This window comes from Lampris incognitus, chromosome 14 (assembly GCF_029633865.1).
Source record: "Lampris incognitus isolate fLamInc1 chromosome 14, fLamInc1.hap2, whole genome shotgun sequence".
NCBI lineage: Eukaryota > Metazoa > Chordata > Actinopteri > Lampriformes > Lampridae > Lampris > Lampris incognitus.
In genome coordinates this window covers 24,886,808-24,958,896 of record NC_079224.1, presented here as the reverse complement: position 1 = coordinate 24,958,896, position 72,089 = coordinate 24,886,808, and the positions used below count along the sequence as shown (strand labels likewise).

The 72,089-nt window shown below is 43.6% G+C and overlaps 2 protein-coding genes across 2 annotated transcripts; both read left to right on the top strand.

Moving 5' to 3' along the window:
• The first annotated feature begins 7,473 nt into the window (after positions 1 to 7,473).
• abhd8a (abhydrolase domain containing 8a) lies at positions 7,474 to 13,341 on the top strand. The gene is made up of 4 exons (XM_056293706.1): positions 7,474 to 8,288; positions 8,443 to 8,613; positions 12,639 to 12,855; positions 13,129 to 13,341. The coding sequence occupies exons 1-4, from the start codon at positions 7,474 to 7,476 to the stop codon at positions 13,339 to 13,341; spliced, it is 1,416 nt and encodes a 471-aa protein (XP_056149681.1).
• Positions 13,342 to 28,576: 15,235 nt separating this feature from the next.
• kdm4ab (lysine (K)-specific demethylase 4A, genome duplicate b) lies at positions 28,577 to 69,116 on the top strand. The gene is made up of 22 exons (XM_056293075.1): positions 28,577 to 28,711; positions 33,160 to 33,321; positions 34,073 to 34,248; positions 34,396 to 34,510; positions 35,454 to 35,647; positions 38,576 to 38,625; positions 38,739 to 38,842; positions 40,517 to 40,654; positions 40,914 to 41,134; positions 41,373 to 41,536; positions 45,784 to 46,454; positions 47,478 to 47,592; positions 48,029 to 48,204; positions 52,985 to 53,198; positions 53,914 to 53,993; positions 56,696 to 56,751; positions 58,296 to 58,404; positions 59,462 to 59,653; positions 62,049 to 62,219; positions 66,130 to 66,249; positions 66,720 to 66,812; positions 67,224 to 69,116. The coding sequence occupies exons 2-22, from the start codon at positions 33,181 to 33,183 to the stop codon at positions 67,359 to 67,361; spliced, it is 3,438 nt and encodes a 1,145-aa protein (XP_056149050.1). The 5' UTR covers positions 28,577 to 28,711; positions 33,160 to 33,180; the 3' UTR covers positions 67,362 to 69,116.
• Positions 69,117 to 72,089: the final 2,973 nt, after the last annotated feature.

Genomic DNA, 72,089 nt, shown 5'->3' with positions numbered 1-72,089 from the left:
AGTGTCCTCGTAGGTCGACTTGTCACACCGCTCTGGGGTGATAGGTGGGTACCCATGACTGTTGTCAATCCATCTGACAAAGCCATCACACTGAAAAGGAACTGCAAGTTGGCTGATGTGTTTCCATGCTTGGCGATTGAGGACTTTAATGTTTTCCAGGGACTGCAATCAGTTGCAGGGAGGCATGAGTCCAACGCCACAGATAGTGCCTGTCCCCCTGTCCAGCCGGCTAGGAGTTTGTCAGAGCTCGGACTCAGTGACATTGACCTCAGCTCCTGTCAGGTTAGTGAGGCATGCAAGTCCCAGCTCACTCAGCTGCTCACCGAGTACCATGACATCTTCTCCAGGGACTCTCTGGACTGTGGCGAGGTCACAGGATACACACATCGCATCCATCTGGTGGATGAGCGCCCCTTTCGCTTGCCCTACAGGAGGGTTCCCCCAGCCCACTATCAGAAGTTGAGACAGGTTCTCACTGATATGGAGGAGAAAGGGATTATCCGGAAGTCCTCGAGCGCATACGCTTCACTGCTGGTTATGGTATGGAAGAAGGATGGCGGGCTTCGGATCTGCACTGATTTCAGATGGCTGAATGCTCGGACCTTGAAAGACGCTCATCCCTTGCCACACCAGTCGGACTGTCTTGCCGCGCTGGGTGGTAACTGCCTCTTTAGTACGATGGACCTCACCTCTGGCTTCTTCAACATCCCAATGCATGAAGATGACAAGAAGTACACTGCTTTCACGACTCCCCTTGGGTTGCATGAATACAATCGCATGCCACAGGGCCTTTGTAATAGCCCTGCAGCCTTCATGAGAATGATGATTGGGATCTTTGGGGATCTGAACTTCACGAAGCTTTTGTGCTATCTTGATGATCTTCTTGTCTTCGCGCCATCAGAGGTTGAGGCTCTGTCGAGGCTCCGCACTGTGTTTCAGAGGTTGAGGGAGAACAACTTGAAACTGGCTCCGAAGAAGTGTCATCTGCTGCAGAAGCGGGTGCGGTTTTTGGGCCACGTGGTTGATGGCGGAGGTGTGTCTGTCGATCCCTCCAAAGTAGAGGTCATCTCCAACATGACAGTGCAGGATCTCATGGAAGGTGATGGGTGCACGCCTTCTGTCCGTAGGATCAAATCTTTCCTTGGTATGGTATTTTACTACCAGCATTTCCTCACGAACTGCTCCTCCGTGGCTAAGCCCCTGTTCGCCCTTACAGCTGGACAAAAGAGGAGGGGGAGGTCGGCTAAGGATAAGAAGCCCCATGGCAGCTTCCGTAAGCTTACCTCCGCAGACTGGACGGTGGAATGTGGGGAAGCATTTGATCTGTTGAAGACGATGTTACTGGAGTGTGTGGTGCTTGCCCATCCAGACTTTGAGGTGCCTTTCATTTTGTCGGTCGATGCGTCTTTGGACGGACTCGGCGCGGTGCTGTCTCAAGTGCCCCGAGGAGAGTCCAAGGCCAGACCTGTTGGTTTTGCAAGCAAGTCCCTCAGTGCCTCACAGCGGAAGTATCCAGCTCATAGACTGGAGTTCATGGCGCTGAAGTGGAGTGTTTGTGAAAAGTTCAGCCACTGGCTGAAGGGTCAAAGCTTCACCGTTTGGACAGATAATAATCCGCTGACTTATCTCCTAACGAAGCCGAAGCTTGACGCGTGTGAGATCCGCTGGGTGTCTAAGTTGGCGTCTTACACCTTCGATCTCAAACACCTGCCAAAAAAAAAAAACGTGGTGGCGGATGCATTGAGTCACGACCCTTTTTCCAAGCCCGTCAGTCAGAGGCTACTTAGGGAGCCCTACCCGGCCCTTGTTCAGGAAGCCGACGGGGTTGAGGGGGACTCTGTGCAGGATGTTTTCAGACTCAGTTGCCAGTCCCAAACACTGAGTAGTGCGCGATCTGAGTTTGCTTGTGATGCAGCTGAGGTCAGGGCTTTTTGTCAAGCCAAATGTGACTGGCCTGATGCATCAGTATTCACAGCACTCAGTTTGGTCCAGCACGTTCAGCATCTGTCGGGTGGTCAGGATACACTGCCAATGTTATCCACCGAGGAGCTCAGGTTGAGTCAGGAGCAGGACCCCTGCATCTCCAAGGTGTTGCCCTTTGTCGCTGTTCGGAAGCGGCCATCGAGGCGTGAGAGGCATGGTGCTGACCAGAAGGTCCTCAGGCTGTTGAAACAGTGGGAGAAGTTGGAAGTCAATGATGGTGTCTTGTACAGGGTGACAAAGGACCCAGTGTCCAAGCAGAGGAGGTCTCAGTATGTTTTACCTCTGAGTCTGAAAGACAAGGCACTGTCTGGCATCCACGATCACGCTGGTCATCAGGGCCAGGACCGTACCCTCTCTCTTGCAAGGCAGCGTTTTTATTGGCCTGACATGGAGAGGGATATCAGAGCATATGTCAGATGCTGTCGGAGATGTGTGTTTGGGAAGACCCCAGAGCCAGTTGCTTGCGCGCCCCTGGAGAGCATTAAAACTTCCGCACCGATGCAGCTTGTGTGTATGGATTTCTGGTCCGCTGAGGACAGTAAGCAGCGGTCAGTCGATGTCTTAGTGGTTACTGACCACTTCACTAAGCTTGCTCACGCGTTCCCCTGCACCAATCAGACAGCGAAGCAGGTCGCCAAGAAACTCTGGGATCATGTATTCTGTGTTTACGGGTTTCCGGAGAGAATACATTCTGACCAGGGCACAAACTTTGAGAGCAACCTGATTGCAGAGCTTCTCAAGTTGGCGGGTGTAGCGAAGTCCCACACGACGGCCTACCATCCTATGGGTAATGGCGGGACAGAGCGTTTTAATCGCACGATGGGGAATATGCTCCGTTCCCTTCCGCTTCAGCAGAAGCAACAGTGGCCTCAGCAGATCCATTCTCTCACGCTCGCGTACAATGCCACTGTTCACGAGACCACGGGTTATGCACCTTTCTTCCTGATGTATGGGCGTGTCCCAAGACTGCCGGTGGATGTTATGTTCAGGCAGGTTTTGCATGATCCTCACGTTGTTGACTATGACTCTTATGCTCAGTCTCTGCTTTCCTGTCTAAGGAGTGCAATGGAGATCGCTCAGAAGCACTCCACGGCTGAGCAGCAGCATCAGGCGCGACAGTACAACAGACATGCCAAGGGCACTGTCCTGTCTGTCGGGGATCGTGTTTTGGTTGCGAACCAGAGTGAGCGAGGGAAGAGAAAGTTGGCTGACAAATGGGAGAACGGAGTGTACACGGTTGTCGGTGTCAACCCCAATATCCACGTCTACAAGATTCAGGATGCAGAGGGGCACACCAGAGTGGTGCACAGGAACCGTTTGTTGGAGGTCAACTTCTTGCCCCTTCCTGAGTTAGATCAGGGTGAGGAGTCCAGTACAACCAGTCAGTTGCTTGACTGCGCAGAGTCCGATGAGGAGGACAGTGCAGATGGCCTGACGGTCTCAGGGGATGCAGTGGGGCTAGCAGTCTCATCACTTGGAGACTCGCCTAGATCTGAGTGGGCAGAAGCGGAAGAGTTCATTCCGTCTAGTCTGGTAGTCAGTCCTGTGGGGGCCACTGCTCAGACTCCACCCAACACACACGCACCACACAACACACATGCACCACACATAGAGGCATCACACTCACTCGATGTTGGTGTTATATCTCACACTGATTCGCACACAGAAGCACCACACTCACTCGATACAGATGTTGCAGCTCACACTGTCTCACGCACACAAGTAGAGAGCGATGGTCGGGTTAGGACACGTACAGGGAGGGTGGTGAGGTCAGTGAACAGGTTAATAGAATCTATGGCTCAGATGCCATTTCTACGGAGTGTGAGGGTTTGAACTTTGATGGAGGTTGGAGTCATTCAAACTAGTTTAATGTGAGTTATTAGGTGTCTATCAGACAGGGTTGTTTTGGGCCAAGTGCATGGTGTGGCGTATCAGGCGTCACATTGATCTAAGGGAATTCTGAGACTTGATCAACCTCATTATTTTCTGGACCTCGTAACCGAGGTAGCTCCTAAGTTGACTGGAGGACTAGGTCCTTCTTTTCACTTGTGCCAGTAGTCAGTGATGGGCTTTTCCTTTCCTCTTTCTCTTTTTATCCTGCTGTCAGGATGTTGGTGAATTTCAGGAGGGGTGAATGTAACCAGGTTAAAATTAATGTTTTTATTTTATTTTGTTTGAGTATGAAATATCACCAAATCCTGTCTGTGTGCTGTTATTTGTGTTTACTACATTTTATTTTGTCATTATTTACTTTTATGTGTTTTACAACGACCGTCATATACGTGTACTGTCGCTTTAAGAGAGAGGTCTTATCGGTACACGGAAGACGGAACGCGGGAGAGGCCATTTTTGTTTTGTGGGAGGAGTCTCAAGCAGCAATCGAGCCGAGCCACACGTGTTTCTTACCGTGGGACAGTTTTGCTGGTTGATGAGAACATAACCTTGAGTATCCCTGTAAGAAGATACTGTAAGCTGTGGGATAAAATACTTGTTTATCCTTTCTTACATCGGAGTCCCGTGGACGGTTTCTCCTTCCAACGCACACGAGTGGAGTCCGGGCAGTGGTTGAACTTCGACCCCCACGTCCGTAAGAAACACCGCTCCCGCTGGAGGACTGGACGGTTGTCGAAGGGTTTGAATCCAAAATAAATGGCAAGGTGGGCCAAATAGAGTCCTGTGTGTCCCCGCTCCTTCCTTGATCATGATGATGATGATGAGAGACTGAGGGCCCCCCACAACACCTGGGGCCCCACACAACTAGACCACAACGCAGAGCTACTGATGAGAGTGACGGGCATGCAGCAGGCTGACCAGCATAGAACAGCATAGGACTGCCCCCGTTACACGCACCTGTCATGAAACTGTATAGAGAGTTCAGTGTCTCGAAAAAAGTGCTGACGTGTCCCGACACTTTCGATGCGGTGCAAAGAACTAAATTAAGACGGTGGGAATTACATTGGACGTATACCGCGTCTGGAAAAGTGCGTTTTAAAATAACATGCACACCCCCTCTGTTCCCTGACATTACGGAAGCCCCGTCAAAGCTTAAACCCACGCACAGAGAGGGATCAAGTTCCGGTGGTTGCAGCACTTCTAAAATCTTCTCAGATATCGCGTTTGCACTCATATCACCGGTGTCTACAAATCCAATTGCTCTTTCTTTTATTTTCCCTGCATGAATGTACCTAATACACACAGCGACCAGTTCACGCTTTGACATATCCTTATATTCGTCCGCTAATATGGCATAGTAGGTGGCGGGTGATTCACGCAGCTCATCTTTTATCTTGCGCAACAGTAATGAGGCAGCAGATTCTGGCAATTCGTTCTGAATTTTTGCACTCATGAGCGTTGCATTTTTAGGCATTTGTTGAAGGCGACTTTGAATTTCTGGGTCGTATTTGGAAATGAATTTAAACAATTCTAAAAAATTTCCCTTGTTTAGTGCTTCTGCTTCCTCGCTTTCTTTGTGTCCACGTAATGACAGTTCGTGTTTTGCACAGAACATAACAATGTCCAGAACCACCTTTACGTGATCACGATTTCTTTCCACAAATGAGCGGTCCATTGCCTCAGGGTTTAGTTGGTCTAGAACAGTCCCCCGACCTTGCAGGCTTGCTCTGTAACCCTCAAATTTACCAAGTGCAATACAATGGGGTTTGCCAGCCTGATGTTTCGAGCATGCCTGGCGGAGGTGCTTCCAATCTACAAACCCGCTTCGAAAAAACGTGTTTTCCATTTGGGGCTCGGGGAAATGCCTACACATTTTACAGAAAACAGCGTTTCTTGCTGAGCTGTATTCAAGCCACTTAAATTCTTCATACCACTTATGGGAAAAAGAACGTAATTTTCCTGAAATGTTGGTTGCGGGGAACACTAATTTAGGCTGCGAGGGTGGCTCATCCACAGCAGACAAATCTGACGGTGGCATGGTCAAGGGAATCGTCTCACCGTCGTCAGAGGGGGGAGGAGAAGCTGCCTGCAATGGAGAAGCTGTAGCCTCCTCTGTCGTTCTCTCCGGCGGTATCTCACTCTCATTGGGCGGCTCAGTCGGTGCTGGAGCAGGTGTGCTTTCCTCCTCCTCCATCCGTGGCTTTTTAAAAAAGCGGAATACTGAACTTTGTTTCGCCATTCCATAAGTTATGGCTAACTATTGGCTATTGGCTAGTTAGCAGCAGTGAAAAATACAGAGCGTGATGGTATGCGCGCTCAGATTTTGCAGTTCTACGTACGTAAAAGGGGCCGGCCTACGTGCTTGTAAGCCAGCGTGATTGGGTGGGCCTGGGCTTGAAATGGGTGGGCCTGTGACAGACCAGGCCCATCCGTGGTTACGCCCCTGCGGAAGAGTGGGGTAATTGGATGGGTACAATTGCGGAGAAAAAAGGGGGGGTGCACCCCTAATTAGGGGCAAATAGCATCTCGGTGCTCTGGTGCTGTTTGCACATATTTAAATTAGGTAAATTGGCGCCTTCTCTGCAAATGAGCCTCAGGGCAAAAAAAAAAAGGTCAAATTCACAAAAACCAGCACTAATAGCCCCACGCAGTTAGAATGAAAATATTAGCGTCTTCAGAGAGTTGGTGGTAACTGACGTCCAGACTTTCCAGTGATCATGATTGTAGCCAGGCGAAGGCATCGTCATGCCAGGCGTGCTCGTGAGCGGATATTTCGAAGGAGAATATCACTTTTTGATTTAACTGAGACCAAAATCATTTGCAGACACAGGTTGCCAGGTCAGACAGTTCTTGATGACATCAAGGATGACACTGAGCCTGCCTACTGTGTTCTTGGCACAAAGCCATCATTTGTACTTCGCCACATGGATAATTGCAATATGTTTTGTGAATCGGACCTTGAGACGGGGCATATAGCGGTAGCGAGTGATATGCAATTCATGGTGCTATTAGTGACCACAATCCATTCTTTGTGAATTCGCTTGTCAATACAGAGTGAGTCTTAGAAAAACAAGAGACATCCGCAGATCAAAACAGATGAAAGAGAAGGGGAAGTTATCAGATAATTAAAATAGTTATACTTACAATTAAGTTACGTTCTCTTTCAAATCAAACACCCCAAGATATGAGTGGAAAGTATTGTTCTTGCAACTGAATTTATAACTTTTTTTTTTACTCGAACGTAGCTTAACCATGTCATGTGATATGCTACTTCAGTACACTTTAACAATAAATATTAATGGGAGCACTACAGAAAATTGCAGATGAACATTTGATATCCAGGAATTCACATTATAGACACTACAACTGACTATCCCTGTAACAAATTGGCTACGATTTCCAATATTGACAATGCACGGTCCAGCCATATACTAGGTTTTGACCTAGTCTTGTTTTTAAGAAATCTGTGGTATGATTTTTTTTGTTTTTGTTTAATGTTACCTGTGCATTGACAAGACTTGTCTGTTAGTGCTTTGAACATGGAGGTTGTAGTTATTCGTAATCATCTCTAATTTGTTGTTTGTGCAGGGACGCACCATGCTGACCAGCATCACCGATGGGATACTGTGCTGCCTGACTGGAAAGGCCACCAGTCTTGTCTTGCCCTTGGAGTCCTCTGAGCCCTCTGATGGCTTTGAGTTTGTGGAGGTCAAGCCTGGGAGAGTCCTGCGGATGCGGCACATCATCCCTGAGCGCCACCCGGTACTATCAGAAGACCACCTGGCCGCGAAGAAGACTGATGGTGATGGCAACGTTGAGGATGCTAATAATGAGAGTATTTGTATCCCTGGAAGCATTGTTCACTGCAAGAGGAAGATCACGGTTTACCGCAACGGCCAGCTGGTGATTGAGAATTTGGGTGATGTTCTGCACTCTGAAATCCTGCAGTGCCAGGACGGAGACCTGGAGCCATGTAGCACCGTGGAGGTAGAGCTGGCTGACTACAAGGAGATGGCTTCATCTCCGGACCCCAACCCGGTTCCTCCCCCTGTTCCTCCTCCCCCTGGGGAACAGAAACCTGCTCCACCCCCTCGCCGTCGCCGCCGCAAGCCCAAGCGTACAGTAGTCATTGACTCAAAGAGGGAGATCTCTAGCTGCAAAGGCACACACTCAGATGTGGCATTGTTCTTCGTGCATGGTGTCGGAGGCTCCCTGGACATTTGGGGCAGCCAGTTGGACTTCTTCTCTCGGCTGGGCTATGAAGTAATTGCGCCTGACCTGGCAGGGCATGGAGCCAGCACTGCCCCACAGATCGCAGCCGCTTACACTTTTTATGCCCTGGCAGAGGACCTGCGTGCCATCTTTAAGAGATATGCTCGTAAACGCAACATTCTTATTGGTCACTCCTACGGGTGAGTTTCTACCTCACAGAAATGGAGGCTTCAATTTGAAGATTTTTTACATTAATTGTACTAATTGTATTTTGACCACAAAGATTTCATTATTTAACCCCAGTTTCTCCCCATTTGTTGACAAGATGTGCCTGTCCCATTATCTTGTTTCTAGGGTGTCATTTTGCACCTTCCTAGCCCATGAATATCCTGACCTAGTCCATAAGGTGGTGATGATCAATGGCGGTGGTCCCACAGCTCTGGAGCCCAGCCTCTGTTCTATCTTCCAGCTGCCTTCCTGTGTCCTTCACTGTCTATCCCCCTGTCTTGCTTGGAGCTTCCTCAAGTAAGTTACTTGACTGTAAAAAAATAAAAAATTCATATTACATAATATAAAGTACAGACAGCTGTTATAAGTCTATATAGAGAGTTATAAAGAATAGAGAAAGGGAGGGAGAGTGTGGGAGCCAAGTTACATTAATACATTTTAGTTAGATAAGTAAATGCAGTCTATATATGTAATTAGCTTACATAAATTGGGATAAATAAGTGATTTCATTGAATAGGTTAATTAACAGTAATTGTTAAAAGTCAGCTAATAATCATCTGATTTAATTCATGTTGATGTAAGCATGATGTTTTGTAAAAGGCAACACTGCATACACTTTCTGTTAGAATGGTGATTTAGGTTACTGTTGCAAGAAATAGGGCTCGTGGGCTTATGAAGGCACGTGGGCTTATGAAGGCAAACTCGAAAAAGATGCGTTTTTTTTTGTTGTTTTTTTTAGTTTTTTTTTTTAGTTGAGGCTCAAGTAACGACCAAGCCACATGGTTTTCCTACCAAGTACAGCTTGCTGTACTGTAGGAGAACTTAAATTTGACTATTCCTGTAAGTAAATACTACAAGCTGTGGAATAAAAATACTTGTTTTATCCTTTCTCACATCGGAGTCCTGTGGAAGTTTTTCCCCCATCAAGTTAATGCAACCCCCACATTCATAAGAAAACCTTTCTCCTCTTGGATGAATGGGCATTTGTTGAAGGGTTTGAAACCACAAAGAAAGAAGAATTACAGCTAATCCAAGATACGGTGGTTGTGAGTAAAATTCAATTATCAACTCTCCCTATATAAAGGTGCTATGTCTTTCCAAGTGTCAGCAAATGGACTAGCCCGATATCATTGTAAAAGGAGATATGCGGCATCTTACTGTTTAACCATGCTACTTTGTGGATAGTAATTATTAGACCCTGAATCGTTCCACATTAAGCCATTTTAAGCCAGTTTGCTCATAAAGAATGGAGCATGGAGTTGAAGATAGAGCTACAGTTGTGAAGCCAAGGGTGATGAAAGTCACAGCTAAAGGCAAAGGAGGAAATGGAGGAGTGCCGTTAGCTCACGGAAGGCCAAACTCATCATCATCAGCGGTCACTCGGGGTCGAGTATGACTGTCCTCCTTCTGGATCTTCATGTGGGCATAGAGGCCAATCCTGGAGCCGCATAATGGCAGAACACCTGCGCATGACAGCCTTTTACGTGGAGTGGCTGATGTACCTGCAGCCACCACACGGGCCTTGGCAGGGGGTGACCAGTGTCCAATGGCATGGAGAACCAAGACGATTGGGGACCACCCTCTGTTGCAGCCTTCATCCGCTGGAGACATCGTCTGCCAGTTCCACTGCCGAGGTCTTTGTTGGATCATGCTTCGCCTGGAACCTCTCCCTTGACCTAGCTGCCTTAGGTGACCTTACCAGGAGTCAAGCGCCAGCAGGCATAGCTCTTGGGATCATTGGTACATGCAAGCTTCTCCACCACGGTAAGGTGGCGATCCAGGAGATAAAAGGAAGGCCAAGCTAGCTAAGCTAACAGGTAAAATGAATCAGACACACCAATTCAGGGATGGCAACATGATCCAGCAAGAGCTGGTGTAGGTGCAGGTCTTTGTTCCAACCAAGCAGTTATACACCTGATTCTATTAGTCAACCAATAGTCTTTGCTAAGGACCTTGATTTGTAGACTCAAGTGTGTAACTGCTTGGTTTTAACGAAGACCAGCACCCACACTCACTCTTTCTGGATCATGTTGCTCATCCCTGGGCCAATTAATGGATGATGGTGATTATAATAGTTTAACAGTAATTCAAACCAAATTAATGGTGGAGTTCAACAGGCTGTTTGGGGAATTTTGTGAATTGCATAACAATGTTAAAGGGATACTTCAACAAATATCTGAAAATGAAATGAACAAAGATCAAGCTAACTGGTTCGAACCCAAGGCTGATTGATGCCTTTAGAGATTTTGCAGTGTGGCTAAGGCTTGGATAGATGAGACACATCTATGCATTGTAGAAGCTACAAAATGTAATGAAGAGGTGCAGCCATCAGACAGTGTATCCATGACATCTTTATCATTAAAGCATGGTTCCAAGGTAGCTTCTGTGCATTCTTCTTGTGCATCATCTTCTGCTTCATCTACTCATCTAAAGACCGAACTGGAGAGAGCTACATTGTTAGTCCAAGCATCCGCTCTAAAACGGTGACAAATTTTAGAGGAACAGGAAGCTAAACTAAAAAGAGAACGAAAGGAGCTAGAGATCGACTGCTTTAGTAGCATCTGATGCTAAAATTAAGATCTTGAATGAGTTTGAAGGGCTTTCTATCTCATCCAGAGCATCAATTCGTGATGGAATGAACACCTACTTGGGTTCAGACAAATGTATTGATTTGCTAGGTCACATGCAAGCAAAGTGTCCCTCGCTCACAAAAAGAGTGGTACAGCGTCTGGTCCTGCTGATGGTATCTCTGAACTGACAACGTCCCCACTAACAAAGCGGCCGGGGAAGGGGAAAAAGCCCACATTAAACAGGCCTTGGTTAAGCGTGGTTATCCTAACTGGGCATTTGTCAAAGCCAGGAAGGTGTCCGAAAGGTGCACCAGTCAATCAAAGAGAGGAGAAGGACAATAGCTGCCTAAGCGTAAACCAGCAGGAGTGTCGGAAAAGCTGAGATGCGTATTTTCCAAACACCGCATCTCGGTTACTTTCAAACCCCAAAACACGCTGTGCCAGAAGTTGGTCCACCCCAAGGATCGGGTCCCCTGCCACAAACAGAGCAATATAGTGTACGCTTTTAAGTGCCAGGAGGATTGCCATGACTTATACAGTGGGGAAACTAAACAGATGCTGGCCAAGAGAATGGCACAACACAGGAGAGCTAACACGTCAGGCCGGGACTCCACACTCTACACCCATCTTCAGCCCAGTGGCCACTATTTCAAGGATGAGAAGGTGAACAGGAAGTCAAAGAGACCGTCTATGTTAAGAGGGAACGACCATCCTTGAACGGGGGGGGGGGGGTTACCTAAGAGTTCATCTGTCGCCATCTTACAATGCTGTTATTGCAAACATTCCCAAATCCTCTGTGAGTAGTACACATGGCCATTGAAACTCTAGTTAATGGTGATACCCATATTTGCATATAAAACTGGTCTTTGGTTTCGGTCATTATGCAACTGTATTGTTTATAAGGGTGGGGCTATCTGCAGTCAGTTTAGACTGAAGAGGTCACTTAGTTGAGTGATGAAACGTATCTGTCAATAAAGGTTCTATCCAGATGAACTGATTCAACCTTTGATTCACCCTCACCTATGGTCATGAGCTTTGGGTAGTGACCCAAAGGGTAAGGTCGTGGATACAAGCAGCTGAAATGAGTTTTGTCCATAGGGTGTCTGGGCTCAGCCTTAGAGATAAGGTGAGGAGCTCGGTCATCCAGAGGGAGTTCGGAGTAGAGCCGCTGCTCCTTCATGTCGAAAGGAGCCAGTTGAGGTGGTTCGGGCATCTGATTAGGATGCCTCCTGGGCGCCTTCTTTTGGAGGTTTTCCAGGCATGTCCAACTGGGAGGAGACCCCGGGGTAGACCCAGAACTCGCTGGACGGACTACATGTCTAATCTGGCCTGGGAATGGCCTTGGGATCTCCCAGGAGGAGGACGAACCTTCTTGATCAGCTTATAATCATTTGATTTAATTCATGTCGACGTAAGCATGATGTTTTGTTTTTTTTTTTGGTTGAGTTGTGGCTCAAGTAACTGAGCCACATGGTTTTCTTATCATAGTACAATTTGCTGATTAGGATAACTTAACTTTGAATATTTCTATAAGTAGATACTACAAGCTGTGGAATACAAATACTTATTTTATCCTTTTTTACATCGGAGTCCTACGGAAGTTTTTCCTCATCAAGTTAATGTACATGAGTTAAGCCCAGGTAATCATTGAGCTGAACCCCCACAGAGCTATAACAATACTATGTAAAGTTATATACTTTATAGTTCTATACCGACACAGTATATAACCTACATCCTCTCCTTTAACTATAGAGCTGGATTCGCCCGACAAGGTACCAAAGAGAAGCAGCTGCTGAAGCAGGGCAATGCCTTTAATGTGTCTCCGTTCGTCCTGCGTGCCATGATGAGTGGACAGTATTGGCCTGAGGGAGATGAGGTCTACCATGCCGAGCTCACTGTGCCCATCCTTCTGGTGCATGGCATGTGTGACAAGTTTGTCCCCATGGACGAGGACCAGCGAATGGCAGAGGTACAACACCATATGTTGAGACAGGATGCATGAGTGCATGCAGTTTTGATTATAATGCATCCTGTACTAACATTTATTGGTAAAGTAAGTTGTTGACAGTACAAAGAGGCTTTAAAAAACCGAGAGGAGGCATTAAAATACTTAAATGTGGTTTATGGTTGCAGAATAGATGCATTACTTTATTACTTAATTTATTATTGTCATCTATCTTCTTTGTAGTACAGGTTCGTCAGTTGTTGTATTATACAATAACCATTCTTTTCCTGTTTCTAGATCCTCCTTTTTGCGTTCCTAAAAGTCATTGAGGAGGGAAGTCACATGGTCATGATGGAGTGTCCTGACACTGTCAATACCCTTTTGCATGAGTTCTTCCTATGGGAGCCTGACATGTCCAAAAAGGACTGTGCCAAAATAGACAGAGAGAAACCTCTTATTGTCAGTGACACTATTCAGACACTAAAAGTAAACAAGCCCTTGGTCAAATAACCAATAAAGGGACTTTTTTTTGTGTGATTGAACCAATCAGATGGCCTTCTTTGGCAGGTGGCATATGTTCTTAGGGCTGCTCCCAGGCTGAGAGCTGTTATAAACAGGGCCATGTCTTGTGGATGTGGGTGGCTGCTGGTGCACCAAGATCAAGCAGGACAAAAATAGGACTAGGGCACCGTGGCCAGTGGATAAAAAAGAATGGAAAGAACATTAGAATGAGTGGACCAGATGGAAATGCAGAGACTGTGAGTTTCTGCTTCTCTTTTTGACAAATCTTGGTGTTCCATCACATGGTGTTTGCAAATCACCCAGCACTTGGAGGTCCAAAGGAAAGTCTCCATTTGAGGTGTGTATGAAATGTGCTTAGTAAAGAAGGGAAAACTAACAGATCAAACTGCACAAGGGATAATGACCATGAAACAGTGTATGGATTCTCTTGTGTTCATCTAATATCTTCTGTAAAGCATTACAGAGCTTTTGCCCTGCAATTGTGAAATGGTCCTGATTTGAATTTTGTCCATCACATATGTGCTTTTGATGACAAAAGGCTTATGGGTACATATAGAATGGAGCAATGATAGTCAAAAATGTTTTCCAATGTTAGGGTGAAAGAGAGATTGTTATAATTACCAGTGTTATGGGAATTATAATTAATTCATATAATAATAATTAAATTACAAGTGTTGATAATGATATTGTGTTACCAAATATTGACTGGGAGGTAGTGGAGAACTGGCATTTACTTTGAAATAGTTGCCCTCATTATACTGCTTGCAAGAGGCAAAAACAAAAAACACTGGCCTACATTTAACTTTTCCCCACATCCATTCTTCATTTGCAGCAAGCCATTCTTACAGGAAAACATGAACCGTATGCTGTCCAATTGCAAAATCATTCATTTGTCAACCAAAAAAAAGTAATTACGTACACTGTGGATCAACACAAACTTGAAGTCTTCATAGCAAGTAGTGTCAATAATAATGGCTCGATCTATGCACAACAAATACCGCAATTTCCTTCCAGAATATTTAAATAGAATTCCAATATAAAAGTCAAAATCTTTAACTGTGTCTATTTTAAGTATTATAGAGTATAACCAATACATTCTTTATGGATGCTGCATGGAAATCTAATAGTAGAGATTTATCTGAAATTTGTCTTGACAAAAGATAAGATCAAACATGGATGCTAAAGTATCACTTCCTTTAATATTCTTGCAGTATTTAATTGATTAAGATGTGCTCTATTTATCCCCACTGGGAAATTCATCCTCTGCATTTAACCATCCTAGCTGTGTAGCTAGAAGCAGTGGGCAGCCGCAGTGCTGCGCCCCGGGACCAACTCCAGTTCTTCTTACCATTGCCTTGGTGAGAGACACAGACAGGATTATTAACCCCAACATACATGTCTTTGATGATGGGAGGAACCCGGAGCATCTGGCAGAAACCCACGCAGACACCGGGAGAACATGCAAACTCCACACAGAAAGGACCTGGGATGGCCTGGAGTTCGAACCCAGGACCTTCTTTCTGTGAGGCAACAGCGCTAACCACTGGGCCACCGTGCTGAACTAAACTGGCATAAATTATGGTGGTTAGACTACGTTCACAACCTAAAATATTCTACCTAATTTACTGGCGTGTTTCACCTACTGAGTTATTTTGCCTTATATTTAAACAACATCAACCGCCATAACATGCAAATCTACATATAGTTGTATTGAAAGTTTAAAGCTGGTTTTACCTAAACTGATGAGTGATGATAAACAGGAGCATATTCCTCCATTACCCTCCAGTCAACCCTCCTTATCTAACAGTATAAATGTGAGAATAAGCTAAACATGTTCATTTAAAGATATTCATTCATGGATGTTATTTTGTCTCATAGTGAGACAGTGAGCAAACAAAACTATGAAGCACAGCCTATTATGCTCCCTGATCATGCTTACCTGTTGACTGCATGGTTAATACTGTGTTGTGGTGCAGCAAGTATAACTAAATGGGTGAATTTTCACACTGGGTCTCCAATATGGGAACTCTAGTATTAAATAGCCAAAGGAAAAATTCCCATGTGAAGGATCATGTCATATTTGTACTCACCAGGTCTGTTACATATGCATATTGTCAAAAGATGGATGCAACATGACTGGACTTATGCAATCTCTGTGCAAAATAGACATGAGTTCTAAATGTTGGACAAAAAGAAGAGCAGAAATTTTATAGAAACAAATAAAATGAGCTGGCCCTGATGCCTCTAAATATATTTATTCAGTATGGAATTTACAATATACTGTACCAATATGTGCTGCTAATAACATGTACGTCTCCTTTTGGTGTAAATGGTCCATAAAAACTTTAAGGACTGCAGGGTGCACATGTATTTATTCTTCTGCTAAACATGTGCATACAAGAACTGTCAGTGCTCCAGTGTGCTTCATCATTTGTGATTAACAAAATGTGTTGTTATTGTTGCATTTATTCATGGAATTATAACATATGCACTGCCTGAATGTAGATGCATATTAGATTATATAGCCAATAAAAACTGTTAAATTCAGTGTATGAATGTGCCTTTCCTGGCATGAAATAAAACAGATGTTTGCAGTCCCTGCATGTCTTGTGTTCTTGTTTATGTGTACTAACATATATTTGTATTTGATCAAACCTTGAGCATTGAACTGAATTCATTTATTTTTTTCCAGTGGAAACTTTATTTAAAAAGCAAAAAAGTACTTGCTTCAATGATTATTCCAAATATTAACGACACGTATCAGTCCCATCCTTATGGCGACAGGCATGGGTGCAAGGTGCAAAATAACTGAGCACCTGTGGCAGTGGAATTGTAGTTGTTGAAAATAGTTACACATGCGTATCAGTAAATTTGAAGTCACAGAGAAAAACCTGCAAACTTGTAGAGTTTTTCTCTCTCCCACAAACCCAACACAACAGTTACACCTTCCCAAATTCTTCATTGCGGATGCACAAATCCTATTCTACAAATCACAAATTAAGAAACTCATACGCTCACATTTTTGCTACAGTTGCTGCAGTGAATATGGTGCAAAACACATTCACACAACCCGTATCAAACAATGTGAAGTCACGGACAAAATTTGCACATCCGCAAATCAGTATGTGAATTCGTGCAATGAGAGTTGCACACCTGTAGAATATTTTCTCACAATTTTTTTTTCTTGGATATTTTTCTAGCACAAACACAAGTCATTAACTAAAACTGCTTGAATCTACCGCTACAAGTCACAAATGCTGTTTTTTTTCACTCACAAATTACAAGTCCCGCGCGCTCTCAACTTTGCACCGAATATCTCGGTGGTATTCGGTGCGAAGTGATTCGTGCAACTGTCGAGCTAGGGTCGGGATACGGAACCCTTTTGGCCAATCAAAGGAGCTCGTCTGGGCGCCTGTCTCAGTCTTGGTGTCGCTTGGCGCCCTAAACCAAAGCGAGACAAAAGAAAGAAAAAAACCCAAAAAACTCCACAGCCTCAATTTAAGGTATGTTTTCTGATATCACCCACCATTATGCTTTTGTTAATACTTTAAATATGCACGATGGCCAGCTACGTTGGTATGCAACGTTTCTTAGTAAGGTTTAGCTACCCTGGATTCCCGAAAGGTAAGCTAGCTAACAAATTACCCGATATACTGTTAACGTTACGTTAGCTTGCTATCCAATCGTCTCGCTAGTCGGCGAAAGATACCCGTCATACTAAATTTGTTGCATTGATTCCTCATGTTTTCTGATCTTACCCACCAATATACTTTCGTTTATAGTTTAAATATGTACGCTGGTCAGTGTAATTTATTATTATTATTATTATTATTATTACGTTGGTAGGCTAATCAACGTTTTGTTAGTTAGGTTAGCTCCTCTTGCTTCCCGAAAGGTAGGAAGGGGAAGCTGGCAAGATGGTGGACTTGCTAGAGCTCTCCGATCTGGAATAACATGTATCTTGTTTAAAAGAAAATCTTTGTTATTATGATTGGGTGGAGAGAGGTATTTGGTCTATTTTGCATTTTGATGGATTCAAGAGGAAATGTTCTAGAGCACAATGAATTCATTGATAAATTCAATGTGACGTGTACAACCCCCCCCCAATACTCAGTGGTTATCAAGACAATCCCACAAGTAATGGTGAATATGATAAAATGATTTTTGACTTATGACGTGTTAGTACCAAAGATGCCTTCACTTTACATTGACAGTCGAAGTTATGGAGAAAAAATGTACAAACAAAATTGTAAGGGGTGCCTTTACCTCCGTGCTCTTTCCTCTACCATTAAAAAGAAAAAAATCTATTAAAAAATTATCCTAAACAGATTATAGGCAGAATTAGAACCAGATACCTCACTCTCCCTATTTCACCAAAAGTGAAAGAAACTAATTTTAAAATGATAAATGATATTTATCCTTGTAATGACTTTCTGAGATGAAGATTTAACATTGGAAAAAACAATTGTATGTTTTGTGATTCTGTTAGCGAAACATTAGAACGTTTGTTTTTTACTTCTAAATATATGATATATAATTATTTCAAAATGGGATATCTGAAAAGGACTCATTTGCCCAATTTAGATTATAAGGATATTAAATTTGGAGTTATAATGGAGGATAAAAATATGGAAATGTTGTACAATAGCCTGATTATTATGGCTAAAAAATGTATCCATAGATCTAGATTTTTTAAGGCCAGGCCACTATTCTTAGTCTTCATGAATGAATTAATACATTTTAAGAAAGCACTGAAACGTATACAAACCGAAAAAGCTTTGCATATTTGCAAAAACATAGATATATTGTCCAAAGGAATTGAATCAAGTGCAACTGGACTTGGTTATATATCCGTGAAGACGTTTCGCCTCTCATCCAAGAGGCTTGATCAGTTCGTGCCTTTTTGACTAGACCAAGCTAGTCTGTCATTAGGTTCCAGTTTTACGCCTTGGACCTTGTTCACAAAGTCAATGGAGTTTTGGATATAGTGAGGTGTTTCGCCCACTAAAGGGGTCAAGATGTTGGTTATATGTGTGGCGATGTTGTACGTGACCGAGTTTATGCTGCTGACAATGGGCCTGAGGGGGGCTCCATCTTTATGGATCTTAGGGAGTCCATATATGCATGGACTGTTATTTTGTGGGTAGAGATGGTGGTATTGTATCTGGTCAATGGTTCCCCCTTTCTGTAGTTTCTGTAGGTATTCTATTATTCTCCTCTTGTAACCACTAGTTGGATTGCGTCTCAGCGGTTCATAGCTGTCGGTGTTGCTGAGTAATGACGCAATCTTGGCGTGGTAGTCTGTTGTGTTGAGGATAACCGTGCATCTCCCCTTATCTGCTGGAAGAATAGTGATGTTTTCATCCTTGCTCAGGGCTGTCACGGCTTTCCTTTCCTCCATGGTTAGGTTGGAAGTAGGGGGTTTCGCATTGGACAGAGCTGCTGACACCTTTAACCTAAGATGTCTGTGAATGTTCTCATTCATCCAGGTCATGGTTAACCTAAGCTGTTCCGCTTCGGTTTCCGTTAGATTGTTTTTCCTTATAGCTGATTCTGTGGACGTGATGAGGTCAACTATAGGTAGTTGTTTGGGTGTCATGGCGAAGTTTAGTCCTTTGGCTAAGACCTCCTTCTCTGATTGGGTAAGTACCTTGTCCGACAGATTTTTGATCCATCTGTTCTGCGTTTCGTTTTGTGTGCGATGTTCTGGTCTTTTGTCTCCAGGTAAGTATATCAGCTTGGCTAGTGTTGTTGGTTCGTCGCTGTAAATTTTGAAACTTCCTTGTCTGCCTTTCTTTGGTTTTGTGGTGTTGAGATAGTTGGGCTTCCTTGGTGAAATCAGTGACCCTCTCCAGGGCTGCACCAGGCAAGTGGGATGTTAGTTGTTGGAGTAGTTGGTCAGATTTCTCCTTCAGCCCTTCAATAGTGAAATGGACCTGTCTCACTCTTTCATTCAGGAGTTGATTCTGTGCCTTCTCTATGATTCCGTCTGCTCTATGTCCTTTCATTGTGGTACACAGGCGCAGGCTAGTGGGTATGAGCCTGTGTTGTCTGCATCTCAGATTAAATCGCAAGTGGTTTCTGTAGTCTGCAATCTTCCCGAGCCATCCTTTCATATTCCCTCACCATTTTAAGGGTGTCAGACCCAAATTGTTCCGCAACATGTCTGTGAATGTTCTCATTCATCCAGGTCATAGTTATTCAAAGGAACTGAATCAAGTGCAACTGGACTTGGTTATATATCCGTGAAGACGTTTCGCCTCTCATCCAAGAGGCTTCATCAGTTTGTGTTATGTCATGCAGACTAGCTTTGTCTAGTCAGAAAGGCACGAACTGATGAAGCCTCTTGGATGAGAGGCGAAACGTCTTCACGGATATATAACCAAGTCCAGTTGCACTTGATTCAATTCCTTTGGATAACTATGACCTGGATGAATGAGAACATTCACAGACATAGATATATTGATTTCTGATTAGACCTCTTTCTGTCTTTTTGTTTTTTTATTATTCTTTTTTCCTTATTTTTTATTGTTTTGTGAAATATTAAAAAAAATTGTAATAGCTCAGTCAGATTTGTACTATTTGCTAATTTTGTTATTGTTATGACCAGATTTTGTTCTTTTGTTCATATAATAAAGGTGTTAAAAAAACTTTCCTGAAAGGTAGCTAGCTAGCATAACAAATTAGCCTACAGTTTAGTTAGCTAGCTTGCTATCCAGTTGTCTCACGCTAATCGGCGAAAGGTAACTTCATACTAAATTATGTACATTGATTCCTCATATTCTTTTCTGTTTTGTCTTTTAGAAAAATGACAGATCCGGGTGTGTCTTTGCAGGTGAGTGTCATCATGACGATTACTTAACCTAGCTAAGATTACCCTCATGAGAATTGACTATGGTAAGAAAACCATGTACACTTATGAGAATTTACCATGGAAAGAAAACCATGGTTACCAGGTTTTGTTTTTTTGGGGGGTTTTTTTGGCAGATATTAATTTGTATAGGAATACCATGGACGTCAGCGTTTGCATTACAGAAGGCAATATTGACATATTTAAGTACCATTGACATGTCTGTTAGGCCTCAGAGATATATTATATTGCTTGCCTATATCATCTACAATACATTTTTACAAAAAACTTGTGCAAAGGGGATTCTGTGTTTGTAAACATGCTGTCGCGCAAATGTTACACACTTCCAGTTAGCTACCAAATGCATGTAACCCCCACATCTCTCAAAATGACCAGAACACAAACATTGAGTCAGCAGTCCGTGTGCTTCTGAGCTACATAAGAAGTGAAAGGGACAGCATACCTCACGCACCTCAACACACCGCTGCTCAGCCTACTGCAACTGGGCCTACTGGCAACAGACCTCACACACCTCAACACACTGCTGCTCAGCTTGCCGTTACAAGAAATCAAAGACTACTGCTAACAATATAATAGTACTCTATTATCAATAAGAGCAAAGTTGAAAAGGAAAATACTGCACTGGTGTTGGGTAAATAAGGGGAGAGAGGATACTAATACTGGCCTGGCTTCGAATGACTATTGGCCTTCACATTTAAGCTGTAGTCAGTGCAAAATTGTAATCAAGACAGCCATAAACAGAAGACTGACGAGAATCCATCCATCTCCCAAATGAAACAAACAAGAAATTTGCAAAAGGTTTATCACCGTTATAACTCTAACTCTGAAGCCTTGACTAAGGGGAAAGCATCCTCCCATCTCTTGAAAGACAGAAGTGAGAATCAGAGTGGACTCTTAGGCCCAGGTTACGCTAGTGATGAATCATTGCCTAAAGAACATGGGCAGCGGTGCCCATGGACAAATAGATTAGGATTCTGAACCAGATGCTATCAGCCACTATAAACCTTTCTGGTAAGCCATGTTTCTCAACAGCTTCATTGAAAAAAGCAAGTGTAGTGGAGTGGAGGCCTTGTTGTTATTAGCAACACCAAGATACATTATCTATGGGAATAATACAGAACAACCCCGTCATACCCTAAATCACACATACATTTTTATTCGATTTAGGTAAATATAACATTCATTACCTTAAGCTATTACTACATTCCTTAGGTGTCCATATGAAAATACTGATTTTCAGCATTAACAAATAACTAGTCTTTAAATAACTGTTATGCTACCGTTAAAAGACATGCTGTAAAAAGGGCCTTCATCAAATGATTATCACTACCTTCCTTGAGAAGCCATCAATTCCTCCGAATATCACCATATTGTACCTTAAATTGAGACGGGGAAAAGATTAGGCATAATCATCCGTCACCTTATTTCCTACATTGTGAACAAGTCCGGCAATAGGTTTCTATTTGACAAACACAACCAACCTTATAAGTTTGTGGTTTGTGTCGATATGCATCAGTGATCTGGGGCCTGGGACATGTCCTGCGTACCACACACCGCAACTCTGACATTTGTGACACAATCCCTACAGTGCCAACTCTGTGCATTGATGAACGAGCCCTCTGCCACTGCACTCGATGTTCCTGTGCCCGCAGCAGTCCCAACATCATTCGGTACCCAGCATGTGGGTTGCAGGAGTGGATGGCTGACACTAGGATGTCAAGTTCATCATCAGTTAAGTCACTGTACAGAGCCCTCACAGAGAAACCCCAATCATTCATACGTCTCTGCAGCGTCCACCTAGAAATCCCTACAAGCTTGGCAATGCACTTCACAGATAAACCCATATTAAGAAGCTCAGACACATATTCCTTGCATATTATAACTCTGGGACGGCAACTATTTCCGCTCTCCAGGGAAACTGTTATACATGTTTCCTTGTCATTTTGCTCAGAGACTAGGCGATGCACCTCAGTAAGGGCATCATACACTGCTTGAGGGATCTCAAGCTGGCTTGATACTGCACTGAGTACAACCAGCTCCTGTGAACATACAAACTCCAGGTAATCTAGGTCCAGAGGGGCACGATCAAGGCAACTTGATAGTCTGTTGTAGAGCCTGTGCAGTAAATGAAAGAGCAGCATTTCCTAGAGGGGAAAAAAACATTCTGTTACAATAATGTCTGAACCTCTATGGTGGAGCCAAACCTAGTTGACATTTGTGATACAATTGCAATGACTATATGTTAGTTTTTAGAAAATCACACCAAAACAAATACTTCCAGATATCTCCCTTATGTAGGCTGCCTAAATCATACATCCAAACCATGCCAATAAACAATTCTCACGAACAGCAGCAATACATTGAAGCCCACGGTGCCCTGATTTAATAATTTATCCGTTTTACAGCAAGTCACGGCACAGCTCCATGGAAACACCGATTAATATGACCTATCGCTCACTCACTGAGAAAACACCATTAAACTCATGATTAATACTCATACTCATGATATGATACTCACCTGCGAAGACCCACCCTGATTTGTCATTTTTCTAGAAGGCAAAACAGAATAGAATATGAGGACACAATGCACATAATTTAGTATGAGGGTAACGTTATCTTTTACCGACTAGCGAGAGACGATTGGAAAGCAAGCTAGCTAACTTAACAGTGTAGGCTAATTTGTTATGCTAGCTAGCTAGCTACCATTCGGGGAAGCCAGAGGAGCTAAACCTAACTAACAAGATGTTGATTAGCCTACCAACGTAGCTGACCAGCGTGCATAAAGTATTAACAAAAGTATAATGGTGGGTGATATCAGAAAACATACCTTGAACATCAGGTGCCAGCTCCCCCGAGTCGGGATTCTGGAGATTGGATGGAGGCTGTGGTGTTTTTTTTTTTTCTCTCTCTCTCTCTCTCTCTCTCTCTCTCTCTCTCTCTCTCTCTCTCTTTGGTTAGGGCGCCAAGCGGCGCCAAGACTGAGACAGGCACCCAAACAAGCTCCTTTGATTGGCCAAAGGGGTTCTATGATCCTGCCCCTGGCTCTACAGACATGAATCCCTTGGCTCTACAGATGCACAAATCAGTTTTGCACCAAATACCACTCAGATATTTGGTGCATCTTAAGTGTGCATCTTAAGTGTGCATCTTAACTTCTGGAGTGATTCTGAATTGCTGGCTCATCTAGAATAGAGTAAGTATCATCTTTCTTGCTTAACAAGTTGCCACTAGTCTTATTCCAGCTGCTTGAGTATTAGTCCTTTTGTCTATACATCTGCTGCTGGTTCCTAGTGGGATCTTATTCTAGCTGTAGCCGTCTTATTCGATTTACTTATTTGTCTTATTTACTTATTCTAGCTGTAGCTGTTTTTCACCTAGTGTGCCCTTAAATATTTCTTGTTGCCTAGCTGTTTTGACTTAGTTATCCTGATAGCTTATAAATATATTCCTGGGTAACTTGCTGTTTGCAGTTTTAATACTATTGTGTGAGGTTTGGTAGAGTTTTACGTAAGTGACCAGTTTCTGAGCACTAAGCCTATTTTCAGTGTGCCTCTTTGGCCAATTGGGTGTTAAGTGACAAGGGTGTGGCCAGAACATCACAGGGATTTATAAGTCTGGCCTGATTCAGTTTCAATCCAGTGTGCATTTTAACTTCTGGAGCGATTCTGAATTGCTGGTTTGTCTAGAATAGAGTAAGTATCATCTTTCTTACTTAACAAGATGCTATTAGTCTTATTCCATCTGCTGGAGTATTAGTAATTTTCTCTATACATCTGCTGCTGGTTCCTAGTGGGATCTTATTCTTGCTGTAGCAGCTGTCTTATTCTATTTACTTACTTGTCTTATTTACTTATTCTAGCTGTAGCTGTTTTTCACCTAGTGTGCCCTTAAATATTTCTTGTTGCCTAGCTGTTTTGACTTAGTTATCCTGATAGCTTATAAATATATTCCTGGGTAACTTGCTGTTTGCAGTTTTAATACTATTGTGTGAGGTTTGATAGAGTTTTACATAAGTGTACAGTTTCTGGGCAATAAGCCTATTTTCAGTGTACCTCTTTGGCCAATTGGTTGTTAAGTGGCCAGGGTGTGGCCTGCACTCATGGCAGACAATTAGCAATCAGTGTTCTTTAAATCACTGCTGCTACTTGGAAGCCTACATGAAACAAGCCTAGGTTGAACGAAGGCTAGAGTGAACAAAGGCAAGCACGACTTTTTCAAGCCAAGACTTCGTCAAGCACGGACTGTTCTTTTTAGATCCGGTCCGTCATCTGTATTTTGTGTACCTAGTATAGACTATGTGTTTGCTTCGCATTCCTGTCCTTTCCTCTTCCCAGGGCTGGCATAGACATTGGGTCACTCCTGTGACCCTACCAATCTCATCTATCCCACTCTCTCCACTCACGTTGAGCAAGTGGTGACGGGAGGGCTCTGGAATTGCCAGTCTGCCGAAAGCTGAGTTTATCTCAGGCTACGCATCCTTGCTCTCCCTCAACTTTTTTGCTCTAACTGAGACCAGGATCATGCCAGAAAACACTACCACACCCGCAGCTCTATCTGATGTGTACTCTTTTTCTCACACTCCCAGAGCTGGGAGGCGGGGTGGTGGTACTGGCCTGCTAATCTCCCTGAAATTGGAATACTCTCTTGTTTCCATTCCACAATTTTCTCCGCCCTCTTGAATTTCATGCTGTTGCTGTCTCTTATCCAGTCAAACTCATCATCGTGGTTGTGTACCACCCACCAGGCCCCCTTGGTGAGTTTCTGGAGGAGCTTGACACACTTGTCTCGCACTTCCCTGTTGATGACTCTGCACCTATCCTTCTCGGTGACTTCAACATCCACACTAACAAGCTAGATCCTCTTCTCTCTTTCCTCTCCTCCTTTGACCTTCACCTCTCACCCTCTCCTCCAACCCACAAGGCCGGCAACCAGCTGGACCTTTATCTTTACTAGACACTGTCCTATTTCCAATCTCTCTGTTACTCCCCTCCAGCTCTCTGACCACTATTTCATGTCCTACTTTCTCTCCCTCTCTTCACCCCCCTCAGCCCCTTCCCCAACCCACATGGTTTCCACCCGTAGACACCTCCACTCTCTCTCTGCCACTGATCTTTCTTCCTCTGTTACCTCTATCCTCCCTAAACCCTTAATCTTTCTCTCTCCTACCCCCTGACACTGCTACTGATCTTCTTCTCTCTACCCTCTCCTCTTCTCTGGACAATCTCTGTCCCCTCACCTCCAGGCCTGCACGCTCAACTCCACCTGCCCCTTGGCTGACCGACTCAGTACGTACTGACAGACGGTGCCTGAGAGTGGCAGAGCGCACATGGAGAAAAGGAAAACTCCCAGAAGACCTTCTCAACTTCCAATCTCTTCTTTCCACTTTCTCCTCCTACCTTTCTGCTGCAAAGGCTGCCTTCTATCGCTCTAAAATCCGATCCTCTAATCCTAAAACTCTTTGAAACCTTCTCTACACTTCTTCAACCTCCTCCTTTCTCCCTGATGACTTCGCTAACTTCTTTGACAAGAAGCTAAGCGACATCAGATCCTCCTTTTCTCATCACTCAGTTAGTGCTGCTTGCACTATTGCACCCTCTCCACGCCCCACCTCGCTCCCCTCTCCCCCGACGAGGTTCTACACCTCATCACATCCAGTCACCCCACCACATGCTCCCTTGATCCGGTCCCCTCCCCTCTTCTTCACCTGATCTTCTTCCCTATCTAACCCACCTCATCAACACCTCCCTCCAGGCAGGATGCTTTCCATCTGCCTTCAAGACTGCTAGAGTCACCCCCCTTCTCAAGAAACTATCACTTAACCCCTCTGACGTCAAAAACTACAGACCAGTTCCCCTTCTACCCTTTCTATCCAAAACTTTCGAACGTGCTGTCTTTAACCAACATTCTTTGTACCTCCACCAGAACAACCTCCTGGACCCCAACCAGTCTGGGTTCAGAGTGGGTCACTCAACAGAGACAGCCCTCCTTACAGTGACAGAATCGCTGCACGCTGAGAGAGCAAACTCTCTCTCCTCTGTCCTGATACTCCTGGACCTGTCAGCTGCGTTTGACACAGTGAACCACCAGATCCTCCTCTACCCTCGAGGGGCTGGCCGTCACAGGCTCTGCACTCTCAATATTTGCAACCTACCTGACGGGTCGCTCCTACCAGGTGACATGGAGGGGATCTGTGTCGGAGCCTCGCAGACTGACTACAGGCGTTCCATAGGGTTCAGTTCTGGGTCCTCTCCTTTTCTCACTGTACACGACATCCCTGGGTTCTGTTATTCGCTCGCATGACTTCTCTTAACATTGTTATGCTGATGACACCCAGCTGATCTTGTCCTTTCCTCCCTCTGACACACAAGTAGAGACACGCATTGCTGCGTGCTTGACTGACATGTTGAAGTGGATGGTGACACACCACCTGAAGCTCAATCTGGACAAGACAGAGTTGATGTTCCTCCCGGGGAAAGGTTGCCTGCACCGAGACCTGGCCATCACCATTGACAACACCGTGGTGACGCCAACTCAGAATGTGAGGAATCTGGGTGTGATCCTGGATGACCAACTATCGTTTGCTGAAAACGTTGCATCGGTTGCTCGCTCCTGCAGATTTCTCCTCTATAACATCAGGAGGATTTGCCCATTCCTCACCGACGAGACGGCACAGATGCTCATTCAGGCTCTGGTCATCTCCCGGCTGGACTACGGCAACTCCCTCCTTGCTGGTGCCCCGGCATCGGCCATCAGACCTCTGGAGCTTGTTCAGAAAGCTGCAGCTCGTCTGGTGTTCAACCGCCCTAATGTCTCCCACACAACTCCCCTTCTCATGTCCCTACACTGGCTCCCAGTAGCTTCTCGCATCCAGTTTAAGACTCTGGTGCTAGCCTACAGGGCAGTGAAAAGAACAGCTCCTTCCTATCTCCAGGCCATGGTCAAGCCCTACACCCCCGCCCGAACACTTCGCTCTGCTGCCTCAGGACGCCTGGTTGCCCCGTCGCTCAGAGGCCCTTGCTGCCGATTGACCCGGTCACGGCTCTTTTCTGTCCTGGCCCCACAGTGGTGGAATGAACTCCCCACTGATGTCAGGACAGCGGAGTCGCTGCCCATCTTTCGGCACAGGTTGAAAACTCACCTCTTTAAGAACTACTACCCTGTCACTTGTTCTTAGCACTTATTGTATTCACTCATTTAAAAAAAAATCTTTCTTGCACTTTTACTTTAGCACTGGTTTTGCTCCTAGATGCTTGTTTAGATGCACTTATGACCTCTGATGACTAGTAGTTCTCCTGATTTCCTACGTTAAATGCACTTATTGTAAATCGCTTTGGATAAAAGCATCGGCTAAATTAATGTAATGTGCAAAAGTCGGAGTGCGTGGAACTTGTAATTTGTGAGCGAAAAAACAGCATTTGTGACTTGTAGCAGTAGATTCAAGCAGTTTTAGTTAATAACTTGTTTTTGTGCTAGAAAAATATCCAAGAAAAAAAAAGTATGTGTGAGAAAATATTCTACAGGTATTCAACTCTCATTGCACGAATTCACATACTGATTTGCGGATGTGCAAATTTTGTCCATGACTTCACATTGTTTGATACGGGTGTGTGAATGTGTTTTGCACCATATTCACTGCAGCAACTGTAGCAAAAATGTGAGCGTATGAGTTTCTTAATTTGTGATTTGTAGAATAGGATTTGTGCACCTGCAATTAAAAATTTTGAGAAGGTGTAACGTGTTGTTTGTGGGAGAGAAAAAAATTCTACAAGTTTACAACTTTTTCTCTGTGACTTCAAATTTACTGATATGCATGTGTAACTATTTTCTACAACTACAATTCCACTGTCACAGGTTCTCAGTTGTTTTGCACCAATAATACCTTGATACACGGGAAGGGCATCCTTCGTAAAATTTTGCCAAATCAGCATGCGGATTGATACCGGATCGGTCGAGGCCCGCGTTAACAACGACCACCACTGGCGCTGTGCCCTCACAGGATGGAAACTATAAAACCCCACTTTGGCGACCCCTGAAAAACAGGGAACAAGCGTCGGCCCCATGATGGCCTGGCGGCGTGTCCAGGGTGTCTCCTCCCCTGCAGCCCAATGACTGCTGGGATAGGCTCCAGCATCCCCTCGACCTTGAGAGCAGGATAAGCGGTTTGGATAATGGATGGATGGAAGTCGAAATAAAATCAGTCTCATCTTTATATATGTGGAAAAAAAGATTAAAAAATAATCGCACCTCACGTACGTCGTCTGTCTACAAAGTCGCTCTCTGATTGGTCAAGCGTGTGCCATGCGTCTTGTGATAAACAAAAGCCAAGGGGCGTGCGCATGTGCAGAAGTGGCATTAAATTGTAGCGAACCGATCACAGACAGTAGTTATAAATGTGTCTTGTTCCTTTCCAAACTCCAGTTACTTTCCTTTCGATATCAGGACATCGGTGTCTTAAGGCACGACTGCTGAATCAGTTTGGTGGAGTTGGTGAGTGCGTTCATGACATTCTTGTACTAAGGCTAATGGCCTTCGCGTTTGTGTTCATCGAAATGTTAGCTTAACAGCTAAGCTAACAGCTTAACAGCTAAGCTAACGATGTTGATCTGTCTGCTAGCGGCACTAGCCGCATTAGAACATGGACGTAGGAGTTAGGTTGTATTTGCTGAAACATACATGGAATATAGTTAAAAATAGTTAACTCGTGGTTCTGTTTGGAATGACAAATATAACTTAAACATGTCAAATATCCTTTATCGATTGTTATTTGTTCAACTTGTTAATACTATGAGCGTTAGGTCAGTTATTAAAGTTTCAGCGGCGCTTTTCAGTTTTACTCATTCAAATCAGCAGCCCAGGAAATACTCAGTGTCCATTACAGGCTAAGTAAGCATAACGGTGCGCGGATTAACAACGTCCCTGTGTCCATATTATTTAATGGGACAAAACAGGATTATACACTTTCACTTGATACTTTATTTTGTGTGGTCATGTACGCTGCACTCAACGATTGTGACATTTATACGGAGAATAGACACCATGCAAGCAGGCTAAGCTAATGTTACGTTAGCTGCCATTGGTGTCACATTTGCCGAGGTTAGCCACTTAGCATGATGCCAGGCTAACGTTTGCCAGCTAAAGAATTAAAGAGACGCAGCACTCGACCAACTGGAAAGGATTGCCGCTATGTTCTTTTCCGCTAAATTCACGCGTTGCGTACAGACAAAAATATTTACCTTCGCGTTATCATCGAGCAATGTTCAAGTTATACTTTTTTTTTTATCCCAGGAGCCTGGGATAAAAAATGGTTTAACTTGATCATTGTATAAACTGATGCAACAGGATGGGCCCATCCAAAATACTATGCCTCCACTGAAATTCAGAGATGTAATTATAACTCATTAACCTACACAACGCAGGTCAAACAAAATCATTACGTTTATGACATTTGTGTGCTAGGTTAATACTTATTTTGTATTAAAGACGTTTGCTCATGCGATGCAAAACAGAATTACGTTTGTGAAGTTTAACTGTAACTACAAATACTTGCCAATATTGTAGACCATTGTGCCAGTGGTTGGCGCGGTCGCCTCACAGCAAGAAGGTCCTGGGTTCGAGCCCCGGGGTAGTCCAACTTTGGTGGGTCATCCCAGGTCGTCCTCTGTGTGGAGTTTGCATGTTCTCTCCCTTGTCTGCGTGGGTTTCCTCCAGGGGCTCCGGTTTCCTCCCACAGTCCAAAGACATGTAAGTCAGGTGAATTGGCCGTACTAAATTGTCCCTAGGAGTGAATATGTGTGTGTATGTGTGTGTGAGAGCCCTGTGATGGCCTGGCGGCCTGTCCAGGGTGTCTCCCCACCGGCTGCCCAATGACTGCTGGAATAGGTTCCAGCATCCCTGCGACCCTGAGAGCGGGATAAGCGGTTAAGATAATGGATGGATGGATTGTAGACCAGTTCTGGACTTTGTTGTAGCTGTTTGATATGATGGTAAATAAAAAGTCAATGTACTGCATTTATATAGCGCTTTTATAGTCTACCGACCACTTTAAGTTCTTTACAGTGTATGCCTCACATTCACGCACACGTAGCGGAGGCTGCCATCCAAGGTGCCAACCTGCTCATCAGGAGCAGTTAAGGGTTCAGTGTGTTGACACCTTGACCCGCTCTCCGCAGGAGCCAGGGATAGAACCGATGACCTTCCGATTACTAGATGACCTGCTCTACCTCCTGAGCCACGCCACCCCCAATTCACAGAATTATTCACAGAAATGTTCTATACTTAAAGCTGCATTAAGCAAGATATTGTGGCGAGCTGGCCTGGAACAATGAGTTGAGAGGCAGAGGTCTCTTTTTAATCACAACTCCCGTGCCCCATACACTGCGTGATCCTGGGGGTGCTCTTTTAACACACCGGCAGAACAGTCAACAACAACGATTTCCCATTCGATGTCCAAACTGGCGACATCAGTCTAAGTCACACTCCTGAGGTCAGTCAGTCAGTAACGGTCCCCTACCCAGTCTGAGTCGAACCCCCAAACAACAACACATCCCAACATGAACAGAACACCGGAACACGCAAAAATATAATACAATCAAAAACAATCCCAACTCGAACATTAACAGTCCCATGAGTCCTTGCGCTCCCCCAGCGCAGCTCCACCAATTGTCAGAGCAACTGCCTCCTCCAATCCCACCACATTGATATTAACAGTGAGTGAAATAACTGCCTGTAATGCGAAGGGATTGCCAACAGTTTTGATCTCACTGAGATTCAACAGTCAATCTACAGTCTACAGGGGCATGAAATTCTAAACTCACTTTTTCAGCTGTTAATCGGTGTTGATAATTTGGTTATCAGACACATGCATAAATGGTATAATGTTGACTATAAATTACATAATAGTTTCTTGAATTTTCCTTTGAAAAGCCAGTCTTTTTCAAGAGATTCAAGATTCAATAATTTATTTCTGTATCAGCTTTACAGTTGATTTGGAATTTGTTTTGGTGTGCTCAAAGATAACAACAGTAAACATATAACCACACTATATATACAAGTGTTCACAAAAACATACTGTTACAATTAGATTACAGTAATTAAATTAATGCAGCCCATATGGCCCATACCCTTAAAGTGAGAAATTTTTCACCAACTAGCAGTTTAAAAATCTTTTGAGAGGTTTTGAGAATTTCAGATGACATCAAGTTGCCATCCCTAAGTTGCCCCCTTTTGCTTGAAGCTGTTCTTGGTATCTTGTTAAGTGAAAAGCACGGAAGTTTATTATCAGCATAGCAGTAGTGAACAAGAACACTCAACTTCACACTGTAAAACATCTGTTCAACTTTTTTCTTCTTTTTTTTTACATTAAGATTATTATGCATAGAAGCTGCTATCTGGGGCATGTGAGTACTAGGGATGTGAACGTGTACTAAAATCTGTACACGTTTACACGGTGCAATGTTTGCCGTTTAAACATGTACACGTTTCAGGATTTCTGTGAATTTTGAAAGTATGTCGGTGCTATACCGCTAGATGTCGCTGTAGCCTCATTCCATAGATTCACCGCTGTTAAGGTCGCCGATGTCGTATGACACAACTAGGCTACACCATCTACAAAAGATCGAATATCTCTGGGTGAGTATGCGTTAGAAACTTGCCCTTTTTTGGGGGGGGAGCTTACCGCTTCCGCGAAGCCCTTCGGTGCGATTAGATCCCGCTGAGAAGCTTTCTAATCCAAACTCCCACATGGGGCTCCGTAGATTTTTACTAGCCGCCATCCCATGCTTCAATCGCACTTGCACTTGTCACGCAGCAAAGAATGATGACATTATCACGCATTATATAAAAAACAAAATAAACAAAAACCTTTACGTTTATCGGTTAGGGATTTTTATTTGACGGTTATGGTTTTATTTCCGTGTAAACGTGTGCACATGTACACTGACACACCCCTAGTGAGTACCTGCGGTTTGCATACTTTTTTAACTTGGTCTCGTCAGTAGCTAGTGGCACTACTCCTATATTGAGAGCAGTGACGGTCACTGCTGCTGGGCCAGTCTGTATTGTGGCATATTATATCTTGTGCCAAGTCTTGCAATTGTCATCGTGAAAAATCACCCAAACCATTTGTGCTTCAGGATGAGAGAAGTCATCTACCTCAAAAGATCCCTTTGTGGCATACGACCCTGTACTGTACAACTCAGCTGACTTGGTTTCATTCTCCTTTGTCTACTCTGTTACGAAGCAATGAACTGCAGGCACAGAGCATGATTCATGCATACACACTCCATCCAAACATAGAAATATTTGAAGTTAGCAAGTTCTTAGTCTAACATATTAGCAAACAACTGCATACTTGCACATCCAGAGGAAATGGAGCAACATCGGTGTCACTGGGTAGTCCACTATGAGCACCATCCAGCTGAAAAAATTTGATCACGAGCATCTTGTTTGCTACACCTCAGCCATCGTAGACAGGAAAGGAGGGGTGGAGAGCGGCCTAACTGTTAGTGTTTGTTTTGGGATCTCTCTAGCATTACCGTCTGCCATCTGTCAGTCAGAAGATGCATAATACAGCTTTAAAGGCTATGATATATATACATGCGGGAAATAATTGATTAAAGCATCATTGGGATGCTTGTCTAAAACCATATCAGAGCAAAGGGGCTTTCTATCTATCTATCTGTCTGTCTGCTTGTCTGTCTGTCTATATATTTGTAAATTATGAGATCTAGATTTTTGCATTTCATATCATGTATTATAACTGGATTGACGGATCTGTTTGGTGAGTACCCATCAACAACATGAATTTTAAAAAGTCCTTTTTCTCATCAAACAGTTGGTGTCTAGTAAGAATTAAAAAACAGTCATGTAAACTGGCAGAAATAATAAGAATGTCATTCAACCCCTACAAACGCAATTCTCCTTTATTTATATTATAGGGGCAGCCATTGAGGTGTGGGATGGCGTCAGACTTGGGTGCCCAAAACCCCAGCTCCAAGGGGATCATGACCTTTTACCCTACTGTTGAGGAGTTCAAGAATTTCACCTGTTACATTGCTTACATGGAGTCCCAAGGAGCACACAAAGCAGGCTTGGCAAAAGTGAGCATTGATATGATACCTTTGAGTCTTCTTTTATGGAGGACTCTAAAATGTCCTCTTTTAAATGTTTTTATTCCTGATCCTTTTAAAGGTGCTATGGTAAATTCTGCTTCAATCCTGACCTCCATTGTTTAGTGCTGTGAAGCGCAACAAATCAAAGATAACCAAATTCAAATAGAAGGGTAGCTGACACGCAGTACGTTTATTAGCATCTTCCATTTATTGAACAGCCGCCATAGAGGTTGTTTGCTGCATAATTTGCAGCACAGACTTGTAAGTGGGGGAAAGTCATTTGGGGGGGCATGGTGACGAACAAGGAAATTCAATTGGCCAGTCCATCTGTTGTATTTTTGGAATGGGGAAATAGGGGGCCAAATTCGTTTACTTTGTGCCACTTGGTACTGTTCAGCAACTGCTATTATTACACTTTATTTATATTATTACACTTCATAACTATTTATGGTCATTATACGTCAGGAAAGCCAGAATCATACACTTAGCACCTTGTTAAACTGTTGATCCTATGTATTCAATAACTGCTGGGAAAAAACTCAGTCTCAATTTTATTTGTATAGCCTAATATCACGAAAATTTTGAATTTACGTTATGAAGGATTTGTCTAGAGTTTTGTAGATGAATCAATTTGTTAAATAGAAGAGCTTCTGCTTCTGGAATACACCAGATGACCATGGATTTGCCAAACCTTATTAAACTGAATGCATGATAATTTACTGTACATTATTCTCTTAAGATCGTTCCACCAAAGGAATGGAAGCCCAGGCGTTCCTATGACGATATAGATGATCTGGTGATACCAGCACCAATTCAGCAGGTGGTGACGGGCCAGTCAGGTCTGTTCACACAGTACAACATCCAGAAAAAAGCTATGACCGTCAAGGAGTTCCGCAAGATTGCCAACAGTGACAAGTGAGAAATGAAAAAAATTGAATCTCTTCATCTCTTGAGTGATCTAAAATATTGAAATTGGTTATGTAATTGCAACCCCATTTTTGAGCTAATTCTGATAATTCATTGGTTCTTCTTATCTTTACTTTGAGTGTTCATCTTTTAAAGGTTTTGCAGCCCTCACTATGATGACTTTGAAGAGTTAGAGAGGAAGTACTGGAAGAATGTGACATTTAACCCTCCCATCTATGGGGCAGATGTCAATGGAACTCTCTATGACCCTGTAAGTTTTCACAACTACTACTGGGATGTGTGTATATTCTGTAGTGGATATTGGCAGCGTGTGATATGGTTTTGTCTTCATAATCATGGGCTAAGTTTTAGCCCAGAATTGCATGTTTGCTGAGTTTTCGACATATTGTTCATGGAGCACAACCAAGAAACAGCTGGTCCTTGTCATGTGAGATTTGTGAGTTTGTGTGTGTGGAGGGGGTACTTGAGTCGGGCAGTTGTATGGAGTGCCTGCTCATTTGTGTGTGTTAATTATCTATACAATATAATTTCTGCGCTCAAGTTACAGATATTTATTAACTAAGGACTTCTTAAGACTTCTAAAACCTAGAACCAAATCCAAATATTGCCAACAACCACCACTTTTATAAAAGAAAATAAATCATTATAGAGGAAACAACGGTTCCAATTTCTGCCACAATATTCTTAAACACCACATGCCTTGAATACACTCGTATAGGCTATTCACAGTGTAATTGTGTTTTTTACGATTTCCATCCATTGTGCCTTGTTTGTGTGAAAACAAAAACTGCTTCAAAGATTCTTTGCTTCATTTGAGCAACTTATGCATCATTTGTTTGGAAAAATAGTACACGATAATTAGCTAGTGACTACTTTGACTTGAACCGGAGAAATCATTTGATAACTGGACTGTCCAGTCGAAGAGCCAGTGTCTCCGAAATGTGTATTGTTTGGCTGCCAAGCAGTGAATATTTTCCTTCCTAAAGGATGCTTAGATTCACTTACGTTCGTCGTAGATGTATGGTGAACATAAGGGAACTTACCCTCTGATGTCAACACTCAAGAACAGAAAATAGGCAATTGATATATTATTTGAAAATTTACAGAGGAGGGGTTTCACTAAAACCAACCATTGGGTAGGCACTTTAACTGCCTTACATCTTTTGGCTTAGTTTATTATTTCATTCCTGTAGGATGTGAAAGATTGGAATATTTGTCACCTGGATACTATTCTGGACACTGTGGAATGTGAAAGTGGCATCACCATTGAGGGTGTAAATACACCCTACTTGTACTTTGGCATGTGGAAGACCACGTTTGCTTGGCACACTGAAGACATGGACCTTTACAGCATCAACTACTTGCACTTTGGAGAACCGAAGTCCTGGTAAATACACAATCTGGGCAATTGTTTTTAACATGCTTCCATGGCATCCCAATTTTTAAAATGTAGTGGGCACAGCAGCTTTGCTGAATATTGCAGTTTTGTCCTGTGTATCCCCCCCTTAATCAGTACATATGGATCTGCCAAAACGATGTTGAATGTTGTCTTTTTGCATGCTCAATAATCCATGTAAGACAATCAAAGAATGTTGATTAATTCATCTGGACACAACATTTATTGAGAGAGAAACATTTCATCACTCATCTAAGTGACTTCTTCCGTCTCCACTGACTGCAGGTATCCCCACCCTTATAAACAATACAGGGGCATAACGACCGAAAATGATCGGTTTCGTATGCAAATATCCGTGAGCGTCACTAGAGTTTCAATGGCAATGTGCACTATTCACAAAGGATTTGGGAATGGTTGCAATCACAGCATTATAAGATGGCAACAGATGCACTCTTAGCGCCCCCCCCCAACACATTTCAGGGGTGGTTGTTCCCTCTTCACATAAATGGCCTCTTTGACTCCCCGTTCAAACCAGCGTTCCTCCCTATTAAGGATGTGCACATCCTCATCCCTGAAAGAGTGGCCTCTGGACTTATAGATGGGGGTAGACTGCGGAGTCCTGGCCTGACGTGTTAGCTCTTCTGTGTTGTGCCATCCTCTTGGATGGCGTTTGTTTGGTTTCCCAGATGTACAAGTCATGGCAATCCTCCTGGTACTTAACAGTGTACACTATATTGCTCTCTAATAAGAGGGAATAACCATTCCTGAACCGGGGGGGCTAAGAGTACATCTGTCACCATCTTACAAAGCTGTGATTGCAAACATTCCCAAATCCTCTGTGAATTGTACATGTTGCCATTCAAACTCGCGTTAATGGTCATACCCATATTTGCATATGAAACTGGTCATTTGTTTCTGTCGTTATGCGTCAGTCGCCATCTTACAATGCTGCGATTGCAACATTCCCTAATCCTCTAAATAGGTTTTCAAAATTTAGCGTATTATCATTTCATCATGTACCTGTGCACATAATAAAAATGAAATACCGGTGTGGGTTCCATTTCTGCTCCGGTACAATATGGACTGGGGGGGGGGGGGGGGGTCCTTCGACTACATATGATGTCACAGATTATGTTGCTAGCTAGCATTGTTTAACACTAGCTTTATAGTTATTTAGCTGTGTGTTTTTTTACAATCCACGTTGACGTAGAGTTGGTTAGTAAAGGTACAAGGGCCGAAGGCCTGAGCTGCATCTAAGGAGCGAGGCCACAGGCTCAGGACCCCCCCCCCCCCCCCAAAAAAAAGGCGCGCGAGGGCCGAAGGCCCAAGCTGCGTCTAACGTCAATCTACTGTTTCCCGCTGTTCCTAAACTGAAATAGCCCCTACCCAAGCCCCTACCCAATCATAATGCATGAAGTAGTGATTTCATCTGTAGTCGCAGGACCCCGAGCACATCCGGTAGGGCTAGTAGATCAAGTACCGACACTGTTTCTCCCAGCCTACAGCAGTGCAACAGAAAAGATAAAGAATATATATTTAAAAATTCCCAAAAAACAATGCCACTAAAAACATAAAAACAGAGAGAACAGAACAAAAGCACAAACAATTAACAACACAGTCCATTCAAGTTCAACACAGTCCATTCAAGTGCCATTTCAGTTTAAATGTTGACAGCCGGTGTCTGTTAACGAGTGACCAGCACTGATTGGGTGGTGGTGGTGGTGGGGGGGTTAGAGGGTAGGTGGATGGGCATGACCGCGGGGGGGGACACAGTTTGTTAATGATCCTGACTGCTTGTGAGTAGAAGCTATTTAGCATTCTGCTGGATTTAGCACAGATGCTCCCGTACCTCTTCCCAGACAGCAGGGGGGAAAACAGGTTATGAGAAGGAAGGGGAGAGGGGCACAAATTATCTTGCTATCTGTCTTCACTATCCTGTTCAGCTGGTGTTGTTCGGTCGCTTTGCAGTTACCGAACCAGGAAATGAGACCATAGGTGAGAATACTTTCAATGGTGCCCTTGTAGAAGGTGGTGAGGGCTGGAATGGGGAGGTTTAAGTCTCCGGAGGGGATGGAGCCACTTTTGGGCCTTTTTAACGATGGCCAAGATGTTAATGGTAGAGGTCAGGTCGTCCGCCAGGTGCACTCCCAGGAACTTGATCTTACTGACCCTCTCCACAGGGGCGCCATCAATGGTCAGCGGCATATGATGGTTCCTGCTGGCTCTCCTGAAGTCGATCACCATCTCTTTTGTTATACAATGGACCCATGGCCATTGAAACTCTAGTTAATGGTCACACCCATATATGCATATGAAACTGGTCGTTGGTTTGGGTTGTTATGCAACTGTGTTGTACTGTATTATTTATAAGGGGTGGGGATACCTGCAGTCAGTCTAGACTGAAGATGTCACTTAGTTGAGTGATGAACTGTATCTGTCAATAAATGTTGTATCCAGATGAACTGATTCAACCTTCTTTGATTTTCTTACCTGGATTATTGAGCATGCATCAAGACACTATATTGCTCTGTTTGTGCCAGGGGACCCGATCCTTGGGGTAGACCAATTTCTGGCACTCAGCATGTTTTGGGGTTTGGTTTGAACGGGGGAGTCAAAGACGGCATTTATGTGAAGAGGGAACGACCATTCCTGAACTGGGGGGGGGGGGGTATTGTTTATAAGGGTTGGGGATGCCTGCAGTCATTGAGACCGAAGAAGTCACTTAGACGAACGATGAATCGTTTCTCTCAATAATCGTTGTGTCCAGATGAACTGATTCAACTTTCTGTAATGTTGAATGTTATGATCAGTATCAAAAGTTGCAGAGGAAATGCATAGTTTCAAAGGTCATCCAGCAATTTTCCATGACAAATTGAGTTAATGTACAAATTCGGCATGTAATTAGTAATATCTTTCCAGGTACTGTGTTCCTCCAGAGCACGGAAAGAGAATGGAACGTTTGGCTAAGGGTAGGAGTCCAGTTGATTTGTGTGATTTGTCTGTGGATTTGCCATTTTTCATCATAAACGACCTGCTATTTATCCTTGAAATTTCAAAACCTTTGCACACCTTCTTGTTCCAGGTTTCTTTCCTGGCAGTGCCCAAAATTGTGAGGCTTTCCTGAGGCATAAAATGACTCTCATCTCTCCCTCCATATTAAAGAAATATGGCATTCCATTTGAAAAGGTATGCGTTACTTATGTTTGTTGTTTGGACTTTGTCTTTCTATTGCGAACAACAGACTTAATGCCTCCCAAGTCTAAACTTCTACTCCCATTAGACAAAAAAACTGAGGGCTATCTTTTAACATTCTTAAGCACACTGTCCAAAGCATATGTCGCAAAGGCATTTAGGGCATGTCCAAATCCGCTTTTGCTTTTTTAACGGCGGATAATCTGAGCGCAAAGTAAGGCACATGGGTCAAAGGGGTTGTACTTTGTCTCTTAATTAATCATAGGTGTGTTTTGGGCATAACATGAAATAAACTAATCAGTGTCATCTCCCATTCTCTTTAAAAGTCAGGTGCACTTGCACCTTGGCGGATTGGTATTATAATGGCGAATTTGTCAAGTAGTGGGAAAGAACCATTTATGACGGGGCATTATACTTAATGTGAAAAAGCTTAACCCTCTATTGCACAGCGTTGTCCTTAAGCAATGGAAAGTTTTCTTAAGTCCCATGTCCAGTACGTTTCTTAAAATGGTTGCAACCAACCTGAATGGTCAAAAAAGTATCAAAGAACAGTCCAATAAGGTGTGGGATCACTATCAGGCATTATTTGAAGGTGGGACTTGGCTTTTCTAACACATGGTCACAGTAGTACATGATGTTAGAAGGTAAGATTATTTGCTTTAGTAAACTTATTTAATGTGACACCAACTCTAAATAAAAAGTGTGTGTGTGGGTGTGTGTGAAGGTGTAGAGAAGTCGTGTAAGGTTTATGAAGTTTATTTTGCACGTTCAGAAATTCAGTTATATTTTTTCATTGCCTCAGGGCAACATTGTGCGATAAGGGGAGGAGGAAGCAGGGGTCCATGGCTCCCATCCCTAACCAGGATGTCCACTTTGACAATACCACACTGGCAAATATTGTGTGACAAGAAGGGAAGATGTAGGGTTCCTGGGTGCACAAGAACATCCAAAGTGATGTGCAAAAAGTGTAATGTACACGTCTGTGTCACAGCACAGAAGAACTGCTTTTAGAAGTGAACCGGGAAGGCTCCAGCTAGGCTGGATCACTGCAGTGGGTCGCGGGGGAGCAAAGCTGGAAAAGACACTCGATGCGCGGCTACAGGCAGAGTTCGAGCAGTTTGGAGCTTGAACAAATGTTCAGTGGCACGAGGCTGGCTTTCAGTGCATGTGTCCCTGCTAACAGCTGTAGTACAATCCACTAATAAAGGGGCAAAGACACCATTGTCATACAACGAAAAATTATTTTGGGTTGGGGCTGGGGGGGCTTTAAGGAAATTAGTTTTATCAATAAGATGAACCAAGAAATGATGTGGAATAATTTTTATCGTGTACCATCAAAGTGTGCAGTAGAGGGTTAATGTGTCAAAACATCAATCAAAGATGACTGTTTCGTCATCAAGCCATGTTAAGCTTCTTTTTTATTAATATTGATTAAGTGAGAGAGATGCGCTATTTTTGCAGCAGATAAAGCACGCTTGCATTTCAATAAACACTCATGCCAAGATAAGTAAAAAACAATTTTGATTTTCGCCATTTACGTTCCAGTCTCCTGCAAGCCCAAAGAAACTTGTGTTGCGCTTGGCACCGCTTTGCCCCGGGAGCAAGATAACCTGAATGTCACCTTTCACTAATTTTTTATTTTTTCAAATTTATTTATTTATTTTAAAGATTACCCAGGAGGCAGGACAGTTCATGGTGACCTTCCCCTATGCCTATCATGCTGGTTTTAACCACGGTTTCAACTGTGCAGAGTCCACCAATTTTGCCACTCAGCGGTGGATTGAGTATGGCAAGCAAGCAGTTTTGGTGAGGCAAAACACATACTTAAGAGTGCAAAAAAAAAATCCTCCATGTTTTAATTTGTCTAGTCGAGGTTCCGTTTCATAAATAAGTCAAATTCTATTTCAATAATATGCTCAGATAAACTTACACATATCTTTCCACAGTACTACAGTAAATGTATGTGAAGTATTAAATCTGAATTTGACTTTGTAGCTACACTGGATCAGTTTTTTGGGGGAGGGGATTTGCCTCATTTTCTTAGACAGTTGTGCATTTCTTTCAGTGTTCATGCCGTAAAGACATGGTAAAAATTTCCATGGACGTGTTTGTGAAGAAATTCCAGCCTGAACGTTATGAACAGTGGCTGGCAGGGCGAGACACAGCACCCATCAACCACTCACAACCTACCCCCGAGGCTAAAGAGTTCCTGAGGGAGGGATTTAATGATAGCAGCGTCTACCTTGAATCACAGGAGAGATGTGTGGAAGAGGGAGAAAGAAAGAGGTTGGCCGTATATACTGAGAAAGAGTCTTATGTGCATGTCTTAATAGAAGATGTTGAGAAAATTTATGTTCAGTAGGATGACAACATTCTTCAGTGTAGTTGGGGTGCTCTGTTAGCTTTCTGCACTCCCAAGTTTTCTTCAGTATATTTGTGTAAAAGAATTTAAAAAACATTCTGGTCTTGGTAAGCCCTTACTTACTGCTACCAATTCACTCCCTCTTTCTGTTTAAACCCACAGCCCTAAACAGAGGATAGAGACCAAGAGACACAGAGTATGTCTAGAGGTGCCTCAAGAGGTAGTGCCTAAGGATGAAGAGGAAGAAGAAAAGCAGTATGGAAAGCGGCCAAGGTTAAGCCTAATGCCTCCACGTACTGCATCACCAGAATGCAGAAGAAATAAGGGTATGATCATTTATGTGTTAACTGAACAGTTTCTTGTTTGAGTTTGCCTGAAATAGGTTTAAACTTTTTTCCTAAACAAGGTTTATTTTAAATTTTCAAACACATCAGTCGAAGAATGGACCCACAATTACAACCCCCCCCCACACTCACACACTCAGTTACCCACCACTTTAAAAAGATCATTATATCTCCGTGTTACGACAGTGCCAAGATAAGTAAATTTGTTGGGTGAAATCTTGAATAGAAGGGAGCTAAGTGGACATTTATCTGCCGCGGTGTTACTTGGGATTAGTTCACTTTTATGTTAGTTGATTTTGTATGCGGAAAAAAATTCCAAAATCCTTCAATGATGTCAAGATCTTAGGGATGCAGATTAAGGGGTCGGATACAAAAACCAACAGGTCCTCAGCAAAAAGTGATACCTTATGTTCCTGGTCTCTATGAATACCACGGATGTTGTGGTCGCTACGCAGGTCTATGGCCAGAGGTTCTATTGCCATCCCCGCTGAGTTCCTCTGCGTAACTGGAAAGAGGAAGAGAGTATATCATTTGTACGTATTGAGGCCTTTGGGGACGAGTACAATAATCTGACCCAGTATATAAAATTATCACCGAAACCAAATTTTCGCAAAGTAAAAAAAAGAAAAGTGTAGTCCCACTCCACTCAGTCGAAAGCCTTTTCTGCATCAAATGATACCACCGCCTCTGGGGTCTGAGAAGGCTTGAATAAAAAATGTTAAAATGATAGCGAAGATTAAAAAAAAGTGCCTGTTTTTGACAAATCCAGTCTGGTCTGGGGAAATTATAACTGGACTATAACTTTGTGAAGAAAAAAAGATACAAACCTGCCGCTCCCTGAATCTTCCTAAATTTGCATATATTTGCATTAAAATTAGATTTAGGTCAATTGCACAAGAAAAAGTTATGATAAGAGCTACCTACTAAAATGACCATGAGTGGTCAAAATGGCTGCGTGTAATTTGTGCTATTTATGACATGTTGGTCACATAATTTCCTTCGCGAAGTTCATTGTTCTGTCCTAGAAACAAACTAGTGTTCTCCGGTGCAGAGTAATAGTCTTAACTTGATTTTTGATTATTGCCAACATGTCTGGTTATAGACACCGTTTCAGACACACCATGACTATCACCGCTGCGTTGCAGTATTTACAGGTGTTGGACAGTGGTGATTTTAAATTGATTAAAAAATAGTATTACAGTTGTTAAAATGTTAATTTTGGTGTCAGTCGTTTCTTAACAGACATACTAACATATGTAATGCATTAATATCTCAACTGGGCATTTATCTTGACAGAATATACAGTTTAAAAAACCATGGCGGTCAAAATGACCACCCATGGCCGTTCTAGTAGTTTTTAAGTTCTGGTCATTGTTTGGGACTGTTTGAATATTTACACTCACCGGCCACTTTATTAGGCACACCTTTCCAACTGCTCGTTAACGCAAATTTCTAATCAGCCAATCACATGGCAGCAACTCAATGCATTTAGGCATGTAGACATGGTCAAGACGATCTGCTGCAGTTCAAACCGAGCATCAGAATGGGGAAGAAAGGTGATTTAAGTGACTTTGAACGTGGCATGGTTGTTGGTGCCAGACGGGCTGGTCTGAGTATTTCAGAAACTGCTGATCTACTGGGATTTTCACGCACAACCATCTCTAGGGTTTACAGAGAATGGTCCGAAAAAGAGAAAATATCCAGTGAGCGGCAGTTCTGTGGGCGAAAATGCCTTGTTGATGCCAGAGGTCAGAGGAGAATGGCCAGACTGGTTCGAGCTGATAGAAAGGCATCAGTAACTCGAATAACCACTCATTACAACCGAGGTATGCAGAAGAGCATCTCTGAATGCACAACATGTCGAACCTTGAGGCAGATGGGCTACAGCAGCAGAAGACCACACCGGGTGCCACTCCTGTCAGCTAAGAACAGGAAACTGAGGCTACAATTCGCACAGGCTCAACAAAATTGGACAACAGAAGATTGGAAAAACGTTGCCTGGTCTGATGAGTCTCGATTTCTGCTGCGACATTCGGATGGTAGGGTCAGAATTTGGCGTCAACAACATGAAAGCATGGATCCATCCTGCCTTGTATCAACGGTTCAGGCTGGTGGTGGTGGTGTAATGGTGTGGGGGATATTTTCTAGGCACACTTTGGGCCCCTTAGTACCAATTGAGCATCGTGTCAACGCCACAGCCTACCTGAGTATTGTTGCTGACCATGTCCATCCCTTTATGACCACAGTGTTCCCATCTTTTGATGGCTACTTCCAGCAGGATAACACGCCATGTCATAAAGCTCGAATCATCTCAGACTGGTTTCTTGAACATGACAATGAGTTCACTGTACTCATGGCCTCCACAGTCACCAGATCTCAATCCAATAGAGCACCTTTGAGATGTGGTGGACCGGGAGATTCGCATCATGGATGTGCAGCCGACAAATCTGCAGCAACTGCGTGATGCTATCATGTCAATATGGACCAAACTCTCTGAGGAATGTTTCCAGTACCTTGTTGAATCTATGCCACGAAGGATTAAGGCAGTTCTGAAGGCAAAGGGGGGTCCAACCTGGTACTAGCAAGGTGTACCTAATAAAGTGGCCAGTGAGTGTATTTTCAGTTCTTTTTTACATTTCACATTTTATAGGCCTGTAACAATAAGTGTTTTCCGTTTTGTTTTTCAGGTAATATTTTCACTTTTTCGATTTTGCTGTTCAAGTTTTACCATGTCTCTCTGAAGTTTAAATTGTTTAAAAATAGTATTATAGTTGATAAAATGTTAATTCTGGTGTCAGTCATTTCCTAACAGACATACTAACATGTACAATGCATTAATATCTCAACTGGGTATTTATCTTGACGGAATATAGAGTTTAAAAACCGGCTGTCATGTTGACCGCCCATGGTTGTTTTAGATAGGAGTGAAATCCCGGTCGTTCTAGTGTAAATGATATTGCTTCTTTGGGAGTGTTGAACACGGTGTTGAACTGGTTGACAATGTGTGTAATCCTAAATCGTGCAGGGAAAAGCAGGCCACATTTTACCCCAGTTTCTTGGCCTGGTCGAATGCCACTCTCTTCTTAGCAACAGCAGCGGTGTAGTCTGGGAATCTTTGGCCATTGTAGAGAAGTGGACCCACTTGTCTTGCACGTTGCATGATGTCCTCCTTAACACTAAAATAGTGTACACGAACAGTGAAGGGACGTGGCCTCTCTCCAGCTTGGGGACACGGCAGCAGTGAACAGTGTGCTCTTGTCATGCAGTGGTCTTTCTTCTTGTTGCAAAGCATTTTTGAACAGGCCAGCAATGAAGTTAGTTGGACGTGGTCCCTCCATGCCTTCACATAGACCAATAATTCTCAAATTGTTCCTGTGTGACCTCCCCTCTAAATCTTCACACTTATCAGATAGGAAAGCCACCTGTTTAGTGAGACTTTGTAGCTTGCGCTTCAGGGATGTAGTCTTATCCGACCAATGATTTGCTCCCATTTCCAATTCTGTCATGTGGCTAGACAGAGCCCCAGCATCGAATCTGACTGACACTAAGTCACCATGCTGTTCTGTCTGTATGGATGCAATTTCGGACCTGAGAGACATTGCCAAAATGTCTATTTTAGCGTCCACGGAAGTCCAGAGTGTCTCCCCGCTTATCACCCAATGACTGCTGGGATAGGCTCCAGCATCCCATGACCTTGAGAGCAGGATAAGCGGTTTGGATAATGATGGAGGGAAGCACAGATGTCCTCTTTCCGTGATGTTAACTCAGATTTTATTTGATCAAATAGTCATGTTAACTCAGATTTTATTTGATCTCGAAGTGATACAATAGCACTGGGAACAAACAGCATTGCCCGAGGCGGTGGAGTTAGCCATCGTGTTAGCACCCTTAACACGTGTAGTAAGCATAGTGTGTAGTTATAGTGTAGTACTCAAAAAGACGCAGTAGTAAAAAAAACACTGCCAAAACGATTTTTTCCCAACTGAACAAAATGGGCAACGTAGCTACAAAAGCGCCATTGTTTTATCGGAATTATTTAAAAATTGGAAAATCTAAAATCTTCTAACTACTTACTCATCACGCCACCAGAAGTTTCCTAAACATGTAATTGTTATTCAAAATTTGTTGGTGTATGAACATTAAAATGAATGGAATGTAACTTCAGCATTTTCGTGTGATATTTTTCTCAATCAGTTTCCAAAAATAACACTGTCTGATTTTATTTCCAGGACCACCAAAGTTAGTTGTCACACCAACCAAACTAATGTTGATGGATCCCTTCCACAAAAGCTTCATTCAAGGCAACAGTAACACAAGCCGTCCTCCTCATTACGCCAAGACCCGTGCGCCTGCCATCTTGTCCCAGTCCCAGCACAGAAATGGGCATCTTTCAACAATGACACCCACTTGGCCTGAAGCCATAGTCCAGCCTACCCGCAAAATGGGGGTAGCCAGCCTGCTCTTTCATAAGACTCTGAGCCCAAAAGATGCCCTTCAGGTGCAAAGCTACTCTCTGGAGAAGCAGCAGATACAGCAGCCTCACACACAGCTCCAGGTGCATAGCTATGCCAGAGAGCACCAACCTCGCTATCTCCAGCCGAAGACCAATGCTCTGACACACACATGGATACAGCCCCAGGTATCAAACCATGAGAGCACTGGGCCAGAGCCAGAGTCCAATAATATTCTTACCAAAGTAGAGCAGAACCAGATCAAAGTACCCAGTCCTGGAAAGCAGCAGCAGGAAGAGCAGAAGGAATGGCCCCTAAAAGTGTCCATACCAGTCGAGGCTCAAGAAGAGGGTCAGAGGTCAAAAGCTGAGGCCAATAGCCAGTCTTCTCCAATCAAGACTGAGGTTGAAAATACAGAGGTGGCAACCCAAAATAACAATAAGCAGAAGGTAAGGTTTTTTTTTTTTTTTTTTGGTTTTTTTTTTTAATTTTATTTTATTTTATTTTTTTTGTTTTCTTAGGGTGTAGCATTATTTCTTACGGAAATTGCTTGTGTTACATATATACCAGAGACATTGTTAGAACAGACCCCATCAGAGGCTGCATGTTGACTGCCATCAGCCAAACATCTAGCGATTGGAGGATTCTTTGGATTTGTGCAGTTTTTGTTTTTGTTTCACTTGCAAGCATGGCTCATTAACTGCATTTTCCTTATTTGTCCTGATCAAATTGAGGCAAATTAACTGGTATTTCTGTAACTTCTGCAAACAAAACTCAATTCTTGCTTCTTTACCCATTGTCCTCCTGTTCTTCTGATCACATTCTTGTTTTGAAATCCTTTAGAAATCTTTGAAATTTTACATGAAGTGTCTTTGAGTACCTTGAAAAGCTCTCTCTATGTAAAAATGTATTATGAAGGGTATTCAAATTAATTTTAAATTCAGGCTAAAGCCACAGTTCCACAGTGTAGGCGGCTCTGTACTGGTGCATTTCTTGCATGACTTCCTTATATTAACCTTCTAGAGCTCTCTGTCCTGATTAGTCACTGCTAACGAAACGGTCTTAGGTGAAGACCTTTCTGACAATTCCACACCACAGTTTCTCATACACCATTCCAGAATCTTCCACAAATTCTCAAACTTTATCGTGCTGTTCAAATCACAGAGTAACCACTTGCCTCTTGTGGATAGTGGTATTGTCGTCTTGCAAGACACAAGTCCTATAAGGGAAGCAATCCATCTTGAGATGAACGTCATTAATCAAAATCATCACGTAAGTTGCGATTAGCTACTTATGACCTCCCAAAGGGGCAGTTGAGCCTAATGCTTATCAAGAAATGCATCTAAACCAGTACAGAGCTGCCAGTATGCCTCACTGTGGGAGGATTTATAACAGTAGATGTTGTTTCTTACTTGTAGTACGGTACATGTTCCTGGTGTAGCCTTCTTGCTAAACATTTCTTGGTCCACCAGGGGTCAGGAGAGCAGTTTTGCTGCACATCTGTGACAAATGAGCAAGAGCAGCAGATGCAGCTCCGAAAGCTTCCTCGCCACCACCCTCTGATCAGAGAGGTCACCAGTGATGAGGGTATGTTGGAGAAATATTTTACTTGAAAGTTTCTACTCTTTAGTTTAAGTGCTTTAATAGTGTTGCCACTAAATGTTGGGTTTAACATGGGCTGTTTGATTCATGTCAGGTCTTGTTCTACATTCCTATTTTAACCTTGTATTTATTTTATGATTATTTGCTCTCATAATAATAATTATAAACTTTATTTACATCACACCTTTCTGAACGTTACAATGTGCCTTACACAACAGGATAAAATAATGCACATAGTCAAGATAAAACAACAAAATACAGTAAAAATATAGGACATAATCATAACCATTCCAAAAAATTCCTTGCCTGCTCCTCCTAATCCTATCCAACACCCCACCTTTTTAAATTGTTCCTCTTCCCATTTCAATTCTATCCCCCACCCCTCCTTCTCTACCTTTTCATCCCTCCACCCTGTCTGCAGACACATGTGTGGAGGCAGAGTTTGAATTGGAAGAGAAGGAGGAGTGGGCCAAGCCCCTTACCCAATTGTGGCAGTGTCGGCCCTTCAACCCCCAGGCAGAGATGGAATACAACCGACACATGGGCCAGCAGGCCCCCTACTGCTCCATCTGCCTGGTCTTCCACACATACCACCAGGTGGGGAACCACAGGATTGCCTAACCCTGTTTTTGGATTATTTAGTGTTTTCTTGCTAATTGAATGTCACTGACTAAGACTTAATATCTGTTAATTGTATTTTACCAAGCTATTTATTTAATGTGGTTCCTCAGTTTCCCGTATCTGTTTCGCCCCTTTTGATGGCTGTTATTGGTCCTCAAATCATGTGCCATGGAAGGCCATGTGTCTAACCCAAAATCACGCCAGCTGATTTAAATAATTTCACTTTCAACCCGTCGATTGGTGAAATCAGCTGGTTAAATTTGAGTTGAGATGAAAACCTGCATACAAACCAGGGATGGGCATGAGTATTCGATTTGGACGTCAATATTCATTCAACACATAGAGTAATTGCATTTTTATTTTTAAAAAAAAATGCACACACCGATCAGCCAAAACATTAAAACCACCTGAGGCCACTGCCATCAGGGAATACGGTTGCCATAAAGGGGTGTACTTGGTCTGCAACAATGTTTAAGTAGGTGGTACATGTCAAAGTATCATGAATGCCAGGACAAGAGCTTTCCCAACAGAACATTGCCCAGAGCATCACTCTGCCTCTGCCAGCTTGCCTTCTTCCCGTAGTGCATCCTGGTGCAATCTCTTCCCCCAGGTAAATGATGCACATGCACCCGGCCTTCCACATGATGTAAAAGAAAATGTGATTCATCAGACCAGGCCACCCTCTTCCATTGCTCCGTGGTCCAGTACTGATGCTCACATGCCCATCGTAGGCACTTTTGTCGGTAGATAAGCATCATCATGGGCATTTTTTTTTGTGGACCCCCCCCATTTTTCTCCCCAATTGTACTTGGCCAATTACCCCACTCTTCCGGGCCATCCCGGTCGCTGCTCCAATCCCTTTGCTAATCCGGGGAGGGCTGCAGACTACCACATGCCTCCTCTGATACACGTGGAGTCGCCAGCTACTTCTTTTCACCTGACAGAAAGGAGTTTCGCCAGGGGGACGTAGCATGTGGGAGGATCATGCTACCCACCCCAAACAGGCGCCCGACCGACCAGGGGAGGCGCTAGTGTAGTGACCAGGAAACATACCCACATCCGGCTCCCCACTCACAGACATACCAATTGTGTCTGTAGGGACACCTGACCAAGCCAGAGGTAACACAGGGATTCGAACTGGTGATCACCATGTTGGTAGGCAACGGAATAGACCGCCACTCCATCCGGCCACTCAAAGTTTCCAATTTTTTAGACGGGATGCAGTGATGTAACTTCTATCTATGAATATCTGCATAGGTCCATTAACTTGAACATTTATTCACGTCTCACGCATCCCGACAGCAATTTCTAGAATTTATTGCGCTGTTGCTCTAAAATCCGTCATGTAAATATGTTAACTTTTTAATAGATTTTTCTTGTTTATGTTGACTTTGAATTTATGGTTTGATAGGGTAATTGAAGCCTGGCTGTTAAATAAATGAATTGCAATTTGCCGTTGTTTTCCATTGCTGGCCAATTTACATAAATGTGAAAGCATTAGATAGTAATAGATATTCTTACAGGCCTAAAGCCTACGAAATTAACTGTTTAGCTGTATTAGCCAAGGTGGCTGCAGATGAAAAAGTAAACCAGCCACAGCTTCTTTCCAAGCCAAATTACAGTTCAGGGATGGTCATTCCCTCTTCATAGATGGCCTCTTGTTTTTTTTGTTTTTTTTTTAGGGTTGGGTTGGGTTTCCCCCCCTTTTCTCCCCAATTGTATCCGGCCAATTACCCCACTCTTCCAAGCCATCCCAGTCGCTGCTTCATCCCCTCTGCCAAACTGGGGCGGGCTGCAGACTACCACATGCCTCCTCTGATACATGTGGAGTTGCCAGCTGCTTCTTTTCACCTGACAGTGAGGAGTTTTGCAAGGGGGACCTACCGTGTGGGAGGATCATGCTATTTTCCCCAGCCCCCACCCCCCTCGAACAGGCGGCCCGACCGACCAGAGGTGGCGCTAGTACGGCGACCAGGACCCATACCCACATCCGGCTTCCCACCCACAGAAACTGCCAGTTGTGTCTGTAGGGACGCCCAACCAAGCCGGAGGTAACACGGGGATTCGAACTGGCGATCCCTGTGTTGGTAGGCAATGGAATAGACTGCTGTGCTACCCGGACACCCCCCTTAGATGGCCTCTTTGACTCCCTGTTCAAACCAGCATTCCTCCCTATCAAGGATGTGCACATCCTCATCCTTGAAAGAGTGGCCACTGGCCTATAGATGGGTGTAGACTGCAGAGTCCTGGCCTGACATATTAACTGTGTTGTGCCATTCTCTTGGCCAGCGTCTGTTTAGTTTCCCCACTGTATAAGTAACGGCAATCCTCCTGGCACTTAACCACGTACACTATATTGCTCTCTTTGTGCTGGGGGACCCGATCCTTGGGGTCGACCAATTTTTGGGGTTTGAAAGCAATTGAGACACACTGTTTGGAAAATACTCCTCTTTAACTTTTCCGACACTCCCGCCGCATACAGAATCACCACTGGTCTACGCTTAGGCAGCTGTTGTCCTTCTCTTCTCTTCGATTGGCTGGTGCACTGTTTGGGCGTCTTCCTGGTTTTGATAAATGCCCAGTTAGGATAACTACATTTAACCAGGGCCTCTTTAATGTGAGATTTCTCCCCTTCCATGGCCGCTGTGTCAGTGGGGACATTGTCAGCTCAGTGGTACAGTGTCTTGATGACTCCTAGTTTGTGCTCCAGTGGATGATGAGAGTCAAACCTTAAGTACTGATCAGTATATGTTGGTTTATGGTAAACATCAACAATCAAATGTCCCTAATCACCAATTACAAGTTCACAGTCTAAGAAGACTAACCTTTCATTTTTCACATCAACCTCCTGTGTCGTGCCACGGAAATAGTGACTTGTACATTGGGGAAACTAAACAGACACTGGCCAAGAGGATGGCACACCAGACCGACGGCCCTCGACCAATGTCGGGCTGTCGGTGAGCGTCTGTGGCCCTACTTTTTGTGGTGTGTCCCGCACTGTTGGCACTAGTCAGACCCCTGTCGGCAGCTTTTCGGTCGATTCAGCATATTGAATCAGCGGCAGAGCCCATCAGTGAGAGAGATCACTCTGATTGGCTGGTCATAGCGAATCAGTGCATGAGAAGAGAAATGGAAGTTACGAAAGCAAGCAAACGAAGTCAAGAGGCCACACAGAAGGCTCATCTCATTTTTCACCTTCATCTCACCTGAACATTTCAAGAAGCTAATATTTATAAGCTACTAGAAAGTTTATTTAAAGTTAATTGAAGCAACATGTTGGAACTGAGCAGGAAAGAGCCGAGCTAAATTTTTAAAATCGGAGGTTTCATTTATCTCCAGCTCTCAACACAGGTTTGGGAAAGCCCCTTGAACCTGTTGCTGTAGTATCCATGATTTCACCCATTTAGTGCGATTTCTCTTTATTTTTCACCTCCTCCTCTTCCTTTCTTCTTTCACAACCAAAAGACCGCAGGCTGACAATGCCAGAGCCATTTGCAACTTTTTATCAGATGTATTCTCAATTAGAAGTAGCTATATTACAACACTGTCTGTAGTGAGCAAGAGTTGAGTGAAAATGGTAAGCAAACGCTGCTTTGTTTACGATTTGTATATCCGCAGTCCTGGGTCTTCCGGTTTCACATTTTGAATGATGAATATACAGACTACTGCCACCTGCTGGTATGGAGAATTATTTTCTCCCACACAGGCACAGAACATACATGCTAGTTGGCCATTGGCTGTAGTCTTTGTGGTGTGTTCAAGTGCTACGTTTTGGCTCAGACGCAGGCGACATGAGGCGACGCAACAGTCGGCCTTCGTCGCCGCTAGTTCTCTGATGTCAGTTTGGTATGTCTGGGCCCTAACGCGTCAGGCCAAGACTCCGCTGTCTACACCCATCTACAAGCCAGTGGCCATTCTTTAAAGGATGAGGATGTGCACATCCTTGACAGGGTGGAACGCTGGTTTGAACGGGGAGTCAAAGAGGCCATCTATGTGAAGAGGGAACGACCATCCCTAAACTGGGTGGCTAAGAGTAAAGTTTTTGCCATCTTACAATGCTGTGATTGCAAACATGAAATCCTGTGTGACTAGTACACACGTCCATTGAAACTCTAGTTAATGGTCACACCCATATTTGCATATGAAATTGGCCGTTGGTTTCGGTCGTTATGCCACTATATTGTTTAAGGTTGGGGATACCTGCAGTCAGTTTAGACAGAAGAGGTCACTTAGATGAGTGATGAAAGGGATCTGTCAAAGACGTTATATCCAGATGAACTGATTCAACTTTCTTTGATATTCTTACCTGGATTATTGAGCATGCACAAAGACATTTGGTAATCGTTATTAGTCAAGTCAATCAGTCTATAATCAAGTAAAAATGCCAAACATACACTGGTTTCAACTTCACAAATGCCAAGTTTTACTTGCCTTTCTCCCATTCATATAAGAGAAACTAGTTGCAACATAAAATTAGTACTTTTCGGTGGATTTTGGCTGCTGGTCTGACTAGGTTAACAGTTTGAAGAAATCACTTTGGGCTCTGGGAACATTTGATGGACATCTGAGATTTTTAATATTCCATAGACTATGATTAATTGAAAAAAATAATCAATAGATTGATGAATGATGAAATTAGATGAAAATAATCTTTTTTTTGCAGCCTTAGTCATTTGTAATGTTGTTAGAAGTTAAAATTCAGCCCTCTCCTCTTCTCTTTCTTTTGAACAACACGGGGGGAAAAAAATGTCACAAGTCGGAGTCAAGCAGTGGCAGCTCCAGCGGGACCCTGGTGAGCTTTCGTCAGGGCAGACAGTGGTCCAAACCGCTCATCCCTGAGGTGTGTTTCAATACCCACACCAACAAGACTAGTGAGAGTGGGGAGGGACAGCTATCCAATCCACGACAAGCAGAGGACGGAACCAGCCGACTGGTCAGCTGCTCCCAGTGCTGCGTCCGTGTGCACACTAGTAAGGCTCTCTGATTAAAATGGACTGATGTGTATTATACATCTGGGTAAAATAATAAAAACAAAGTAATAATCAGCTAGTGCTAAGATGTCTAATTCCCAAAGGTTAATGCTTTCCTCCATATCATAACCTGCAGCTGTTTTCTGACTACTAGTGAAACTTGTATATCAGAAGAGTAGGGCTGTATATGGATAAATGACTATTGGAACAGTTATTGAATAAGGACCTTAAGGACCTAAAAAGACATTAAAGGTTTTAACGGTTTGCTGAAGAACATCATTTTCAGCAGTATTAAAATTAGATATTGAGTTTATTTTTACCTAGCTGATTGAACAACCCAATGATATATTTGGTTTCCATTAAACATGGCAGATGTTGAATTAGATAGAAATAATGTATTTAATTTTCAACCATAGCATCTGTTTAGCAACAGTGCATGGCTGGCCATCAATCGTGACATGCCAAAATACATTTTTTTGAATGTCATTCAACAAAATATTCAGCCATTCCGCTTCTTCCTATGAGAAATGCTGGCAGTATGGTTGCACTCAGGCTTAACTTACTGCGTATCTATATAATATATTCCTACAGACATTCTATTCTGTTAAGCTACCGCCCAAATACTGGATGTGATTAATGATTAAAGCTGTAATCAGAGACAGTCTGACCTTTTAGAGATAGACGAGAACATGTCTGGGGTTTTCTTCCTTTTCAGGCTGCTATGGTGTGTCTGGAGATGAGACGGAGCTAGAAAACTGGCTGTGTGCCCGTTGCAAGGCTGACGCCACCAGTGAGGTGAGTTGATAAGATGGGACTTATCAAAGGAAATGGAACTTGGACAGGTACACGACATAGCCAATATTATTGCACAAATGTTTGTACAGTGGTGCTTGAAAGTTTGTGAACCCTTTAGAATTTTCTGCATAAATATGACCTAAAACATCATCAGATTTTCACACAAGTCCTAAAAGTAGATAAAAAGAACCCGATCAAACAAATGAGACGGGGGGGGGGGTCACACCAGATACTGAAAGCAAAGGTTCACATACTTTTGCCACTCACAGATATGTAATATTGGATCATTTTCCTCAATAAATAAATGACCAAGTATAATATTTTTGTCTCATTTGTTTAATTGGGTTCTCTTTATCTACTTTTAGGGCTTGTGTGAAAAGCTGATGATATTTGAGGTCATATTTATGCAGAAATAAATTCTAAAGGGTTCACAAACTTTTCAAGCACCACTGTATATTGTCACACAGTCGCCTAACAAACTTACAAATGAGTGATTGTGTCCTTGCAGTGAGGGCAACTTCACTGTTGCATCAATGCTACAATAATAGATCTCGGTCTCTCTGATGTCAAGTGGCACTTTTGTAAAAGATCTATTCCAGGGTACCCAGCCTTATTGACTGTTCGAATATTACATAAAGGTTTGTATCACTGACCATGTTAGAAAGCACAGAAACTCAACCATAAGTAGCCCACACACAGAGATCATAGTATCATTAATTCTGATCTGCAGCTTACACCAGTGTTCAACGTAATGACTTCTAATCCCCCACCACAGTGTATTTTCATAGGAAATGGCATTATTTATAGTTATACACGCACACACACTATTTTGAGGCTGGTACCAGCTTTTGTGCTTAGACTCAAGACTGAAACTATGGTACACCACACAAATACCAGGTTTTACTTTCTCTCTGCACTGACATCATCACACCATGATGAATATGCAGCTTGAGGCTGCAGAAAAAATCCCTTTGTTACACTTCAGTGAAACCAAACACTTGCTCTTTGGCTCCAGGGGATTCAGGAATGCAGATGCAACCAACAGCAGACTTTAGCTGTATGTGAAATACAGATTAACAAACATTTAATACATGTAGTTTCAGGTTTTAATATAAAAGTGTTCCACTTTTCACGGCCTCATCATTTTTGAACCTCAACATGTTAACATTTGAAAGCAGGGGTCATATATAGGAAGCTTAAATTCCTCCTGAATTTTGCAATGGAATAAAGAGGGAATTTTGTGTTAGCAGTTATTTATTTATTAATTACATACATCCTTATTTTCAGACAATGAGGTATGTTAATTTCTTGCCTATGAAGGAGAACAAACTGTTAGATAATACCTTGTTTTGGATTTAAAGGGACAATGCCCAGGATTAATCATATTTTATGTAGTGTTGATCTGTCCCTGTCTTACCCCCAAGGTGCAAAATGCATTTGCAAATGTAGGAGTTTCTTTACACATTGGTTTCATGTTTAGTTTATCCCAATTGTTTTATGGTTAAAAAGCTCCCTTACCTTTGATTTGAGTCCAGTTTGGCATGAACCCCTTCAACCACTAGGGGGAATCATTGCACTAAATGTGTGAAAAGTGTAAATATGTAATATTCGTATTTTGTCAGGCACCTGTTAACTTTAATTTTATGCTATTTTGGTTTTTAGTGCCTGTTGTCACTTTCATTACATATGAGCTGTAGAAACAAGGTTTTAATTCAAAACAGTCAAAGTAATGAAGGCGAGCATATGATATTTTGGTATTCCTTGAAGGATCTGGGGTCATCTGCTTGACATTTTATCTGCAGTCATAAAAGTGCTACCTCCTTAATCCAAACTGTAGATATTTCTACTGGCTTTAAATCAGATAATGCTGTTGCTTTTGTTCTTGTTTTTTTGCACCTTGGTAGTAAGAATCTGCCACATTTGGAGGCTATTGATAAGACTAATAGTTGTGTTGTTGTTATTGTGTTGTTCTATGTTAAGTACCCCGAGAGAGCCACGAAACCATAGTCAAATTCCATGTAGTGCAAACCTACATGGCCAATAAACATGATTCTGATCATCAGTTTAGTTATTTTATTTGTTCTTTATGCTAATTTATTCCATTTTGTGCTGCTGTGACTGTTTGCACATTGATACAGTTCGATCACATTGGCTTTTTTTTTTGGTGACGTTTCACTCTGAATGCTGGGTTTTATTTAGTAAATATGGCTGAAAATTGCATTGACCCCAGCTCACCATCAATCCAGCCTCTATAAATTAAGTCGTTAAAACCTAACCATTAAGTCAAATTAGAAGTCAAAGTCAGTCTTTTATTGGTGGGGGGGGGGTAACTGGCACAAATGGTGAAATAATTTTTCAGTACAAATGTATTGAAAGCACACCACACCTCATACACCCATGTGTTTGGTTCATGTATCAGACACACCTGAGCTAGGGTGCTGGCATAAATGCAGGAATCAGGAACATGTATTTGTCATTTCATTCCGTGCACCTGCGCACATGAAATGAAACAAAATATAATTCCCACAGCAGTGCAACACAAAGACAAAAACACATACCCAAACTACAAGAACACATATATCCAAACTACAAAACACATATATCCAATATATTAAAAAACAAATTTTTTTTTTAATCCAGGAGCCAGTTAACTCAAAACCATCAAGTATATAGAATCAGACATGTTTTGTCTCTTTCTTCAGGACTGCTGTCTGTGTTCTCTGAGAGGTGGCGCTCTGCACAGAGCCAACAATGACAAGTAAGTAGTTCCAGTAAAGAATTCTTTCGATTTACAGACTGGTGCTTTGTTTTAATGATAAAATGGCAATTTTTCTCTTCTGTTGGAACTATATCAAGTGCTTACTCATGAGTTTAAGATTGTAAAAACATGATAAACTTGAAAGGAAGGATATTGGGTAACTCCAGTGTAGCCTCACACATAGCATGTCATATTATGAATATTACACTGCAGTTGTGCACTCATACCCTCCCCATTCTTTTAGCATCAGCCTCAGGGTGTGTGCCAGCTTGAGTGCTATCACTTAGAAAAAATGTAGTACATTAGGTTTCCTGTGCTAAATTCACCCTGCCCACAGGCACACAATTTTTGATGAAGAGGTACCAGTCAACCTGTGATCTGATCCGTTCTGTTGACCATGAGAAATGCTAAGTAAATGTAAGTTTAAATAACAGGAAATGCCTCTAAACAGACGCGCAACCGCTTCCTTATCAGTCAAGCATCTCACTTGCCCCAACTTACGACTGTAGCAGGGGAGCTTGTCACCACTGATTAGATGGCTAACAAAGAATGTAGAGTTATTATACTGTATGGGAATTGATGAATTTGAGGCTGGTCTCCCCCACAAGCACATTAGCCATCAATTTGTGTTTCTACCTTTTTTAAGCTAGGTTGCTCAGCTTTCAGGTATGGGTGAGCAACTTTGTGCTAATGTGTTCATAAAGATGTTGGCATAAGATGCATATTTATCAATATAGCGTTTACAGCACAGTTTTGCAGTTCATATCCGCTGTGATAAGGAACCCAGAGGTGGGTTCTTGCATTTTGTAAAGTTCTGTCCCTCTCATTTGATGACAAGGTGATTAAACCTTAACATTTACAAGAGTGTGGAATGGGCAAATATGGTAGAAGTACTTTTACCACCTGGAGGATAGATGGATGGATGGATACAGGGGACAACAACAAACCATAGGGGAAATAGTTTAGAATTTCAGCCTTATATTGTGTCTTTACATGTATTGTGAGGATTGTAGGTTACAGGAGACATGAATTTGCAAGTGCATGGATTTCAAGGGAAATAAAGTATCTCACCATACTGACTGGCGTGAATTTGGCCTTTTGATGTCCATGAGGATGTGGCAGAAATGATTGGATAAAAGTCAAAAGTGCATTGATATTTGCCGGACAACCAGAAATTTTTAAAATAGATTAAGAGGATTTTATATGGATACATGCTCAGACACATCAGTGTTCTTGCACAATCTGATATAGCCATGTTGGTGTTGTTCCCACAACAGCATAATTAATGTTGCTCCAGGACCATCACTGCAACAGAACAACCACATTTTTGTGATGTCGTGCCTTTGTGACATGGGGAAAAAGACCAGAAAAATACCAAAGCTTATCTAACATAACCTCAACCTAACCCTATCCTTAACCTAACCAATGGCTAACCGGTTCTGGAGCAGCATTAATTATGATGTAGTAGGAACAATGCCAACATGGTGATATCAGATACACCAATGTTGTTTGTCCTGAACTTGTTTGGATTTTCTGTCCTGCAGGTGGGTACATGTGTTATGTGCCATCACTGTGCTGGAGGCTCGCTTTGTCAACATCACCAACCGTAGTCCCATCGATCTCAGTGCAATCCCACTGCAGCGTTTCAAACTGGTAAGACCTTTTGGAGTACACTGGGCTGATGCACCATTGACTACAGTGTAATACATCAGGAGATTTTTTTTTTTTTAATGGAGACATAAGAATTATCAGTAATGAAAAAATGGTATTAAAATTCAGTTCATCTAGATTCATTGGTTTTAAAAGTGCTGTGCATTGATGCTGAAATGAAACGGGGCTGAACTGAAATACCTTAAATGCCTTTGCTTTTGGTTTTTACAGAATTCATAGCTACCAGTATACCATTTCAGTGCTGCAAAGTCTGTGTGTGGTTGGATGCAATTATTTGAATAACTGACTCTTGGCTTGTTGAGCTCGATTTCAGCACAATGTCTTTGTGTTCATGGCTTGAGTAATCACTTCCTTTCTCCTCTGCAAGTCACTGGAATCTTGCGTACAGAATGGTGTCTTGGTCTACTAGGACGGCGCCTGTCAGATGTTCGTCTAGTTTCACTCCCCCTTGTGGCCCTGACTACTTCTGAAAAAACACTGCTCGCTTCTTTTCTTTTTTTTTTTTTTTACATCCGGGAGCCACGACATTGTAACAGCACCTAAAGGGTAGAAAACCACATGAACCCACATGAACTATAATGTGCCTTAGCTCATTTTGGTAACATTGTGTTGAATTATTCAGGGTTTTCTTTTAAATGATGCTGAGGATTTTGAAAAGACATGGTTAGTATATTGGCCCACTCTTCAGCCTCATCTTTAATTGGAGTTTATGAGATTAACAATTTGTTGGAGCTGTAGAGGGAAGTCATGCTCACACTGTCTGACTCTGTCTTCATTTTAATGGCGGTCTTGATCCCAAAATGATCTTCCTGAATGGATGGATTCCAAAGAAGCCACGATGTCAGAACCATGTCAAATTAGTAAAATTCAATTACGTGATTTCCTTATTTCTCTTATTTTCTGTGTCCCTCCCTCATCCTGTACTTCCTTTCGGACATTGCTCCCCCTCTCTTTCTTTCATTTGTGCCCCTCTACTGCAATTTACCTCCTTCCATTTCTGTTAAATTTATGTTTTTACCTCTTCTCCTTGCTCCGGCAGAAGTGCTTGTACTGCAGGAAGAGGATGAAGAAGGAAGTGACGGGTTGCTGTGTCCAGTGCTCCCACGGTCGTTGCTCCACAGCCTTCCACCCTACCTGTGCCCAGGCAGCAGGCATTCTCATGTACCCAGACGATTGGCCATTCATTGTTTACATCACCTGCCACAGGCATAGAGCACCTGTCATACCTGAGGTACCAGAGAGGAAATGGCCCCTTGTTTCTCCTTACTTTGAAAGTTTCTCTTCCCTGTAACTGTATTTAGCCTAATCACTGGTCCGAGGGCCCTCGTTCCTCATTTTATACATGCACACATGACCACACATGCACACTATTTGTTTTATAGAGTGATCAGATGTCCTGAAAAATTTGTGACAGTCTCGAATTACGAGCAGTTGTCCCAAATCCTGTCCTGTTTGTCCCGAAAATTAGACTAAATCCAAGTTTTGATTAGTTATAGCCTAATAAAACAGTAAATACTAATCAGTGTTGCCCACAGACGGGCACTTGTGTGCATAGCTTACATGAATTATGGCTGTTGTAGTTTTTTTTGTTTGTTTTTTGCCATGTACAGTAGTGTTGTGAATTGATAAATAACTATGCATAGGGTGTCTCCCCGCCTACCGCCCAATGACTGCTGGGATAGGCTCCAGCATCCCCGCAACCCTGAGAAGGATAAGCGGTTTGGATGATGGAATGGAATGGAAAATAAATTTTATGTAATGAATAATGATTTACACGCTGTTACATACAACACAGTCATAGTGGGGTTTTTTCTTTTTTTCTTCATTTTTTTATGCATGCTCAATAATCCAGGTAAGAAAATCACAGAAAGTTGAATCAGTTCATTTGGACACGTTTGAATCAGTTCATCTGGACACAGCGTTTATTGAGTTTGTGTCCAAATGAACTGATTCAACTTTCTGTGACTGACAGACAGTTGACTTCATGTTTATGAACAAATATTTTAAATTTCAGTGTTGAGTTTTAACTGTAACATTTTACGGTTGCTGTTTGTTGACATTGAATGCAATATACTGGAGGCCACGCCCACTGTGCCATGGCCACCCCCAACTCCCCTGTCCTGAATTTCACCTATACCCGTCTGGTCACCCTATTGTCTTCACTAGTTTGTTCGATAGAAATTGTATAGATTGCTAAAGTTAAGGTTTCCATTTCTCCATATTTGGACCAATTATCAGTTTATTCAAAATTTCCCATAGAAAACCTTCGGATACATATTTCAACAAACCAAGTATCAAGTCAGACCAATGTAGGAACCACATGTGGTCAATATGGCTCCATCAATGAACTTGAATAAATGTAATTCTGTATCCTTCCTAGTGAGGCTCCCACAGCACACTGGCATGACTAGCAGGCCTAGGCAGGTTCAGTTATGTTGCCAGGCAAAGTGTCACAGTGCTGGCTCAGATTCCTATGATGATTGAAGGAGAATGTTGCACCCTTGAGTGTGCATATATTTCTTGCTGAAACTGTACATATGTGCACATACTCTCTAGCAAAATGCCTGCTAGTATTTGTTTGACTCACCAAATAATATATTTGACATGTAGGTCAGGTGAATTGGCCATTGTCCCTAGGTGTGTGTGTGCATGCTTACGCCATGCGTGCGGTGACTGCTAGGATAGGCTCCAGCATCCCTGAGAGCAAGATAAGCCGTTTGGATAATGGATGGATGGATGGAATATCTATTTGAATTAGCTCCTCGTGAGCAGATTGGCACCTTGCATGGCAGCCTCCACCATCGGTATAGGAATGTGGGTGTGAATGAATGAAGAAAAGCGTTATATAAATGCAGTCCTTTTACCATCATAGAATCAAATCATGTATTTGTCACTTTGCCTTGACCACACCATGACAAGTTGCTTTATAAAGAGGAATGACTGATGTGCTAACATTGCTTTTGTCGTACTTGAGGTTAGTCCCTGTGCTGAGATACTCTTCATCACACTGTAAACCTATGGAAGAAGATAGGTTCATGCTGTGATGCTTTGGGAAAGCAAATAACCTAGTTAGCCATGCTGCGATTTGTCGTTAAGGTCTGTTGTGGCCCAAGGCACTGATTTAGTCAGTCAGCCATGCAACTCAAAAAGCACCTGAAAGCCATTTTCTTAATCCCAAAGATTGATAGGGAACCTACTACCGTGGATTTTCATGCGGCTTTATTTGACAAATCAAGGGGGGCTTGAAAAAAAAAATTTTTTTTCAGAAGAGATAATGGAGGTAGAATTAAGGTTCATTGAAATACAAATTAATTTTCTACAAGGTTTTTTTATGAACCCTCTGTAGACTGAAGTTTTTGGCTATTTTTATTAGTACCTTCTTGTAACATTTTTGTATATTTATGCTGTATTGTGCAGCTGAGCACAGAAAGCAAATGCACATTACATACCAAATATTGTCATAACTACATGCCAAATATTGTCATAATTAACCATCCTAAGTGCTTCATTATCCCTATGGACTTGTATGTGTTTTCATTCAATTTACAAGATTATTTTTGTTTGTGAAGCATTTTTGGTTTTGAGTGATGACATGTTAAGTGTTCACTAAGCTCTCTGTTCCCCAGCGGAGCAAGGCCTCCATGCGGGAGCTGGCAGTGGGCCAGAAGGTGATCTGTAAATATAAAAATGGCCGCTACTACCACAGCGAGGTGACGGAGCTGACCAATGCCACATTCTACGAGGTGGTGTTCGACGATGGTTCCTACAGTGACAACCTCTTTCCTGAGGACATTGAGGTTAGAGAATATGTTTCAAACTGTCATTTGTGCATCTTTTTTTTTTCAATGAAAACTAATTTAAAGTAATAATAGTGTGATAGATTCAAGATGCCACACTTGGTTCGTAAAATGCATAGCTAGTATATATTGCTTCAGTGAGATTTTTTTTAAAGTAGATATAAGGTAATGTGGGAGTGCAGGAATGAGGAGACGGAGAGGTCGAGTCAATTCCGTTTACTCGCCACACAAAACGACACCAATAAAGCACAATCTCTCATGGCAACCAGCTAACCGCTAGGCTGCTGCAAGCATGGCTGTACCCCGGAAACTCTAAGCAGTGCCTACGTCAGCACTCCGAACATCTGCCTTAAAGGAGCAGCAGCCCCTGGCGAATCTACCCTCAATTGTGTACCACCACACAGGCCCCCCCCAGAATTCACCATCATGAAAAAATGCAAAACAGTAATGTACACAAAACTACTCAGTGAAACACAAACAGCCAACAGGCGAACAGTCCTCAGTGAAACAGTCAACGTCTCGGGGGGCGGACCAGGCAGCCAAAACGGCTGCGCGGAATGGGTATGGGGGTGGGGGCAGGGGCAGGAGACAGAATTGGAGCTCGGGCAGGGGCCGAGGCTGGGCCAGGGGCCTGAGAAGGGGGGTGTCCACACCGCTAGGGCAGGGCCAGTTCGACCGGCCCACCCAGGTCCAAATGGGCAGGCTTGAGACGGTCCACCGAGACCCGCTTCGGGTTGCCCCCCATGTCCACCACAAAGTTCTTAGGCCCCGCTTCCAGGACGCGGAAGGGCCTGTCATAAGGGGGCTGCAGGGGGGTACGGTGGCTGTCGTGGTGGATGAAGACGTACCTGGCCGACAGCAGATTCTTGGGGACGTAGGACTGAGGGAGGCAGTGGTGAGATGTAGGGATCGGAGCAAAAGCGTTGTCACTGTCCCGGGCCACAGCCCGATGAGAAGCTGCTGACCAGGGGGCCACGGTGTCCGGGAGAAACTCACCTGGGACACGCAGCGGCTGGCCGTAAACCAGCTCGACAGAGGAGGACCGGAGGTCTTCCTTGGGGGCAGAGCGAAAGCCGAGCATGGCCCACGGGAGGCGATCGACCCAGTTGCTGTCTGTGAGGCTGGCACGAAGAGCGGCCTTCATAGACCGAAGAAACCGCTCACAAAGTCCGTTGCCCTGTGGGTTGTACACTGTGGTGCGGTGGAGCTTCACCCCCAGCTCCTCCGCGACTGCAGTCCAGAGCTCCGACGTGAACTGCGGGCCCCTGTCAGAGGTGAGGTCAGCTGGCGTGCCAAAACGGGCCACCCAGGACCCGATGAACGCCCAGGCCACCTCAGTAGACGTGGTTGATGACAGAGGAACAGCTTCCGGCCACCTGGTGGTCCTGTCCACCATGGTGAGAAGGTGAGTGAACCCATGGGAGGGGGGCAAGGGGCCCACCAGGTCCACAGTCACATGGTCCAAACGCCTCTTGGGCGTGACGGTATACTTTGGAACGCTGGCACGCCACGCAGGAGTCAGCCCAGGCCTTGATGTCCTTCTTGAGGCCGGGCCAGACGATCTTGGCCCCCACCAGCTTAGTGGACGCCTTCACACCCGGGTGGGAAAGGCCATGGATAACGTCGAAAACACGGCGGCGCCAGCCGGTGGGCACCATGGGTCGGGGCTGGCCCGTGGAAACGTCGCAGAGGAGCGTGGCGTTGGCGCTTTCAAACACCACATCCTCCAACCGCAGCCCCGTAGTGGCCGTCCGATAGGCCTGGATGTCCGCGTCAGCAGCTTGGTCTGCAGCCATGGCAGCGTAATCGAGTCCCAAGTGAACGGACCCTGCCACTGCCCGGGAGAGGCAGTCAGCGACCAAGTTGTCCTTGCCAGCCACGTGCCGGATGTCCGTGGTAAACTCCGAGATGGCAGAGAGCTGACACTGTTGGCGCCCGGACCACGCCTCGGAGGTCTTGGCCATGGCAAATGTCAGCGGCTTGTGGTCGATGAAGGCAGTGAAACGGCGGCCTTCCAACAGGAACCTGAAGTGTCGGGAGGCAAAGAAGAGACCCAGGAGCTCCCAGGTCGAAGTTGCTGTACTTCCGCTCATTGTCCTTAAGCTGTTTGCTAAAGAAGGCAAGGGGCTGCCAGGCACCGCCCACCCACTGCTCGCATACCGCCCCGACCGCATAGTCAGAGGCGTCGGTCGTGAGGGCAATCAGGGCAGTCGGGGACGGGTGCACCAGCAAAGCGGCATTGGCCAGCGCAGCCTTGGTGTCGTCGAAAGCTTCGTCCCGAGGGACCAGTCTACCTCGCTCTTGGCTTCCTTGCCCCGCAGGGCCTCGTACAAGGGCCACATGCAGTGAGCTGTATGGGGAATGAACCTATTATAAAAGTTCACCATGCCCAAGAACTCCCACAGGGACTTCACAGTGCGGGGGCATGGAAAACTGGCGACGGCGTCCACTCTGGCAGGAAGCGGAATGGCTCCTTGCGGGGAGATGCGGTGGCTGAGGAAGTTGATGGACGACAGGCCAAACTGGCACTTGGCTGGGTTGACTACAAATCCATGCAAACTGAGCCGCTCGAATGACTGCCGGAGCTGCGTCAGGTGCTCCTTCACAGATGTGCTGGCCACGAGAATGTCATCCAAGTAAACAAACAAGAACGGCATATCCCGTAGCACAGACTCCATCAGCTGTTGGAACATCTGCGCTGCCCCCTTGAGACCCAAGGGCATCCGCAGGAACTCGAAGAGTCCAAATGGTGTGATGACCGCTGTCTTGGGCACGTCCCAAGGGTGGACTGGTACCTGGTGGTAGCCACGCACCAAATCTACTTTGGAAAACATGGTGGCCCCCGCCAGGTGGGCGGAGAAGTCCTGTATGTGCGGGACGGGGTACCGGTCAGGGGTTGTGACGTTGTTCAGACGACGAAATTCGCTGCAGGGGCGCCAACCGCCGTCAGCCTTAGAAACCATGTTCAGGGGGGAGGCCCACGGGCTGTCCAAGTGGCGCACAATGCCGAGGCGTTCCATGGTGGCAAACTCCTCCCTGGCGATCGCAAGCTTAGCAGAGTCAAGGCGCCAATCACGTGCGTAGACCGGGGGGCCGTCGGTGGCAATATGGTGCTCCATGCCATGCTTGGCCACCGCTGACGAGAAAGTAGGTGTGGTGAGGTCAGGGAACTCTGCGAGCAGTCGTTGATACGTATCTCCAGTGGCGAGCATGTTTGACAGGCCGAGCGTTCCTGCACCTCCCAGTGTGCACGGGTATGTAGTGAAAGAGACAGCATCGATCAAGCGACACTTCGTAACATCCACCAGCAGCCTGAAGGAGCACAGGAAGTCTGCGCCCAGGAGGGGAACCGACACCGCAGCCATAACGAAGTCCCAGCCGAAACACTGCCCGCCGAAACACACCTCCACATACCTGGTGCCGTAGGTATGTATGGGCGTGCCGTTCGCGGCATCCATCGGGGGGCCTTGTCCACCGGCCATGGTGTCCGTGGCCGATGCAAGCAGGATGCCACGCTGAGCGCCCGAATCGACCAGCAGCCGCCCGCCAGATAAGTCGTCCTTGATAAACAACAGCCTGCTGTTCTCGCCGGCACTCATAGCTGCTATTGAGCGCCGGCCCTGGCGTTTCCCTGGACACTGAAGCTGCATGGCGACACTGCTTGGCCCTGGCACCAAACCTTTTTTGGTAATAACACAACCCGCTGTCACGCTGGCCCAATTTTGTTTGTAGAGATGCCCAACCAAGCCGGAGGTAACACGGGGATTCGAACTGGAGATCCCCATGTTGGTAGGCAACGGAATAGACCGCTACGCTACCCGGACGCCCTTGCCTGCCTCTTTTGATATAATATGTAGGCTGAGTGCACCACTTACATTATTATTTCATGTGTGTTATGGTATTTTTTAAGAACCGAGACTGTGTTCGACTCGGCCCACCTGCTGCGGACGAGGTTGTTCAGGTGCGCTGGACAGATGGATTGATATACGGGGCCAAGTTTGTAGCATCACACTCTATTCCAATGTACCAGGTAACGTGGCCACAGCACTGCCGCTGTCTTTCACACACACAAGCCTCACTCAGAGCATGCTCAACAATATCAGAAAGAGAAACCAGTGGTGGGAGTTCAAACAAACAAACAAACAAACAAACACACACACACCAAAGAAAGACCATCTCTTTCATACTCTATTTGGAGCTTTGAAACTGAAACTTTGTGGTTAATGATTTGTAAAAATGCAGTGTAACCAAACTTGTAGCACATTGATTATTACACCTCTCAAAGGTTGTAATATTTTTGAGTGTTTTATTTGTTTTCAAGTCTAGTACTTGAAAACATGCATGTAAAATATTAAACAATGTGATGGTTAAAGGATGTTCATTAAGGCACATGTTAATTTACATTGATGTCAAAGCCTTTTATTCTTTTATGTTTACCTGGTCAACACCCCCCCCCCCCCATAATCTGTGTGTGCGTGCGTGTGTGTGGTGTAAGTGCAGGTTGAGTTTGAGGACGGCTCACAAATCACTGTCAAAAGAGAAGATATCTACAGTCTAGACGAGGACTTGCCGAAACGAGTCAAGTCGCGAATGGTAATTCACAAACCATATTATTTTTTTAAGAAATTGTGTTACTCGGAGCGCCAGGGTGACATTCTGAGACTTGGTGAATAAGGAGACAGCCCTTCAACCCTGTGACCAGTTTCAAACCCACACGTGCACAACACAATCCCTACTCATTCCAAATTACTGTTCTGGAGCTGACTGTGCTTGGACTATGCTGTGAACAAGGCGAGCAAAGAGAGATTTGTTTTTCAGCAGAATAAACTTTAATGTGTTATAATTATAGACTGTTGGATGGTAACAATCTCTTTCCCTTAAAGGTGCTAGAATATTGTTAGATAGCAGGGGTTTCAGTCTTACCTTGAATTTAACATTGTTTTATTCACCAGATGGGTGTGCTCAGCTCTTAAGTTCTAATTGATATTTTGTTTGACCCCTTAGTCAGTGGCGTCGGATATGCGCTTCGAGATCTTCACCCAGGAGGAGGTGAAGCAGAGCTCTAAAAGGCAGCGAGTCATCAACTCTCGATACAGAGAGGACTACATCGAGCCTGTCCTTTACCGAGCCATCATGGAGTAAAATACTCTTTTTGCCTCCTCTTCCACCTCTGTCCCTCCTTAAAAACTTGCCACACACCCAGAGAGCTATGTCTCCAGAACCTCATACCCTGTTAGGATTCCTCCTGGTTACAGCTAATAGAGAACCCCCCACCACCACCACCACACATACACCCCCCTCCCCCATCTCTCTCTCTCTACTTGGCTGGCTTCCATAGGTTATAAGGTTATATATTTATAAACTACGGCTGGGACATAGGTCTTCTATATGTGTTGAGCAATCACACTAGACACCCCCCACTTCTCTGTACATGACATCTCCCATGTATAACGTTTTATTTATTCTTTTTTCTTTTTTTTTTCTGTTGGAAGGCACCACTAATGAATAAGGTGGAAAAGGTTGGACTGTGTAAATAGGCCAAGAGTGTTTTGTTTTTGTTTGTTTTTTTGCTCTTGAAATTGACACTTTCAAAAACCATACACACCCAGAAAATCTTAAAAATTGTCAGCTGACCTGGCTTCCTGATAATGACATCTATTCCATTGCTGTTTTCTTTTGGGTATTGAACTGATCCAAATTAACTTCAAACTGTTCAGCAGAATCAGTGTACCATTGCTATCTTGCAGTGTGGGGAATATTTTTTTCTAATCTATATTACCAGTGGGAGATTTAATAGGAGGGGCTGGGTGGGGGCTTATGAATCCTTTGATAACAATTTTCACTGGTAAGCATTTTCGACTACAGTGGCAGTAAGTATGAAGGTAGTTGTAATAATAGGTATAATAAAAGGCACCATCCATAAAAATGATAATTGACACTAGATGTGAGCTGTACGTAACTGTTCCAACTTAAATACAAATTCGACATAAGAACAGACTCAAAAACGGAACTCGTTACTAACCTGGGGACTACCTGTGTTTTGGCTTATTGCTACCACTTCTCAGTTCACCTCCATCAAATTTGCAGTTGTGATAATGTGCATCTACTGTGAAGATAGGAGATTCCTTAACTGTCTCGAGGCCCAAGCCTTAAGTACCACTGGGCCAAGCTTGACTCTGCTGATTTAATCTATCCAAAAGTTCACTGTTATTATTGTTGTTATTACATGTAATTTAAGACAGTTTTATTGAGGTTCAGGGCAAAGCTAATTTCATCATTGCTTTGCTGTACTTTACAATCTCTGGTAAACCTCAGATGTATTTATAGTTGTTTTATTGGTGGGTTTTAGCTGGTCTGTTCGCACATCAGCTCGCTTTTGAATTTTGTTTTAAGCCACTATGTTCGCGTTTAACAGTGTAAATCTCAAGTTGGGTTTAGTCTCTCTTTCGGTAAAAGCACTTATTAATAACTCCCATCCCTTCGTAACCCAGGGCATGTCTGCTGTTGTCTAGACCAGTAGCTTCCTCTAGGTTCTAGTATTTCAATGAGTGCATACAAGTAAGAGAGTTTTTTTTTTCATTTCATATCATGGCCGGCACTAGCTGGAAAATTTATTTCAAATGTGTCAAAATTAAATCTTACCCTTGATCAGGGAGGAGAGTAAAAGGGGAAGTTCCTTTTCAGACTTTTGAATCATGTTCTTAATATTTGGTTAGTGATTTTAATTTCAAAAGGGAAAAAAATCTCAATGGATCTCAGGGGGACATAGAGCGCAAGCACCCCTCTAGCCATGCCCATTGTAATGCGACATTTTCATGGCAACTTTTGTCGGTGCTTGGTTCTAGGCAGCGTTAACTCTATACACACTTTGTAAATAACTGTTTGAATAAAGATTGAGTTAAGAAAAAGACTTTTGTTTGCTTGTGTACCTTTTTATGTCAAAATACTGTGTTGGTTGCATACGCATGCCTATCATCAGATAAATCGTACATCAGAGATCAGTTTAGACTGCAAAGATCCGAATCATGTTTACTGGCCATGTCGGCTTGCACATACATGGAATTTGACTCCGGTTTTGTGGCTCTCTCGGTGTACTTAACATAGAATAACAACACTACAATCTTCAGATATATACACAAGGATTGGCTTAAACAGGTGAAATAAGAGTTGATAACGTGCAATGGTGCAGAGAATATGTCAGAGATGCTGAAATAGATGTTAGCAGGTTCCTCACACGTGGCTGAGGTAGATGGACATGACAGAGTGTACCAGTATATGTACAATGTACAGTACAGTATATACAAATGAATTTATTTGACAGTGTTTAGCGTTCACTTGAATGACACCCTGTGGACAGATGAACAGTATTAAGACCTATCCACTATTTTCTACAAAGGACTATTGCTCTAAGACTGCAAAATGTTTCTGTGCCGATTATTTATTTTGTCTTCCTTTTATTCTGATCTGGTATTGCCTGCTGCTGTCAAATTCCCTCCCCCCTCAACCTGAGGGCCAACAGATGCGTTCATGGGTGGTGAGATTTGTGAGGTGTGAACGGCAGAGGAATTTGGTGAGATAGATGGCCCTTGGCTCTTCATGTCACAGCACCAACTCCAGTGCATTTCAGAACGCAGGCGTGATGGTGGTCTTATCAGTTCACTGTGTGTCAGCTGTAATTGTTAAAAAAAACCTTAAAAGAAATGTAATTGTGCATTCAGGCACTGCAAGGTTTCTCACGGGACAGCACTAGATGTTTGAAGCTAGACTTCATTAAAACATTGTCGGGCATCATTTTCAGTCCTACAGACTACACCGATCACTTCAGTATTGAGAAACTCAACATGTTTGTTAAAACTTCTTGCTGGGTTTTGACATAGTCCAATTATCAATTGTTTAGCCCTTAAAAAAACAATGACATTTTCAAAAACAGGAAGCCGTCATGTGCATCTTCATTTATTTTGTGTTTTTTTTTCCAGTAAGCAAAATCTGATTTAATTTGGAGCTTTTTTACAGTTGACTGTATATCCACACCATCTAACTTGTGCATCTGAGAAAATGGTTGCTTAGCAGTTGTAAAGCACTGCTGTCATGTACTTGCAGAGACTGTCATGGATGTGCAAAATTGTCATTTTAGTTTTATAAAAAGCATGGCTCGCGACTTATTTTCTTAATTGAACACATTCACATAAATAGGACTACTGTGAATCACCCATTTTCGTAAAGGGAGATATGTTATGGCTTTTGACGTTTTAAACAACCCATCAGAATCAGGTGTATTGGTCATGTATGTAAGTTTGCACATACATGGAGTTTGACTCCAGTTTCGTGGCTCTATGTGCACTTAACAGAATAACAACTGAACGCTCTTCAGATATGTACACAAGGAACTGGGCTGTGTTTAAAGCCTCGTAATAAGTTTCAGCAAAGTGTTCCTCTATCATGATGCCCGACAACATTTCTATGAGGTCTAGGTTAAAAGTGAACCTATCCTTGAAGGTCGGGGCATGCTTTGAAACATCTGTATGCACACCTCCAAAATTTCAGGGCATTGACATGTCCATGGGCCTACCACACAACCAGTTAGTCAACAGAGAAGGCAATAAGCTAGCATGACATCAGTCTAACCAGTGTGTTGTGTTCTGTTTATATTGATATTCATGGTACCCTCTTGCACCACTAGGTGGTGCTGTGTTAATATGCTGTTTTCTGTTTTGACGTGAAGAAGAGAATGTAACGATGGCTGCCAACGTGATCCTTGAGTTAAGTAAACGTCCGCTCTAATCCGACCTACCTCTTCGTGATTATGCGCCAACCAACACTACAAACTGGCGACGAGGAGCATGGGAAAGAGAAAAGATAATATTACAAGCAAGCCTGTTATAAGAGAAACATACTGTTGACGAATCTTTATTTGATGTATACTCTGGTTTTGAAGAATTGACCAGGGCCTAGAGAGATAGTATCAGAAAAAAATGGGAAATGAAACATAATGTTGTAGGATTAGAGATGTTAACGTATATTGTTTACGTACCATTAAGTGTTTTGTTACTGTTACCTAATGTTAGTCATCATTGGAATATAATAATAAGCAGTGATTACAGAATCTTCCTGATGCTGGTTTGGTAATAACGTTCTTTTACAGAGAGAGGAGATGTTGTGTTCTGTTTATATTGTAACGATCACGGATGAATAGGCTCGCTTAGCCCTTGGCTAACGGGTCGGACCCTTTAGTCGACTGGTTAACGAACGTTGTCGCTCGCGGTGCGGGAAATCCGAGTTCGCGTCCCGGCTGCCCCCCGAATTCGCTGCATTGTTGTCAGAAGTGGGATGGAGAGACCGTGAGGTCATCGGAAGCGCGTGCGCCCAGAGGCGTGAGGGAGTTGATACGCTGAAGCGCGGGGTAGTGTAAAGCAGAGTTGTGGACTCGAGTCACATGACTTGGACTCGAGTGCGACTCGAGTCACAAATTTGATGACTTGCGACTTGACTTGCCAAAATGAAAATTACTTGAGACTTGACATCTATGACTTGGACTTGGACTTGAGCTGGATGACTTGAGAGAATTGTTTGAGTGTTTTCTCAATGTTTATGCGGGATGCACCTCTCGTATTTTATTTTGTAATCATTCTTCATTTCCAGCGCGCGCACAATTACCTACGCACAGGCATCGCGTAGGGCCAATCAAACGTTTAGAAGGGCGGGAAAACAAAAATACTCAAATGTAATTGGAGGTACCATCATGCTACTCAAAAACTAACGTCAGCTCTACTCAACATGAGCGCGCAACTTGAGACTTGCCCTTCGTGGCTTGGGACTTGACTTGAGACTTGAAGGTTAAGACTTGAGACTTACTTATGACTTGCATAACAG

Bases quoted from the DNA above. Each gene is read 5' to 3' on its own strand.
- abhd8a (XM_056293706.1), top strand. From the start codon at position 7,474: ATGCTGACCAGCATCACCGATGGGATACTGTGCTGCCTGACTGGAAAG. The intron at 8,289-8,442 runs GTGAGTTTCTAC...TCTTGTTTCTAG, and splicing joins CTTATTGGTCACTCCTACGG to GGTGTCATTTTGCACCTTCC. The intron at 8,614-12,638 runs GTAAGTTACTTG...CTTTAACTATAG, and splicing joins CTTGCTTGGAGCTTCCTCAA to AGCTGGATTCGCCCGACAAG.
- kdm4ab (XM_056293075.1), top strand. From the start codon at position 33,181: ATGGCGTCAGACTTGGGTGCCCAAAACCCCAGCTCCAAGGGGATCATG. The intron at 47,593-48,028 runs GTATGTTGGAGA...CCCTGTCTGCAG, and splicing joins AGAGGTCACCAGTGATGAGG to ACACATGTGTGGAGGCAGAG. The intron at 56,752-58,295 runs GTAAGTAGTTCC...TCTGTCCTGCAG, and splicing joins CACAGAGCCAACAATGACAA to GTGGGTACATGTGTTATGTG.